Raw genomic sequence first — 72,089 nt, 5'->3', positions numbered from 1 at the left:
TGGAAGGCAAGCTTGGCGATACGGATGTTCAGATCTCCTACCGTTGTAACCGACTCTATGTAACCCTAACCCTCTCCGATGTCTATATAAACCGGAGGGTTTTAGTCCGTAGGACAATATAGACATCAACAATCATACCCTAGGCTAGCTTCTAGGGTTTAGCCTCTCTGATCTCGTGGTAGATCTACTCTTGTACTACCCATATCATCAATATTAATCAAGCAGAACGTAGGGTTTTACCTCAATCAAGAGGGCCCGAACCTGGGTAAAACTTCGTGTCCCTTGCCTCCTGTTACCATCGGGCCTAGACGCACAGTTCGGGACCCCCTACCCGAGATCCGCCGGTTTTGACACCGACAATGACCCTTGAGTCTACAGAACCGAAGGGAAAGGTATATGGTGGTAGGTAGGAAAATAGTAAAACCAAGGCTGGGCCTTGCTGGAGGAGTTTTATTCAAAGCAAACTGTCAAGGGTTCCCATAACACCCAACCGCGTAAGGAACGCAAAATCAAGGAACATAACACCGGTATGACGGAAACTAGGGCGGTAAGAGTGGAACAAAAGACCAGGCATAAGGCCGAGCCTTCCACCCTTTACCAAGTATATAGATGCATTAAAGTATATAAGAGATAATAATGATATCCCAACAATATCCATGTTCCAACATGGAACAAACTTCATCTTCACCTGCAACTAGCAACGCTATAAAAGGGGCTGAGCAAAGCGGTAACATAGCCAAACAACGGTTTGCTAGGAAAGATGGGTTAGAGGCTTGAAATGGAAATATGGGAAGCATGATATAGCAAGTGGTAGGTATCGCGGCATAGCAATTGAGCAAACAACTAGGAAGCAAAGATAGAAGTAATTACGAGGGTATGGTCATATTGCCTACAAAGTTCTCAGATTTAACGAAAGCTTGATCCTCGTTAGCGTACTCAACAGGTTCCTCGATCACGTACTCGTCTCATGGCTCTACCCAAAGAAAGAACATAAGCAAAGGACCAACAATCAATCCCGGTGCAATGCACAAGCAACATGATGCAAAACATGGCATGCCATGCGGGATGTGATATGCAATGCATATGCGTGCTTCAGAAGGAAAATATTGAACCAGGCATCAACTTGGAAAACCAAGTGTGCCGCTGGAAAGATGAGATGATTTCGGTCGAAAATGATTTAAAGATCACCGGAATCGGATGCACGGTTTGCAAATGACAAGCAAAACAAGAATGGCATAATTCTGCAATTAACAGCACGATGCCATGTAGAATGCAATAAGAAACTATACTACTGCACTCCAACATAGCAACAAAGCACATGGCAGTGATCTACTAAGGATGCTTCACAAAACATGAACACTGAGCTACGGCTAAATCACAAAAGAGTAGTTTCAAACAAGCATTGCAAAAGTGCAAAAGATATCAGCTTCACAGACTTGGTGAAAATACTAACATGCCAGGAATAACATCAGGAAGCAATGTTTAGAGCAAGCAAACAACATTCTACGGGAATATACCATAGAAAAACAAGGCATGGCATGAATCTACTAAATACATAGAACATGAGTGCCTTAGTGATCATATGACAAAAAGGCACAGAATATATGATGGCACCCATGTAAACATAGCAAGTTTTATTAAAAGATTCAGACTTAGCAGAAAACTAAGCATGACATAAACAGAATTATGAAGGCATCTTTGCGAGCTCGATTCACTCACCACAAGGCATTTCATGACATGATAAGCATAGCATCAGCAAGAAGACATGTTCATGGAGCTAACCATCGCAATAGCATGTTCATAGCATGCATGGATCAACTACAACAAACATGGCAAAATTGATTAACATGTAAACAATCTATCAGGAACATTTTATAGCAGAAGTAGAGCAAGATTAAGACATGCTAGGGCACTCCATAATTTCCAACAGGGGCGTGGATGGATAGAGCACAACCATATGTCCAAATCATCCTTACTGGAGAAACTCAAAACAAGCATGTATCTCACTGTAGCATCTAGTTTACATGGCATAAAAATAACTGCAGACCAAGGGCTTAGCAAAATCCCAAGTCCCTGAAATCAGCAATATCACGAAGTCTACTTTGCATACTTTTGCTAGTCACCACATTGATCACAAAAATACATGGCAACCACCCCTGTAAAATGGCATGGCATAGATCAAAACACATGTAGATATCATGCCCATATGAAGCACACAACAAATGTGACAAATATGACAAATCACCTTAAACTGATAAGTAACAGGAGCAAACATTTTATAGCACTTGCATCAATGATTTGGGCATCAAGATGGACTCAAACAAGCATGTCACAATGGAATGAAATGAATAGCATCTCCCAATGAACATTTTGATATATCATGCGCATAAAACGGATCTACGGTCATGGAGCTATGATGCGTTGAACAGGGGCATAAAAATAGCAGAAAAAGCACTTAGAAGAAAATTGGGTCAACCTCCTCAGATCCAGATCTGGCGCGGAGTTTGAGGATCGACAGAGATCACCGTCGTGGCAGGAGTTTCGCCGGAGAGGTGTGCCGGCGAGGTGGAGAGGCGGATCCAGGCGTGTGGTCGCTGGAGCCGGGGAAGAAGAGGGCGGAGGCGGCGCTGTGCTTCCGGGGTGGCGAAGCGGAGCGAGGCGGCGGGGTCGAGCGGCGCCGACGGAGCTGATCGGCGGCGAGCGAGGCGGCGGAGGCATCGAGCAGCGCCGGCGAGGACGGGCGGCGGCGGATCTCGCATGAGCCGGGGAGGCTCGGGCGGCGCAGACGGGCCCCACGGGCCCGATTCGGGTCCGGTGGGCCGTAGCGGCGGGGACGGCGCAGGGGACAGGTGGCGCCTTCTTGTTGGCCGCGGGCGGCGGCGGGTTTCATCTGGTGGCGGCGGGGGCCATTTGATCTAGGGTTTGGACCCGAATTTTGGACGGGGAGGACATATTTATACCTAGAAGAAGGTAGGAGTGTCCAAATGGGGTGTAGTTTTCGCCCACGTGATCGTGATCCGACGGCGGAGGACATGGAAGGGGTTTGGAAGGGTTATTGGGCCGTTTTGGAGGGGTGTTGGGCTGCAACACACAAGAGGCCTTTCCGGTTACCCGGTTAACCGTTGGAGTATCAAACGGACTGCAAATGACACGAATTTGGCAGGCGGTCTACCGATGGTGTACCAAGGCCACTTGGAAAATCTCGGTCCATTCCGAGAACGTTTAACACCCGCTCACGAAAAGAGACAAAAGGTGGCGCCGGTGCACGTAGGAGTGTCGGATTGCAAAATGGACAACGGGGAAAATGCTCGGATGCATGAGACGAACACGTATGCAAATGAGATGCACATGATGACATGATATGATGTGCATGACATGAAAAAAATGCAAAACAAAGACAAAACCCAACCACTAAGGGAAATCTCATAACTTAAAGCCGAAAAAGGCAAGAGTCGGAGTACAAATATGGCAAGTTACATCAGGGGTGTTACATCTAACTTGCATGATTTGAATGGAACTAACTCGGACTGACGCTGTTTTCAGCAGAATTGCCATGGTGTTATTTTTGTGCAGAAATAAAAGTTCTTGGAATGACCTGAAAATCAATGGAGAATTATTTTGGAATATATAAAAAATACTGGAACAAAGATCTGCGTTAGGGGGCCCACCACCTGTCCACGAGGTTGGGGGCGCGCCCCCTGCCTCGTGGCCCTCTGACGCTCCACCGACCTCAACCTTGACTCCATATATTCACTTTCGAGGAGAAAAAAATCAGAGAGAAGGATTCATCATGTTTTACAATACGGAGCCGCCGCCAAGCCCTAAACTCTCTCGGGAGGGCTAATATGCAGTCCGTTTGGGGCTCCAGAAAGGGGAATCTGTCGCCATTGTCATCATCCACCTTCCTCCATCACTAATTTCATGATGCTCACTGCCTTGCGTGAGTAATTCCATCGTAGACTTGCCGGACGGTGATGGGCTGGGTGAGATTTATCATGTAATTGAGTTAGTTTTGTTAGGGTTTGATCCCTAGTATCCACTATGTTCTGAGATTGATGTTGCTATGACTTTGCTATGCTTAATGCTTGTCACTAGGGCTCGAGTGCCATGATTTCAGATCTGAAACTATTATGTTTTCATCAATATATGAGAGTTCTTGATCCTATCTTGCAAGTCTATAGTCACCTATTAAGTGTTACGATCTGTTAACCCCTAAGTGACAATAATTGGGATACTTACCGGTGATGACCGTAGTTTGAGGAGTTCATGTATTAACTATGTGTTAATGCTTTGGTACGTTACTCTATTGAAAGGAGGCCTTAATATCCCTTAGTTTCCATTAGGACCCCGCTACCATGAGAGAGTAGGACAAAAGATGTCATGCAAGTTCTTTTCCATAAGCACGTATGACTATATGTGGAATACATGCCTACATTACATTGATGAACTGGAGCTAGTTCTGTGTCAACCTAGGTTATGACTGTTACATGATCGATCGCATCCGGCATAATTCTCCATCACTGATCCAATGCCTACGAGCTTTTCCTATATTGTTCTTCGCTTATTTACTTTTCTGTTGCTACTGTTACAATCACTTCAAAACCCAAAAATATTACTTTTTCTACCGTTACCTTTTGCCACCGTTACCACTATTATCATATTACTTTGCTACTAAAAACCCTTGATGCAGATATTAAGTTTCCAAATGTGGTTGAATTGACAACTCAGCTGCTAATACTTGAGAATATTCTTTGGCTCCCCTTGTGTCGAATCAATAAATTTTTGTTGAATACTCTACCCTCGAAAACTGTTGCGATCCCCTATACTTGTGGGTTATCAAGACTATTTTCTGGCACCGTTGCCGGGGAGCATGGCTCTATTCTTTGAGTCATTTGGGATTTATATCTGCTTATCATTATGAAGAACTTGAAAGATCAAAGAACCAAGATTTTTCCCTCAACTACGAGGGGAGGTAAGGAACTGCCATCTAGCTCTGCACTTGATTCACCTTCTGTTTTGAGTAAACTTGCGACACCTAAACCTGCTTCTGCTATTAATTCTGATATGTCGCATGTTATTGATGATGCCACTTCTGCTATGCATGATACTTATGTTGAAACTACTTCTATGCTTGATACTACTGTGCCACTTGGTGAATCTCTTGATGAACAACTTGCTAGGGCTAGAGAGAATGAAATTATTGAAACTGATAATATTGATGAAAGTGATGATGAAGATTCTCCCCCTAGATATGAATTGCCTATTGTTCTCGAGGGTTATGTTACAGATGAAGGCTAACCCAGAGAAAATTAAGGCAATTACATCTCTGGCTCAAGCGGCGTGCATCAATGACGTTCCGCGGTTGGCGGGTCGCGTCGCAGCCTTAAGCCGGTTCATAAGCCGGTTAGGGTAAAAGGCAATGCCTTTATATCAAATGATGAATAAGGTGGATAACTTTGTCTGGAGTGATGCTGCTAACTCTACTTTTAAGGATGTGAAGAAACAGCTCGCTGAGCCGCCGGTTCTGGCTGCTCTGGTGGAGAAAGAGCCGTTGTTGTTGTATGTAGCTACTAACTCACGTGTTGTCAGTGTGGCCATTGTTGTGGAGCGCAAGGAGGCTGGCAAGGAACATCCGGTCCAACTGTCGGTTTACTATGTCAGCGAGGTGCTCATTGAATCTAAACAAAGATATCCACATTGGCAGAAGCTCGTTTATGGGGTGTTCATGGCAAGCCGGAAGCTCAAACATTGCTTTCAGGGTCACCCAATCACTGTGGTTAGCTCTGCTCCTCTAGGAGACATCATTCAAAATAGAGAAGCCACAAGACGAGTCGCCAAGTGGGCTATTGAACTTGGGTCTCATAGTTTGAAGTATGTGCCACATACTGCGATCAAATCTCAAGCGCTGGCTGACTTCATTAATGACTGGACAGAGTTGCAGATGCCAGAGGAGAAACCAGACAACACATATTGGCCGATTCACTTTGATGGGTCCAAACAATTGGAAGGCTCATGGGCTGGAGTTGTTTTAACTTCTCCTCGAGGGGACAAGTTTTGTTATGTGTTGCGATTGATGTTTCCTTGTACTAACAACGCAGCAGAATATGAAGCCTTGCTCCATGGTCTTCGAATGGCTAAAGAGATGAGTCTGAGCCTGGTATGGTGCCTTGGCGATTCAGATTTGGTGGCTCAACAGGTGTCAGGCAAGTGGGATTCCAAGGATCCTCTCATGACGGCTTATCGCCGCGAGGTCGATGCTGTTGCGGGGCATTTTAAGGGTTATCAAGTGGAACACATTGACCGTAGAAAGAACGAAGCGGCTGACGCCTTAAGCCGGTTGGGATCTCAGCGTAAGCCGGTACCACCTAACACCTTTTTGTATGTTTTACATAACCTGTCGTGGAAACGTCATGGCAGATGTCCTAGTGTGAGGACTTAGTCGTGAGGCCAACGCATCTATGCGGTAGCTTGAAGGAGTTGATCGGAATCGAGAGACGCAATACGCAAGACGAAGATTTAGACAGCTTCGAGCCCCAGGAAACATCATCCGGTAATAACCCTACATGTTGTTTGTGGCTAGGTCTCATTATCATCATGAGGGAGTCGCCGTAACTCCGGCTCTCCTGGTTGTATCTAGACTTAATGACTATTCCACTGCTCCCTCTTGGGGTGCCCTGCCCCACCTTATATATGTTGAAGGGGCAGGTTACATGTAGAGTCCAACTCGGACTTAATACTTAACTATTCTGTTTTCTCTCCATGGGCTTCTCTCCATGGGCTTTCTTTAACGTTTTGGGCTTCTTAACTGTTAACCTACAATCTGGCTTACCATCTGGCTTAACTGTCTGGCTTAACTGTCTTGTTTAACTATCCGGCTTACCTGTCTGACTTGACTGTCTATTTAACCTTCTTGCTCATATGACTGTGTCTGCCGGGTTACATGACTATGTCTGCCGGGTTACATGACTGTGTCCGCCGGCTTACATGACTGTGTCCGCCGGCTTACATGACTGTCTCCGCTGGCTTACATGACTGTGTCTGCTTGCTTAACCTGCTTAACTGTTCCCGCTGGCTTAACCTCTGGTTTAAACAATCTGTCATCTTACCAATGAAATACCAAGTCCCAGCCGGGTCATATCTCCGGCCGGGTCATACCGCAGGGTATATCCCCGACATTAGCCCCTAGTTTAATTTGGATTCATCCAGGTTAAACTGATCCTGTAAACAAAACATAATAAAAATTTTAACAGGTTATGCTCCGGGTTAAATATTCTTTTAAGCCGTCACATGAACATCCTTAAGTCCTTGTCATTTCCTTCTTCCAGAGAATCTGGGTCAATAAGCCAACTTCATAATCAATTTGCTGACATTGCTTTCTCATAGAGAAAGACTGTGACAAATAATTCATTTGACTCAGCTCCCAATGCTTAAAAATATTGGTCTTTGAAATACTCATGTGACCTTCAACCGTCTTAAAGACGAATTTGTCGGGTTATAAATAGATAATGCCGAATTATAATTTTCGTAGATACCCGGTCAATCTGGTTTACTCAAAACTGGGAATTTGATGATTTTTTTCCTCACTTATATCCATATTACCTGTAGCCCCAAGTCTTGAGCAGAAACAAAGTGGTGACTTAAGACTTGCTTCAACATAAATATTGCCACTTTGAAAAAATCCATGTTGTTCATCTCATTCACTAGTAAAGACTGAATACTCCATATACGTAGCCCCCAAGTGCCGGGTTGTCATGCTTGCAACAACCTCGGACTTGTAATTGCCTTATACTCATACAAAACTTCAACGAGTGTAACCCCCAAGGGCTGGGTCATTATGCAATAATGAGCAGGGACTTTTATAAATATGATCATATAGACTTGAACAACAACGTGTAGCCCCCAAGGGCCGGCTCAGTAAGATAATATTGAGCTGGGACTTTATATATACTTCTTGTGAAAAGAACATCATATGATGTAACCCCCATCATGGAGCTTGAATCCACGTCCACAAGGTTAAGAGCTTTATGTTTTACCAATAAGAGCAGCGGACCCTTCAATATAATGGAATAAAACTTGTGTACCGTCAATATAATTTTTGACACGAGCAATTGGTAGCCCTCAAGGGCCGGCTCATTATGATGTGATGAGTCGAGTCTTCAGTAATAAGGCTAGTAAAAATGACTTTACATTAGCCCGCAATTTCCATGGTGCATGTTGGCAGTAACATGGGACTTGCATATTTGATGTAATCTCAATTTGAATAATGTAGCCCTCAAGTGTCGGGTCGTAAGCCTGCAGCGACTCGGGACTATTCCTTCCATTGTAGAATAAAATATATCCATTGATAATAACCATTGCGCTGAAGCGACTTTGAAAACCTCAATTGTAATATTGGTTATTGACAACCATAATAAAAATCCAGCCATGTTGGCTATTAAAAATTTGAATAATATAACCCAGTTTGAAAAATCGGTTCCTGTGATATTGAATCGTACTACCGGTTTAGGGTACCTGTGCAGTAAGGGTGATAACCCAATCTTTAAAAGCAAAAAACTTCCAAATGTTTATGATTGTCATATATGGCAACTTATTATCCAAAGTCAAGCCGGGTTTAATCGAAATCACATATATCCTTCAGATATGACTGAAAAGGTCTCAAATAAAAACCCAAAAAATTGTTTGCAAAAAAGACATAAAAATTTGAGGCTTCTGATTCGAATACGATCAGAAAAACCGTTCCAAAGGGGTTAACACTACTAGGAAAAGGGCTATAGATGATATGGCCACTAATGACGCACTAGACATGTGGTGCGCCATTAGTATATACTAATGGCGCACCATGTGTTGGTGCGCCATTAGTGTGCAAATACTAATGGTGCACCACATCCACGGTGCGCCATTAGTAAAAAAAATATTTTTTTCAAAACTACTAATGGAGCACCATGGGAGTGGTGCGCCATTACTAGTTGAACTAGTAATGGCGCACCATGCCACGGTGCGCCATTAGTAACTTGGCCACCACTTCCACCGAATGCACACCCACCCTGGACCGCCTTTTCAGTTTAAAAAAAAATTAAAAAAATGATGGAAATGTCAAAAAAATAAAAGAAAATAAGTTTCCCATGTGATATGTGGTCTAGTTGTTGTGAAAATTTACAAATATGAATTTCGACTTTATTTGCGAAATCTCTCGAGAATTTGTAAAATGGGCATAACTTTTGCGTACGAACTCAGATGAAAAAGTTTTTTATATGAAAAATCATCTACTCGAAAAGTTACATCCGAATTTAACTGGGGGAACCGCGTTAAACATTTTTAAAATCCTCAAAAACCTAACAGAAAAAAGATACGGGGCTTTTAAGATCTGGAGAGGCAAAAAAATCAAAAAAACAAACTTACTAATGGCGCACATGCCCATGGTGCGCCATTACTATCTTCGCGCCTTCAAAATTCAAAATAAGTCAAAAAAATAAATAAAAATGTTACTAATGGCGCACCTGCCCATGGTGCGCCATTAGTATCTTCCCGCCTTCAAAATTCAAAATAGCTCAAAAAAATAAAAATAAAAGTTACTAATAGCGCACCAGCCCATGGTGCGCCATTAGTATCTTCCTGCCTTCAAAATTAAAAATAGATAATAAATAAAAAAAAGGTTAGTAATGGCGCACCTACCCGCGGTGCGCCATTACTATGCCGTATCTATGGCTGGGCGTGGTCCTCTCCTCCTTACCTCTTCATTCTTCTCCTCCACTCCACCTCTCCTTCACTCCATCTCCTCCTCTCCTCCACTCCATCTGGTATACTAATGGCGCACCAGTGGCCTATACTAATGGCGCACCAGTGGCCTGTACTAATGGCGCACCGTGGCCTATACTAATGGCGCACCAGTGACGCGCCATTAGTAGGGAAAACTGGTGCGCCATTAGTAGCCCTTTTCCTAGTAGTGTAAGCTAAGATTCGAATATGATCATATAGCCCCCAGTGGCTTTGGCGTTGCCGATCAAGAAAGTACCGATAACTATGTTCTCTTTTGTTCGAATATGACCAATGTTTGAACAGGAAGCCCCCAAATGACCTTGAGAGTTGTTTAACGACGCTGATTCGAATACGATCGACGTTGGACCCAAAAGGGGTTAAGCTATGATTCGAATACGATCAAGAAGCCCCCTAGTGGGTTTGGCATTGTGCCGATCAAGAGGGTACCCACAGCTCTGTTCTCTTTGGTTCGAATACGACCTATGTTTGAACAGGAAGCCCCCAAATGACCTGTAAATGTGGCTATGAGCCGGATCAAAGGGTAATCATAGCTTAGCTCAATAAACCAGAAGCCCCCAAGTGATATATTTCTGAGCTGTGCTCGCCGGGTGTCTATATTTGAGTTGTGGTGTGCAAACAAACTCTCTTTGGTCCCTGTAATTTTTCCTTGAGCCGGATTTTAAAACTGGATATTAGGAGTTTCAACGCTTTATGGGAGACAGATTTCCCTTGAACCGGATTTTGACCAGGAATCCTTCTTTTAAGGCCAGAAATGTTCTTACGGCCTTTAAATATTCGCCAATAAGGCAGTAGCGTCCGGGGCCGGGTTATTTTTCCCTCCAATGATCCAGAGTTCTTGAATCTGCTTTAAATTGGCAATCATTTACTGAGTCATGTCATCGTAGCCCCCGAGTCTCAAGGCGACTCGAGGAGTTGTCTTGAGATTCTCTATATTTGACCGTGATATAAACCGGTATGAGTCAGTCAATAGCTCAGTGATATAACTTGTCCTACATTGGAGAACTTGCATGCCAAAGTAATTGCTCTTGTAAAGAAAAGCAATATATAATATAAAAATATACTGGATGGATTTCACCTGATATGTTAAACCAGAAATTATCCACTGGGGAGTTGATGATCACCATGGTGAAGCTGAAATCAATCACGGCCGAGCCGGCCGTGGGAGCAGACAGACGAGTCGGCCGAGTCGTTGTTAGCCGGCGCAGTCGGGCAAGTCAATCACAGGTGCAGTAAGCCACGTGGATGGGCAAGTGGTCCGTCACATTGTAAGCCAGCGTGGACGTGTGAACCGGCCGCGAGAGAGGACGGGCGAGTCGTCCATGGTGTTGTAAGCCGGCGTGGAACGTGTGAGCCAGCCGCGGAAGCGGATGGCTTGAACGCATCCATTGGACCATGCAGCATGGATGGACACTGGTGCATGATTTTATTGGCACAAGCTCCGTACTCCATATCATGACAATCGCCCTTGCAGTGAATATTTATCCTGCAAAAAATATCGCAAACGAGAGTAATTATTCTTAGATGAATATGTATTGAAAAATAGGTAGGGCTGATATCACCTGGTTATTTTTGTCGGATGAATACCGATGCTAGTACTGGATAACGTTTGGACATAGTCCAGCGCATATGTATGTTGTGATCTGATGTAGTACTGCTTCGTATAAGTCTCAGTATACAGACTGAAATGCACGGGTCCTGCCTTGCAAACTGACAACGTTTTGGGAGCTGAACCGATCTGACACCTGATTTAACCATCAAAGCACGTACTCCATGTTTAAACAGAAGAATCACTAGTAGAAACCTCCATGTATTTCACTTTTTTTAATCTTCAGCACCAGAGGCTAGACTTTTGTATTTGGTCTTAGAACACGTTGATGTAGCATTGGTAATTTCTGATGGAGCTCTTTCTTGTTGCTTTGTCCCTTATATGAATAATTTAGTCTTGGACCCTGATTTAGCTTTGGCACTTAAAATAGCACTCTGGCTGCAGGCATGCTGCATCGAAGGCTGTTTCATCTCCGGAGCTGCTGGATTTACTCTCTTCAAGCACCGCAGGAAAAACTGACGTACGCTAGCCATTTTATTGTTGTCCGCTATAATACCGAGACAAGCACAGGTAAACCTTATTTCCATTATGTTGCTCCAATTTGCAAAACTTCATCAGGCTTTATCTGTGACCCTTATTTCATGACAAACAGGAAACATACTCCAATCATCCCCCAGTTGATTCAACTGTGTTTTGGACCCTTTGTTAAACATCTTGTATATGACTTTTACTTCCTCCATGCTGCTTCAGCTAAATCCAGAAACAATGTTGTCTTCATAAGTAGCACTAGCTGGCAAACACAACTAGTACTGGCATCAGAGAAATTGAAAGTGCACGTGCTTCTCCCTCCACTCTGCTCCGTTTCAACATCGTTTGCAATTTTTCCACAGCCACGACGGGTCACGGCAGTAGCAGGTCGTCGAACCCCAGCAGCCCAGTGTTAACATCGTTTGCAATTTTTCCACGGCCACGGCGGGTCAAGGCAGTAGCAGGTCGTCGAACCCCAGCAGCCCGGTGTTCGGCAAAGGTGGACCGCAGCATAGACGGGAAGGCGAGGATCGGCGGCTTGGCAGCACCAGACCCCGACAAATACAGAGAGCAGCGGCGGCTCAGACGCACGGCTGCGGCCGTTGCCGCAACCACCGTGGCCGCAAACGGCAAGTCATTGAGGCGGCGGCGCGGTGGCTCCAACAAGGCGTGGGTGAAGGCTCACGAGGTCAGCTTAGAAGCGCAACGGCTCGCCACGTCCGGCGAGGCATGGGCAGCTCGACGCGAAGGCAAGGCCGGCTAAGACGGCAGCGACGGCCGAGGCACCTCGGCGGAGAGCGCAATTTTATGGAAATCAGGCCCAAAGCAACGGCGGGTCATTAACGTGGCAAAGGCGCGAGGTGAGGCCATGCCATGGCTGAGAAAGCGAGGCGGCTTAGTGCTGCAAAAGCACACGACGGGTGTGGAGGCGGCCACTTGGAACAGGTGGTTCATCGCAGCGGCGAGGCAGTGAAGATAAAAACCGGTGACCCATCGGACCGATTGCGGAGGTGGCGAAGCGGGCGGCCGACCCAGAGTGGAAGTGGCTTTAACAGGGACCACGGGCGTAGTGACCCCGAGGACCGTAGACCGGCAGGTCGGAGGTGCGGCTGGTCATCTCAATCATGATGAAAGTAGGTAGAAACAACAACAAGCCGGTGAACGGGCGGCGCGGAGAGGCCGTGAGCAGGTGGAGGCGGGTCTGCCGGCCATGATGGAGGAGTTCCGAGTCGTAGCCTCGAATCTGGGCGGTGTTTCTCAGTCGGCAGCTTAGCAGGAGCAACTCTCGGTAATATCGAGAGGAGAGGCCGGCTCGTTCAACGGTCGTCGCGGGATGACTTTAGGCAGGCGGCGGCTCGGCCCTGTCACGGCTGAGGGGAAGCCGCTCGCGGTGCAGTCTGAAGACTTTGGGGCTGGCAGAGTATAAGTAAACCGGAGAACATACCTCATATTTTAGCTGCAATTGTTTAACCATCTCGATTTCCAAGTCACGGCTGGAGTGCACATGACTGAGATAGCCGGACAACACATCATTGACATTGAGGTGAGTGTAATGGAAGATATCAAAATGCACTTTCTGTTTCTCCAAAGCTTCTTACTTAGCAGTATGCCGGGCCAATACAGTGGGGGTCCCCAGTTCAACAAACCGGCTACCAGTAATCAACACGTCAGTATCAGAAGTTGTTGGCGGGTTAGCTAAGCTAGATGGTTCAGTAATGGTCAGATTAAGGGTGGTCTCATCGGCTGACAACTCAGGAGGGTCCAATTGAGTATGAACAGCCGGGTCTTCAGGTGCTTCAGTTTGAGAGGGAGGAGTTGGCATGGCGGGCTCAGGTGCAGGAACCTTCGGGTCTTCTGATGGCTTAATCACTTTGGCTTTCTTGGATTTGGCTTGACCACCTAAGAATGATTTTTTGAGACAAGTAGTGCAAGGATGCAGTTTTAAAAGATACAGAGGAAAGATGATTTTTCCTTACCCAGGAGCAGTTTTGAAAACCGGAAATTGAGTCTGAGATGAGTCGCCAGAAGAGCGAGAAACCTCCTGCAAAAGATAAAACAAAGTCAGTGATGCAAGGGAATGGATCCATTAATGAAAGAAAAAGACAAAAATGAAAGAAACCTCATTTTGGCTTTTTCGAGGAGTTTGTTGTAAATCAGAAGGCGGTTCATCATCATCATTAGTCCAGGCCTGACGGCGGCTCTCATGTTGCTGCTTTTTCACAAGAAAATGAGGGTCCAGATAAGCAAAAGGGTGCGAAAACCTTACTTTCCGGGTTGCTAGTCGAAGTTTCTATCTTGGTAAAGGGGCTGAGTTGGAGGAAATAGTTACCTCTTCTTCCATGGCCTGGCTGGCCCCCGTGTCGTCCTGGCAATAGTCAGTGTCAATAAGATAGTTAAAAAACTGGCCAAGTGAGTCAAGGGCTACCTCCGACTCAGAAGCGTCATCCAGGTGGAATAAGTCAGAAGCAATCTTCTTATTCTTGGGCTTCCGGGTCGTTCGCCTGGCGGCTATGGCAGCGACTCTAGCCTTCTTGGCAGCTTCATGATCGTACTTGACGTTCCCGAAGTCAGATTTGGCCTGTAAAGAAATAAACAGGTTGAAAGGTCATGCAAATATTTAAACCACTGAGGAAAACACAAAAAGAGAGAGGTCAGGGGTTTTCACCTCTAGGGCCGGGTTGAGTTTGCAGAAGGGGTTTAACCCAACCTTATTGCAGCCCTCGTATTTGCCGTTCACGAGGATGGTTGACATTGCAACAATGTCTTCTTCAGTCAATTGAACAGAGCTATAACGCATAGAGTCATTTGGGCCTCTACCATACTCATACATTAACTTGCATCCGCGGCTTAGAGGGATGACCCGCCATGCGACCCAGCAACGAGTCAGGTCAACTCCGGTTAAGCCGTTCCCCAATAAATCTTGAATGCTCTTAATAGATGGAATAAGCTTCTGGTGTTCAGCAGTGGTAAGCTTGTCATGGAGCACAAACTTGGAATCCACACGCTCTACGCGATAAGCCGATGGTGGTTTTTCATTGGATGGTGATGTGTCTTGGCAGTAGAACCAGGTCTGATTCCAATCTTTGGGATGGCTCGGTAAGAATATTAAGAGAAAGATAGCGCCCCCCTGTCAGCGCTGAATTGAGATTCCACCAAGCTCCAAACTAAGGCCGTTGGTGCATTCATTCTAGCAGTTCAAGTAAAAGTATTCTCTGAAGAGTTCCATAGTCGGTTCTTCTTGAAGATATACCTCACAAAGAACTTGAAAAGTACAGATATTTGAGATAGAGTTGGGTCTGATGTCTTGTGGGAGAAGCTTGAAAAATGTAGAACGTCTCGGAAGAACTTTGAGCCGGGTGGAGAAAAGCCCCGGTTCATGTGATCAGTGAAAATAATAACTTCTCCGTCTTTGGGTTGAGGCCGTTCTTCATGTGGGTCAGGTGCACAATAAGACATAACATTTTTCCCTGGGAAAAATCCTATGGTGACGAATTCCTTCAAGGTATCTTCAGTCACTGTGGAAGGGACCTAGTTGCAGACAGTCGGTGCTTTTGACGGCATGATGATCAAAGGACAAACTGAAAAGAAAGTAATGTGCCGGTTCAATTCAATGGTGAAATTAAAAGTTAAATGATGATGGTGCAAATGAGTAATGGCAGCTTAAGTAAGGGCTAATGACATATAAGGGAAAAGTGAGACGGCATGATAAGCCACCATGGCTAAAGACATTTGAAGGAAACCAGAAATAGAATTGGCTAAGTGTTGAGACAAACAGATTTCCCAAAGCTATCGCTAGTATTCTGGATCAAAATGGGTCGGAAAAGAAAAATAAATTTAGACCTAAAGAATGAGCGTGGAAGAGTTCATCAGCTCTAAGAAGGTATCTGTGCAAAGGAAAAGGATCTACTAGCATCCAAAATTGGCGTAAAACCACTACCGCATAAGTTCTACTTTTCTTCTGGATCAAAAGAGGGTATGGAGAAGAAACTACAAGGAGGTCTATGATGAACGGCGAAGAACGCCGATGAACTCGTAACCCTAAACAGATCTAAGGGCGTGGAAAGGTAGGGACTTACGAATGCAGAGCTTCTGCGAAGGGTCATCGCAGTTCTTGGGACGAGTTCAGGGTGATGCGGCGGCCGGCGTTGAGAGGCGACGACAGGCGCTATGGCGATGACGAAGCTCGAGAGGCAGAGAGGTGGTGAGAAGATGGAAGGAAGAAGAAGAAAGGGGAAAGACCGGATAAGCCTATTTATAAGGGGATAAGTGAACAGGCAGGTGTGAAAATTCAGGAAGACCAAAATAAAGATTATCCAGCTAAACGGACGCCTCGATTCTCGGAAGATATTAAAAGAGAAAGATTCGTTGAAGATGACGTCATGGCAGGCTTTCATGTTTTCGGAAGATGAAGTCATGGTGGGTTACAGATTTTTTACAAAGAGAGGAAAATGGATTTCATCAAAGTGTTGAAGATTGACAAAGAACAAAGTTCAAGTCAACCTGGGGCCTAATGTTGGGGATATAACTACCAGGTATGACCCGCCCAGGAGGGGCCGGGTCAAACCCAATGGCGGATTATGAAAAGAAGCCCAGTAATATACAAGGTGATAGTTTATTGAGACTTATAGAAGGCCTAAGCACATAGGAGGCTTAAGGCCACTTATTGTGAACCGCCATATGTAGAGAAAGACTTGTAAAGAAAGGCATATAAAAGAAGTCACCGAGTCGGACACGTTTTATGAGCTGGCCGGGACTCTGTAGGCCGCCAGGCGTCAACCCATGTATATTAGGGGACGACCCAGCGGCGGCTTAGGACAAGAATCACCAGATTGAAAGCCAAGCAAGCAGATTCGCTCCTTGGTCATCGAAACCTAGCAATACAATATCAACTGGACTAGGCCTTACCTTCACTGTAAGGGGCCGAACCAGTATAAACCTCTCATGTCCTTTCTCCCGATTAACCCCTTTAAGCTTCCTAGTTGCGATGGCCCTACGACTAAGTCCTTTCGCTAGGACATCCGCCGTGACAATTCCACGACAAAACTGCTAGAGACTTTCGTGCTTGCAATAACAGAAGTGATCTTAAGAAGCTATTAGCTAAGCTGAAAGAAAAAACTCTGAACTAGAATGAAATATGATCCTGCTTATGCTACTTCACCTATCTTTGTTACTGATAAGGATTATGATTTCTCAGTTGATCTTGAGTTAATTACTTTGGTTGAATCCGATCCTTTCTATGGCTATGAATCTGAAACTGTTGTGGCGCATCTTACTAAATTAAATGATATAGCTACCCTGTTCATTAATGATGAGAAAACTCGCTACTATTATATCCTTAAATTATTTCCGTTCTCATTAAAGTGCGATGCTAAGATATGGTTTAATTCTCTTGATCCTACTTTCTTTGACTTTCAGGCAAAGGGGAGATATGTTATAACTAGGGTGGAGGCGACCGAGTATGAGAGGAGGGCGGAGACAGCTCGCCTCCAAGCTGCATCTCAGTACGACCCCAGCTACAACTTTGGATATCCGCCAGGCCAGCCGTGGCCATAGACCAACTTGGGCCAAAATCCTAAGCTTGGGGGATTACGTATCTCTCACCGACATTACATTCCTGTTCACACACTCATGCTAGTTGTCGGTGCTCATACTTTTTCATTATATTATCCATGTTAGTTTATTTCCCTTTTTATGCTTTCTTCTTCTGTGTTTAATTAACCTTAGAAAAACCAAAAGATTTCTTCTTGTGTGTTTCATGCTTTAGTAGTAGTAATTAAAAGAAAACCCCAAAATATTTCTCGTTCTTCTTTTGCTTGTTGGGAGCTTTCCCGTGTAAATAGTTTTATTTCTTTTCTTGTTCTTTGGGGGTCGAGAGGAGTAGACCATAGTGAAAATGTTGAGTGGCTCTCATATGCATTATTGTTGATCTAACAAAGAGCTCATATTACCTTGTCTTCTCTCTTGAATTGAATGCTTGCAGATTCCAGCTTAGTCCAATGGACGTGCACTATTATTATTTTCCACACTATTCGGTCGTGCAAGTGAAAGGCAATAATGATGATTATAGGATGAACTTATTGAGATGAGAAAAGCTGGTATGAACTCGACCTCTCTTGTTTTTGTAAATATGATTAGTTCATCGTTCCTGATTCAGCCTATTATGAATAAACATGTTTGCAATGACAATTAGAGATTATAGTTGCTTATGCCATGTTTAATTAGCTAGGAGTTTATAATTGTTTACATTGCGTGCCAACATGCTATTAAAATGGTTGTGATGTGGTATGATAGGGTGGTATCCTCTTTTGAACAATTCGAGTGTCTTGACTTGGCACATGTTCACGCATGTAGTTGAAACAAAATCAACATAGCCTCTATGATATTTATGTTCATGGTGCATTATATCTTACTCATGCTTGCATTCGGTGTTGATTAATTTTAATGCATGTTCATGACTGTTGTCGCTCTCTAGCTGGTCGCTTCCCAGTCTTTTTCTAGACTTCACTTGTACTAAGCGGGAATACTGCTTGTGCATCCAATTCCATAAACCCCAATATTGTTCCATATGAGTCCACCATACCTACCTACATACGGTATCTACCTGCCGTTCCAAGTAAATTTGTATGTGCCAAACACTAAACCTTCTAATAAACCTTATGTTTTATATGGTCGAATTGCTCATGTATCAACTAGGGTTGTCTGTATTTTCCATGCTAGGCGGGTTTTTCTCAAGAGGAGTGGACTCCGCTCCTCACTCACGAGAAAATGCCTGGTCACCGGGATGCCCAATCCCATGCTTTATGCAAATCAAATCAAAATAACTGCAAACAAAACTCCCACGGGACTCTTGTTAGTTGGAGGCACTTGTTGTTTCGTGCAAGCCATGGATTGATGCTTGTTGGTGGAGGGGGAGTATAAACTTTACTATTCTGTTTGGGAACCGCCTATAATGTGTGTAGCATGGAAGATATCGAGATCTCTCGGTTGTTATGTTGACAATGAAAGTATACCGCTCAAAATATTATTCATATCTATTTCAAAACCGAGCTCTGGCACCTCTACAAATCCCTTCTTCCCTCTGCGAAGGGTCTATCTATTTACTTTTATGTTGAGTCATCATCCTCTTATTAAAAAGGACCAGTTGGAGAGCACCGCTATCATTTGCATCCATTACTGTTAGTTTACATTGAGTATGACTTGACTGGATCTCTTTTACCATGAATTACAATGTCTAGTCAGTCCTTGATCTTTAAAGGTACTCTACATTTATGTTTTGCGGTCTCAGAAAGGGCTAGCGAGATACCATCTTATCATATCATATCATGATTATTTTGAGAAAGTGTTGTCATTCAAGATTTATTATTATTGCTCGCTAGCTGATTATGCCATTGATATGAGTAAACATGAGACCTAAATGTTATTGTGAATATGGTTAGTTCATAATCTTTGCTGAAAACCTGAATGTTGGCTTTACATATTTACAACAACAAGAGCAAACAGAGTTTGTAATTTTTTTTTTCTTTATCACTTTCAGTTTATCAACTGAATTGCTTGAGGACAAACAAAGGTTTAAGCTTGGGGGAGTTGATACATCTCCGTCGTATCTACTTTTCCAAACACTTTTGCCCTTGTTTTGGAATCTAACTTGCATGATTTGAATGGAACTAACCCAGACTAACGTTGTTTTCAGCAGAATTGTCATGGTGTTACTTTTGTGCAGAAATAAAAGTTCTCGGAATGACCTGAAAATCAACGGAGAATTATTTTGGAATATATAAAAAATACTGGAAGAAAGATCCACGTCAGGGGGCCCACGACCTGTCCACGAGGGTGGGGGCGCACCCTACCCCCCTGGGCGTGCCCCCTTCCTCGTGGGCCCCCTGACGCTCCACCGACCTCAACCTTGACACCATATATTCACTTTCGGGGAGAAAAAAAATCAGAGAGAAGGATTCGTCGCGTTTTACAATACAGAGCCACCGCCAAGCCCTAAACTCTCTCGGGAGGGCTGTTCTGGAGTCCGTTCAGGGCTCCGGAGAGGGGAATCCATCGCCATCGTCATCATCAACCTTCCTCCATCACCAATTTCATCATGCTCACCGCCGTGCGTGAGAAATTCAATCGTAGGCTTGTTGGACGGTGATGGGTTCGATGAGATTAATCATGTAATCGAGTTAGTTTTGTTAGTGTTTGATCCCTAGTATCCACTATGTTCTGAGATTGATGTTGCTATGACTTTGCTATGCTTAATGATTGTCACTAGGGCCCGGGTGCCATGATTTCAGATCTGATCCTACTATGTTTTCATCAATATATTAGAGTTCTTGATCCTATCTTGCAAGTATATAGTCACCTATTATGTGTTATGATCCGTTAACCCCGAAGTGACAATAATCGGGATACTTACCGATGATGACCATAGTTTGAGGAGTTCATGTATTCACTATGTGGTAATGCTTTGGCCCGGTACTCTATTAAAAGGAGGCCTTAATATCCCTTAGTTTCCATTAGGACCCCGCTGCCACGGGAGGGTAGGACAAAATATGTCATGCAAGTTCTTTTCCATAAGCATGTGTGACTATATTCGGAATACATGCCTACATTAAATTGATGAACTGGAGCTAGTTCTGTGTCACCCTACGTTATGACTGTTACATGATCGATCGCATCCGGCATAATTCTCCATCACCGATCCAATGCCTACGAGCTTTTCCTATATTGTTCTTCGCTTATTTAATTTTTCATTGCTACCGTTACAATTACTTCAAAACCCAAAATATTACTTTTGCTACCGTTACCTTTTGCCACCGTTACCACTATTATCATATTACTCTACTACTAAATTCCTTGCTGCAGATATTAAGTTTCCAGGTGTGGTTGAATTGACAACTCAGCTGCTCATACTTGAGAATATTCTTTGGCTCCCTTGTGTCGAATCAATAAATTTGGGTTGAATACTCTACCCTCGAAAACTTTTGTGATCCCTATACTTGTGGGTTATCAAGACTATTTTCTGGCGTCGTTGCCGGGGAGCATAGATCTATTCATTGAGTCACTTGGGATTTATATCTGCTTATCATTATGAAGAACTTGAAAGATCAAAGAACCAAGATTTTTCCCTCAACTACGAGGGGAGGTAAGGAACTGCCATCTAGCTCTGCACTTGATTCACCTTCTGTTTTGAGTAAACTTGCGACACCTAAACCTGCTTCTGCTATTAATTCTGGTATGTCACACGTTATTGATGATGCCACTTCTGCTATGCATGATACTTATGATGAAACTACTTCTATGCTTGATACTACTATGCCACTTGGTGAATTTCTTGATGAACAACTTGCTAGGGCTAGAGAGAATGAAATTATTGAAACTGATAATATTGATGAAAGTGATGATGAAGATTCTCCCCTAGATATGAATTGCCTATTGTTCCTGAGGGTTATGTTATGGATGAAGAAACTGCTTGTGACTTTCTTGCCAGCAATGATAGAAGTCATCTTAAGAAGCTATTAACTAAGCTAAAAGAAAAAACTTTGAATTCTAGAATGAAATATGATCCTGCTTATGCTAGTTCCCCTATCTTTGTTACTGATAAGGATTCTGATTTCTCAGTTGATCCTGAGTTAATTACTTTGGTCGAATCTGATCCTTTCTATGGCTATGAATCTCAAACTGTTGTGGAACATATTACTAAATTAAATGATATAGCTACCCTATTCACTAATGATGAGAAAACTCGCTACTATTATATCCTTAAATTATTTCCATTCTCATTAAAGGGTGATGCTAAGATATGGTTTAATTCTCTTGATCCTGGTTGTGTGCGTAGTCCCAGGATATGATTTACTACTTCTCTGCTAAATATTTCTCCGCTCATAAGAAACAAGCCGCTTTAAGGGAAATATATAATTTTGTGCAAATTGAAGAAGAGAGTCTCCCACAAGCTTGGGGGAGGCTTCTCCTATTACTTAATGCTTTGCTTGATCATCCTCTCAAGAAAAATGAAATACTTGATATCTTTTATAATGGACTAACCGATGCATCCAGAGATTTCCTGGATAGTTGTGTTGGTTGTGTTTTTAGGGAAAGAACAGTTGATCAAGCTGAAATTCTATTGAATAATATGTTGACCAATGAAAATAATTGGACACTTCCTGAACCAACTCCTAAGCCAACTCCAAAGAAAAGGGTATTCTATTTCTCAGTCCTGAAGATATGCAAGAGGCAAAGAAATCTATTAAAGAAAAAGGTATTAAAGCTAAAGATGTTAAGAATTTACCACCTATTGAATAAATACATGGTCTTAATTTGCCGCCTGTTGAAGAAATACATGGTCTTGATAACCCGACACAGGTAGTAAAGGTAAATTCTCTCTATAGATATGATAAAGTTGAAATCCCTCCTACTAAGTTTGCTAGCCAATGCTTAGATGAGTTTGATAATTTTAGGGTTAAACAAGAAGAGTTCAATGCTTACGTTGGTATACAATTGAAACATAATGCTTATATGATTGAACACTTGAGTGATTATATGGCTAGTGTTAAATGTGAACTTAAACTTATTAGTAAACATGCTTCTATGGTTACCACTCAAGTAGAACAAGTACTTAAAGCTCAGAATGATTTGCTCAATGAATTGAATAGTAAAAATAATGACTTTGTTGTTAGAGTTATGACTAGAGGTGGTAAAATGACACAGGAACCTCTGTATCCAGAGGGCCACCCTAACACTACTAGGGAAAACCTTATATACAGAATCTTAGCAGCAGCGCGGTCTAAAAACAGGCGCTACTGCTAATTAGCAGTAGTGAGCTTTAGTAAAGAGCGCTACTAATGACTAAGTAGCAGTAGCGCACTAGGTGAAAAGAGCGCTACTACTATAATTGCCACGATGTTGCCCCCAGGCCAGATATAGTAGTAGTGCCCTTCCCGTGGACGCGCTACTGCTAAAGAACTTAGTAGCAGCGATTTTCTTCAAAACTCGCTGCTGCTAAGTATCACCGCAACTAATTAAGTTTAGTCCCATACTGCTAAGCGAACAAGGTGTTTACCACCTTAAATATGTTACTTCTCAACCTATCTCGAGCACTTGGTCTTCATTGAACTATATGTGTATGATTTGTGGTTGCAATATGAATCCTCGGCTGTACCTATACAGGTACAGTGAGGATTCATGTTGACTATTTAGATTATACACAAAAAGATCAATGATGACCAATGTATATTTTTGATGTTTTTACATTGCTTAGACTTATAGCGTTTTTTCAGGACAAAGCGTTACTGATATTGGGATAAACAAAAGAAATAACTGCTTCCATTAGCAGTAGCGGTTTTCTCTAAAACGTGCTATAGATAAGTTAGCTATAGCGTGTTTTCCATATGAGCGCTACTGCTAGTTCGAGTTAACCACCCCCCGAATCAAAATTTCGCTAAGTCCTCCTTCCCCCCCCCCACCTCGGCCGGTTCCCCTACTTCTGTCGCCGCAGCCCGAGCCCGAGCACGCTTGCCCTCACCGCCACCGCCGCCGCCCGCCCCCAACCTCACCGCCGCCGCTCTCGACCACACTGTCGCCGCTCTCGACCTCACCGCCGCCGCCCTGGACCGAGCCCGCCGCCCAAGACCGCCGCCTCCCGATCCCGAGCCCGCCCTCGCCGCCCCTCCGTCGCCGAGCACCTCCCCGCCAATGTCTCTCCCTCTGTAAGCCCCCCACCCCTCCCCCACCCCCTCTCTCTTTTCTTAGTTAGTAGATGATTTTAGTAGTAGTAGATGTTAATTTAGGGTTCATAGATTATGATTTTTAGAAGTAGTGATGGTAAACTAGTTGTATAATTAGAAGTAGTAGATGTTAATTAGTAGTAGATGTAGTAGTTAGATGTTAATTGGTAGTAGATGTAGTAGTTAGATGTTAATTAGTAGTAGTAGATGTGCTAGTTTCTTTCTATTTATAGTAAGTTTATATTTAGTAAGAACGAGTTGAATTAATAGAACTAGTTAGTAAGAACTTGTTGCTATTTTTTACTTAAAGCAAATTTTCTCGTCGTCGAGTCGGCGGAGGACGACACCTGCTTGACCAGATGGGCCATGTCCGGGACTGGGCTCCGCCGGGGTGGTACCAGGAGGCGCTACCTACCGGGGGGCGCAGGTTGGTGAGGAGCCAGCCTGTCGTTGACCTGAACCTTCTTTGGTGGCGGTCGCATGGGACAGTGACGGTCCACAGGCTCGAGGACTCCGCGGAGGTGGTGTGTCACCGTGTCAGTGAGGAGGACGCGCATGTCCGTCGCTACTTGTTTGCGTTGGAGCAAAGGTTCTTCAATACCTGGTAGGTTCTCCAGGGATCTCACTGGAGCTATGATCCCGTGATGGTTCCTTCTCTGTGGGTGTCCACCGCCCGCGACGATACCCATCGTGTGCTAGGGTTTTAGTTGTACTAGTGATGTTATATGTATGACACTATTCGGGATGTATTAGTGATAATATTCGACGATGTACGGACGCATGATATGATTTACTTTTGCTTATTGAGTGCATGCTAATTTGAGTCCTATAAGATATTTTGAATGTATATCTTGTGTTGCTAAATATCCAAGTGGCCGGTCATGTTTGCAGGTTACACCTCCGAGTGGCCTATGTTTTGCCGGATTGTTGATTCATTTCCGTTCCGGCAAATTTCAGGCGCTCGATATGTCCTATTTTAGCAAAGGTCATGCCGAATTTTTTCGTGAATTTTGGCATGACTTTTGCCAGAATATGTAGGAAATATCGAGTGCCCCGGATTTGTGTGTTGAGTATCCTGGTAGTTGTCTTCTATCGATTTTCAATTAATGTTTTAACTATGAACATAGGAAATGTCTGACGACAAAGAGGATTTCGGTATTTGCAAATACTGCGAAGACGAGCGCGGCCTGTGCGACGGAATCTTCCTAGATGATGATAGTCGCTTCAGCATCAAGCTGGACGAGAACTTCGAAGTGGATACAGTAAGTCACAACGACAAGTCTTTTTTTGTAATTAAGCATGACATCTGCTTCATTTGCTTCAACTTATTTTTTAGTATTCTACTAGCGTATCCCCTGCCATGCAAGAGTTTTTGTATTGGATAAGATAGGTTTCAGTCATACTATGGAGGTAAAGAAAGTTTACTTGAAGACCGAGCATGGTTATATTTTCCACGCAAAATTATACAATTCAGATGACTACACCTATTTTGGATGCAAAACATGGCGAGCACTATGCAAGACTTATGCATTTGAGCCTGATATGGTTATCACCTTTGATATTCGTCCGGAAGATGACATTGAAGGTAATACCGACATCTGGGTCGATGTGCAGACGCCTCCAGTTACACCATTATGTAAGTTTCTCAACCATATTTATGTCTTTGATATTGTTTATTCAAAAATAGTTGAAAACTAATTTGTATTGTCAGCTTATTTCGGTGCAAGCAAACATGTCCAGCGCTTGGTAGACAGGACCTACTACTGTCCCGGGGCTGAACTAAACTGCGAGGAGCTAAGTCATTATGTTTCATGGATTGAGGATCTTGATACTATCAAGACAAATTTTCTTCCTGGACTTAGAAATGTTAGTACTGAAAACGTGTGACCAATAGTGTTCGTAATGAACTACGGTCACATCTATTTAGGAAGGATGGTAAGATTTTTACTATTTGTCCTCAGTGCATCTTTTCCATACATTATTTGTGAAGCTAAACTTCATTGCTAAGTATGTTACCATACGATGTTTTTTGAATAGGGACTCCCGATGAATGTTGTGCCTTATGGGATCGAGACTAAAGGTACCATGAGTATTATTAGCTTACAACCAAGATATCCTACATGTTACTTTAGTGCATTCGAGATCAGCGATGAATGCTTAATAGTACAAGACTGGACCAGATATGTGATGGGGGAGCGCAGAGAAGTACTAGGGGGCGGCAAACAGATGTGCTACCCAAAATTAGGAGACAGGTTCATCTGCATGCTCCAACTTGATCAAGGAGGAGAGCTACACATGTTTTATGTTATTTTACCTAAGAGAGAGCAGCAGGAGTGGTTAGCTAGCTAGAAATGAGTTTGAGGATGATGATGTGCTACACTATTACTATGATGATAAAATAGCTAGTGTTGGTGGTAATGACTATGATGATTATTCTTAGCTAGTGTTGGTGGTGATTAGCTAGCTAGAATGAGAGTTTGAAGATGATGATGTGTGCTACACTATGACTATGATAATTAAATAGCTAATGTTGGTGGTAATGACTATGATGACGATTAAATAGCTTGTGTTGGCGGATTAGATTCAAGTGGAGGCAACATGTGGTGCACATCGAAAGTACTACTAGTCCAGACTAGATCAAGTTTGGATTTGTAGTATACTTTTGACATGCACCACATATTGCCTCCACTTGAAACTAATCCACCTTCATTTGACACACTGTTATGGACATAATGATGTAAACCTCATAACTGTTATTGTACCAATATTTGTACGATAAATACACTAAAAATAAAAAAAAATAAAAAAAAGGAATACTAGTAGCGATGGACGGAAAACGCGCTGCCAGTAGTTACATTAGCAGTAGCGCGGGATTGAACAAACGCTGCAGCTACTTGTCCTAGGAGTAGCATGTGTAACACGCGCTACTGCTAAGGAATAGCTATAGCGCCTTATCAGTAGCGCATATCCCCGCGCTACTGATAGGCCTAAAACCCGCGCTGCTGCTAGCCTTTTCCCTAGTAGTGTAAGAGAATTGAGCAAGATTCTCAGAGAACTACTATAGATGCACCTAGTCCTTCTAAAAGGAAGAGAAAGAAAAATGATAGGACTCTGCATGCTTCTAGTGAACCTGTTGTTGACACACCGGAGAATCCCAATGATATTTCTATTTCTGATGCTAAAACACAATCTGGTAATGAACATGAACCTAGTGATAATGTTAATGATGATGTTCATGTTGATGCTCAACCTCGCAATAACAATGATGTAGAGATTGAACCTGTTGTTGATCTTGATAACCCACAATCAAAGAATCAACGTTATGATAAGAGAGACTTTGTTGCTAGGAAGCATGGTAAAGAAAGAGAACCATGGGTTCAGAAACCCATGCCTTTTCCTCCTAAACCTTCCAAGAAAAAGGATGATGACGATTTTGAGCGCTTTGCTGAAATGATTAGACCTATCTTTTTGCGTATGCGTTTGACTGATATGCTTAAAATGAATCCTTATGCTAAAGTGCTTCATGATCCACGCCAAGAGATGCTCAAGTGCGGCCTTATGAATGGCCGTTAGAGGACTTCATGATCCAAGCAGGAATTAAAGAAGAATTTGATGCATATGTGCGTAATGTTGATCTGGAGAGCTTCGAGGCAGATAAGTGCCGTCAATACCTCTATTTAACTAATTCATTTGTGAGAAGGTTTAAATTTTCATCATCACGCAATTCTGAAACTGTCCTGTTTGATCTTTATGATAAATCTAATACCATGGACTTAGAAGATTTTAACATTGCTTGTAAACTCCCACAGTGGGGTGATGTTAGTGAACCTCACAAATCTGAATTTAGAGATTTTCTTGCTAGTATTACAGTGGGGGAATCTAGAGATGTAACACAAGCCACCATAGGGAGCATTCATTTTCCTGCTATACATTATTTTGCTCTCTTCATAGGTAGATGCATAAATGGTAAAGATGAAGCATGTCTCTATAGGTAGATGCATAAATGGTAAAGGTGAAGCATGTCTTCATAGGTAGATCCACTGACCTCAACCTTGACTCCATATATTCACTTTCGGGGAGAAAAAAATCAGAGAGAAGGATTCATCGCGTTTTATGAAACGGAGCTGCCGCCAAGCCTAAACTCTCTCGGGAGGGCTGATCTAGAGTCCGTTCGAGGCTCCGGAGAGGGGAATCCATCGCCATCGTCATCATCAACCTTCCTCCATCACCAATTTCATGATGCTCACCGCCGTGTGTGAGAAATTCCATCATAGGCTTGCTGGACGGTGATGGGTTGGATGAGATTTATCATGTAATCGAGATAGTTTTGTTAGGGTCTAATCCCTAGTATCCACTATGGTCTGAGATTGATGTTGCTATGACTTTGCTATGCTTAATGCTTGTCACTAGGGCCCGAGTGCCATGATTTCAGATCTGAACCTATTATGTTTTCATCAATATATGAGAGTTCTTGATCCTATCTTGAAAGTCTATAGTCACCTATTATATCTTATGATTCCTTAACCCCGAAGTGACAATAATCGGGATACTTACTGGTGATTATCGTTGTTTGAGTAGTTCATGTATTCACTATGTGTTAATGCTTTGGTCCGGTACTCTATTAAAAGGAGGCCTTAATATCCCTTAGTTTCCATTAGGACCCCACTGCCATGGGAGGGTAGGACAAAAGATGTCATGCAAGTTCTTTTCCATAAGCACGTATGACTATATTCGGAATACATGAATACATTACATTGATGAACTGGAGCTAGTTCTGTGTCACCCTAGGTTATGACTGTTAGATGATCGATCGCATCCGGCATAATTCTCCATCACCGATCCAATGCCTACGAGCTTTTCCTATATTGTTCTTCGCTTATTTACTTTTCCGTTGCTACTATTACAATCACTTCAAAATCCAAAAATATTACTTCTGCTACCGTTACCTTTTGCCACCATTACCACTATTATCATATTACTTTGCTACTAAATACCTTGCTGCAGATATTAAGTTTCCAGGTGTGGTTGAATTGACAACTCAGCTGCTAATACTTGAGAATATTCTTTTGCTCCCCTTGTGTCGAATCAATAAATTTGGGTTGAATACTCTACCCTCGAAAACTGTTGCGCTCCCCTATACTTGTGAGTTATCAACACCCTATTATCAAAGTTATTCCTCGCACTTGACTTCATATGTAGTTCACGGACCACGTGCCTAGTGATCTATTATGGTATCAGATGCAATACTTGTTCTTGTTGCTCTGAACCCTTTCACCTTCTGATTAGGCCATCGAAAGATTGCTTGCCCATTGGACACTTCTCATGGTACCTTCTTATTTTACCGTCGATATTTTCTTAAGTATCTATTCGAGAGTTACTTTCTACCACATTCCTTGAGTTATCTGCGAGATAGTCAGCCGTGTAAGGTCCGTTCTTCCGAAGTTACCCCTTGTCCTTTCGTAAGTACGATGAAATTTCCGAAGAAGGGATGATGACTTCATCACGATAACCTGAAGCTATGGAATGAAGACATCAATGTAATGGATCGATCTCTTCGAGAAGAGCAACCAAGACCAAAAAGAATCGTTGGAATTTCATAACCTAATCTTCCCCCATACTCCCCTCTTAAATCATGGGACGAGATTTCTTGTAGTAGAGGAGAATTGTGACGCTCGGATAATTATGCTACAGTAAACCTATGCTAATGATGCCACGTCATCTCTGTTACTGTTGCTAACCTCGCGTTAGATCAAAATGTTTCAAAGTCAAATTTGAATTTTAGGCAAACATTAAAAGTGTTCGAACATAAAAACTAAAATGTTCTAGAGGTGACAAATATTGCATAGTTAATTATGGTGGAGAATCCACATATTTATAAAATATTTAATTGCACTAAATTGATTTAACCAGTAGTGAAAACAATTAAATAAATGTCTATTGAATGTTATAAAACATTAAAACTATTTTGTTATGGGTAAGAATTAATCTGACAGTAGTTTATTTATAAATACAAATTTAGATACTACTGGCATTTTCTATAAAACTAAAAATAAAAGAAACTAGAAATAAAATAGAAAAGAAAAATAAGAAAAGAACCGACAAAACAAATAAATACAAAAGAAAGAGAAACCCCCTCCCTCCCTGGGCCTCGGCCCAGCTAGCCATCGGGCCAACCAGGCCGGCCCACCTTGTATAACCCCCCGGTCCACCACCGAACAATAGTGGTCGCTCATCCCCCCCGCTGGATCTGGATCGGCCCCATGCCGATCCCCGACGCCCGACCATGACGCCTTGCTGCCTGACACCGCCCGTTGCCGCCTCGACGCCGTCGCCCCATCGCCCGACCCCAACTCCTCCCCGAGCCCGCCTCGCTCAACTACAAGGCTCTCTGAGCCTCCTCCCCTTCTCCTCTCTGCCTCCCTCGCCCGCTCGCTACTCCGCCGTGGTCACGCCGTGCTCGTGGACACTGTCGCCCCGCTCGTGCCCCGCCACGCCCGTCGCCGTCCAAGTGCGTGCTAAGACCTGCCCGGCTCGCCGCCTTCCGCCCATGCTTCTAGCTGCGCTCGTAGCCCCCTCTCTTCCCCACGCCGTCCTCACTTCAGCCAGCCACCGCGGCCTCGCCCGTGGTCATCGCGCTTGCCCCGGCCCTGTCCCGGCGTACCCGCACTCGCTCCCCCGTGCGCTACATGCGAGCCTGCATGCCCCGCATCGCAGCCTCACACCACGCACGCCTCACTGCTGGCTTTGCTCGTGCTGCCGCTACTGCCGTCGCCGCTCCCGAGCCATGCCTCGCTGGTAGCCGCCGCGCTTCGCCCGCTCCTCCCGTCGCCCGTCTGCCTCGGGCCACCGCCGCGCGCTCGCTGCCTAGCACCGTAGCCACCCACGCCCTCGTCCCCCCCGCTCACGAAACGCGCCGCCCTTCCGGCACCACCCGTAGGCGCCCTCGCGCACCCCTGGCCTGCACGCCTGCAGAGCCGCTGGTACCATTGCCAGCGCTCGCGGCCGCTCCGGCTCATCCAGCCCCGCCCCTGCGGCATGCGCCGGCCCGAGCCATGCCTGCTATCACCGCCGACCACCGCGCCCGCGCGGCCCAGCTCCGCCCACCACTGCGCTGCTCGTCGTAAGCCCCCGCACGCATCGCAGCCTCTGACCGGGCCTCTGGCTCCCCACGCACATGCTACTGCGCCCCCCTCCGCTCCGGCCGGCCTCGCCACGCCTCCCCGCACCGGCCACAGTCGCGAGCGCTGGGCCACGCGTCGTCCCCTTTCCCCTGGCCGCGCGCTACGGCCCCTGGCGACCGCACCTGCACCACCGGGGCAAAGCCCCGGTTATCCCCTCGCCCACGCCCGCTAAGGAGCGCCCATTAGGCCCCTCTGTGCCTATGACAGTGGGCCCCACCCTAGAACGATTTATGAAAAAATAAATAAATAAGATAAAAAATAAATATTAATTAATTATGTTTAATTAACCTAATTAACTAGTGTTAATTAATTAAATAGTAATTATATTAGTTAAACCCTAATTAGATTAAACAGTCAATGACATGCGGGACCCACACGTCAGCTTGACCAGTCAACACCTCAGTTGACTGATGACATCATGCTGATGTCATGCTGATGCAATAATACAATTTTCAAAATTAATTAATAATTAATAAATTAGAAAAATAATCCGTAATTCGGATGAAAATACTTTGTACATAAAGTTGCTCAGAATTTCGAGATGAATCCGGTTAAGCAGTTCGTTCGCCCGCCACACATCCCTTGCATAGCGAACACGCAACATACCGCCTCCGGTTCATCTGTCCGAAAACGCGAAACATTGGGAATACTTTTCGGATGTTTCCCCCCTTTTCCAGTATTGCCTATCCCTATGTTAGGTCACCTCTAGCGCAACGTATTGTCGCGTCTTGCTTTGTGTTACATTTGATTGATGTGACGCCCCGAGACCGACGTGCCAGGTGTCTTCCAGTTATTCGCCGTCGTTGTCATGTCATCTGCTTGCGTGTTTCATCTTATCATGTCATCATCCGCTTTGCATCATCATGTTTTCAAAACTTGCATCCGTCCCGGTCTCCTCGTCCTCTTCTGTTGTTCGTTCTGAGCCCAGCCACACTTGCACGCGCCCGCGGCATGTCCGGTTTATTATTTTATAAGTGGCCAGAAAATGTTCTCGGAATGGGATGAGAGTTGACGTGTGGTCTTATTATAGTGTAGATAGACCGCCTGTCAAGTTTCATCGCATTCGTAGTTCGTTTGATAGCCCAACCGTTTAACTATAGCGACATTATAGTCGGTCTAACGTCGGACGTTTTCGGTCTCCGAAAACGGTTGCCGGGCCTCTCTCTCCTCTCTTCTCAGCCCATCTCTATCTAGCACAGCCCACTAGCCCACCTATCTAACCCCCCTCCGCTCCGGGTCGTCTGATCGAGATCGAACGGCTCCAAAACGGCCTCAAACCCCCTAACCCTAGCCCCCTTGTCTTATATAGACCCCCTCCATGCCATTTTTGGCATCCCTAGCCCTCCACCTACCTCTAGCCCCCCTCCCCTCAATTTCAGCGCCGAACCCCTCCCTGGCCTCCACTTGTCGCCGCCGCCCTTGGTCTCTTCCCGCATCGCCACCTCACCAGCGCCACATGGCGCGCTCGTAGTGACGATGCCACATCAACGGGACGATGCCAACGTCGCCCCTGGCCTCCTCCCACCTCCCGTGGCCCTGCCAGGCCCTAGAGGGGCCCGCCGAGCCCATCTATCGCCGCCGTCGCAGCCCACGCACGCCCGCGCGAGCCCAACCTCCCGCTTCCTCCTCGATCCCGACCTGGATCGAGGGACTCTACCCCGCTGCGCCATCTCCTCGCCGCCGACAAGCTCGCCGGAGCCTGCTCGCGTCGGTCACCTCGGCAGCAGGCCAGTGCCGCCCTCGCCTCCCTCTCATTCCCTTCCCGTTCTCCTTCCTCCCCTCACCGGATCTCTCTCTTCCTCGCAGCAAGCCTCCACCGCCAGGGACGCCGGCCTCGAGCTCGCCTTCGCCGCCGAAGATGGAGAAGGGGCCACCAGATCGTTCATCCCCGTGCTAGATCCGGCGCCCCGAGGTTCCCTCGCTAGGATCTGCTCGTTCCCGACCTCGCCAACCGCGCCCGTCGTCGTTTCCCCACGCGCCGTGCTCGCCGGAGTTCGGCCGCCGCCGCCGTGGTTCTTCGCTGACCGCGCCTGCGTCGACCGCACGCACCTGGGCTGCCTCCCCTTCAACCGTTGACCGCGGCCCAACCCACACCTTCCCACCACCCTGGCCAGGCCCAGCTAGGTGAGCGCCAGCCCCTCCTCTCTGCTCGGCCGCCAACCAGATCCGGCCCGTATCCTATTTTTTTTCATAGAACGTTTTTTTCTATTTTCCAGAGTCAGCAGTTTTTACAGAAAAACCCTCCTGTTTCATGCATATAATATCTCATCATCTATGCACCGGATTAAAATGATTTATATATGAAAGTTGCTTAGAATTTTGTGTAGTTTCATAATATGTCATTTCCATCCATGTTTAAAATGCTTAAAATGATGTTTGCTTTAATTTGCTCCTATGCCATGCTAAAATGCTTTAATTCATAACTAAATAACCGCAACTCGGAATTTAATAATCTTTATATGTAAATGGGGTGGAAAAATGCCTAGTTTAACATGGTGGTTTTATTTTGCATGTTTAATAACTCTAAAATTGTGTTTAGGGCAGAACAGTACCAAATCTAATTTATGCACATGAGGAGTTTCCGGATTTGTTGTTCGTTGCTTCCTGCCTCATTTAACCTTGACTAGATAGGTAGTTTTACTTTGCTTCACCCTCTTGCCATGTTTAACAACATTTAATATTGTTGGGAACATAAACGAGATCGAACTAAATAACTTGTCGTGGTGTTTCGCCAATATGCAACTCGTTGCATATTGAGCTCCACTTAATTTGTAGGATTGTTTGTGCACTTTGCCATGCCATCCCTCTTTAAACCGGACATGCATCATTCTTGTTTGCGCGTAATGCCATGTCTATGTGGTGGTTGTTTACTAGGTTGTTTGATCTTTTCCGGTGTTGCTTCTTCGGGTTGGTTCCGATAACGCCGCGTTTGTGAGGAACCGTTCGACTACGTCTGTTTGTCTTCTTCATGGACTCGTTCTTCTTCGTTGCGGGATCTCAGGCAAGATGACCATACCCTTGAAATCACTTCTATCTTTGCTTGCTAGTTGCTCGCTCTTTGCTATGCCTATGCTACGATACCTACCACTTTCTTATCATGCCACCCATGTCGTTGAACCAAGCCTCTAACGCACCTTGTCCTAGCAAACCGTTGTTTGGCTATGTTACCGCTTTGCTCAGCCCCTCTTATAGCGTTGTTAGTTGCAGGTGAAGATTGAAGTTTGTTCCTTGTTGGAACATGGAGATGTTGTTCCTTGTTGGAACATGTTTACTTGTTGGGATATCACAATATCTCTTATTTAATTAATGCATCTATATACTTGGTAAAGGGTGGAAGGCTTGGCCTTTTGCCTAGTGTTTTGTTCCACTCTTGCCGCCCTAGTTTCCATCATATCGGTGTTATGTTCCCGGATTTTGCGTTCCTTACGCGGTTGGGTAATAATGGGAACCCCTTGACATTTCGCCTTGAATAAAACTCTTCCAACAATGCCCAACTTTGGTTTTACCTTTCGCCACCTAGCCTCTTTTTCCTGTGGGTTCCCTCCTGGGCCAGTGCTCCTCTGAGTGTTGGTCCAAACTAGATCCCCTTGCAGCGCCACCTTGGGGAAACTCGAGGTTTGGTTTTAGTTGTACGGATTGCTCATCTGAGTGTGCCCTGAGAACGAGATATGTGCAGCTCCTATCGGGATTTGTTGGCACATATGGGCGGTCTTGCTGGATTTGTTTTAACTTGTCGAAGTTGTCTTGTAGAACCGGGATACCAAGTCTCATCGGAATGTCTCGGGAGAAGGTATATCCTTCGTTGACCATGAGAGCTTGTCATGGGCTAAGTTGAGACTCCCCTCCATGGGATTGAACTTTCGAAAGCCGTGCCCGCGGTTATGGGCAGATGGGAATTTGTTAACGTCCGGTTGTAGAAAACCTGAAGTTGACCTTAATTAAAATGCATCAACCGCGTGTGTAACCGTGATGGTCTCTTTCCGGCGGAGTCCGGGAAGTGAACACGGTGTTGGAGTTATGCTTGACGTAGGTTGTTCTAGGATCACTTCTTGATCATAGTTTCTCGATCGTGCTTTGCCTTCTCTTTTCGCTCTCATTTGCGTATATTAGCCACCATATATGCTAGTCGCGTGGTGCAGCTCCACCTCATACCTTTACCTTACCCATAAGCTTAAATAGTCTTGATCGCAAGGGTGCGAGATTGCTGAGTCCCCGTGACTCACAGACACTTCCAAAAACCAGCTTGCAGGTGCAGATGAGTCCGTGCAGATGACTCAACCAAGCTCAAGGAGGATCTCATTGAAGATCTTGTCCTTTGTGTTGTTTCGTTCTAGTTGATGAGTAGTGGAGCCCAGTTGGGGTCGATCGGGGACCTTCTCGCTTTTGGGCTTCTTCTTTATTTTGGTTCTGTAGTCAGACCTTGATTGTATTTGGATGTTGTAATGCTTTATTCATGTAATTGTGTGAAGTGGCGATTGTAAGCCAACTATGTATCTCTTTCCCTTATGTATTACATGGGTTGTGTGAAGATTGCCTCACTTGCGACATTGCTTTCAATGCGGTTATGCCTCTAAGTCGTGCTTCGACACGTGGGAGATATAGCCGCATCGAGGGGGTTAGGACATATCAGTAGTGCCTCGACTGTCATGCTTCGCAAGGTGCAGGCGAGGGGGTCACTCCGTCTGCACCCCCTCCTCACATCGATGGGCACAGCCGCAGCAATGGCACTCGGTCCGAGGTAAGCCATCGCCCTCTTGCTGCCCCCACCACGGGAGCGACCGCGGCGCATGCGGCTCCTCCCGAACGGGCCAACCAGACCGTTTCCCTCGACGAAGCTGCTGACCCTCGAGCACCACTGTGGCGCAACCCCGCTGCCTAGGTGGTCGTCAGACAATAGCACGGGCACGGCACCGCTGCCATCGGCGCTTGCATCGTCAGGAGCCAGGCGACGGTGCGGTCGACTTTATCAGCATCTATGCCAAGCACAGCCATGGAGGCTATGGCGCGAGCCCAGCTGCTACTGAGGTTTCCGCTAGTAGGCGAGCCGATGGATGAATGGCGTGCCACCATCCAAAGCCTGCTCGGTTCACCGAAGCTGGGGGCTCACGATGAGCTGGCTCATCGCAACCTCCCCCAAGCAACAACAACCGCCCGTACTGCTGGCCGTACAGAGAGGGCCATCCCCACGGTGCAGTCCCCACCACGGCAGCCGGCGCGGGTGCAGCAGAATCAAGATTCTGACGACATCTCGATGGCCTCTTATGACCCTCGAGGACGTCCAGGCCAACGTCGAGCCCCGGAGGATAGGCGACAGACATGCACTTCGTCATAGATTGGCGCCACGATGACCTCCGCCCGACCGACGGGTGCGACGACCTCAACGTCGATGAGCCCGCGCTGAGTGTTGGCAGGTGGCTTCCTTTCGAGGTCGCATGCCCTGCCTTTACACGAGAACTACGGCAAGTCTGTTGGCCGTCCGTTCGTATGTTCAAGCCGGAGATACCTTAGAAGTATGGCGGGAGGCTGAACCTAGCAGATTTCCTGAGCATCTACACCATCGCTGTTCAGGCTGCCGGGGGAAAAGTTGAGAAGGTGTTCGCCAACTACTTCCATTTGGCCACCTGTAACGCCCCGAGACCGACGTGCCTGGTGTCTTCGAGTTATTCGCTGTTGTTGCCTTGTCATTTCTTGCGTCTCATGCATCCCATATCATGTCATCATGTGCATTGCATTTGCATACATGTTCACCTCATGCATCTGAGCATTTTCCCCGTTGTCCGTTTTGCAATCCGACGCTCCTATGTCACCCGGTGAAACCTTTTACCTCTTTTCATGTGCGGGTGTTAAACTTTCTCGGATTGGACCGAGACTTGCCATGCGGCCTTGGTTTACTACCGGTAGACCGCCTATCCAGTTTCGTGCCATTTGGACTTCGTTTGAGAATCCAACAGTTAACCGAGGGACCGAAAAGGCCTCGTGTGTGTTGCAGCCCAACACCCTTCCAAAGTGGCCAAAACCCACCTAAACCTCCTCCATGACCTCGGTCGTCCGATCACGATCGCGTGGCCGAAAACCGCACCTCATTTGTAGCTTCCTAGCTCCCTCTACATCTATAAATAGATCCCTCCATTTCATTTTCGAGTCCTTTTCCCCGAAACCCTAGATCTCTCTTCTCCGCGCCACCAGACGAAAATCGGCTGGCCTGACACGTCCGCCCCGCTCCCCCCAGCCAACCATCGCCCGCCACATGTCACGCCGCCGTTCCTCCGCCGCCGCGGCCCGCGAGGCCAATGGCCAGCCCATCCGCGCACGCGCCTGGCCCGAGCCGCGGCCCGCGTGCCGTCCGACCCCGCCGCCACAGCGCGCTTCACCGCCGCCGCCTTCACCGACCTCCCGCCGGCGACGAGCTCCTCCGGAGCCGCTCCCGCCGTTTCGCCGGAGCACCACGGCCATGCCCTCGCCGTACCGCTGCCTGTGCCATCCGGAGCCGCCCTGCCTTGCCTCCATCCGGTCTGGGCCACCGCCTTCACCGACCTCCCGCCGGCGATGAGCTCCGCCGGAGCCGCTCCCACCGTTTCGCCGGAGCACCGCGGCCATGCCCTCGCCGTGCCGCCGCCTGTGCCATCCGGAGCCGCCCTGCCTCGCCTCCGTCCGGTCTGGGCCAGCGCCGCCCAGATCAGGTGACCTCGACGCCGGATCCGGCGAGCTCCTCCTCTGCCGGAGCTCCCACCGCCGCCCCTGCCTTCTCCGGCGAGGATCTGGCGAGATCCGCCGCCGCCTCGGTTCATGCGCTGCCCAAACCCTACATCCGGAGGTGGTATTTTTCGTCTAAGTCCCCAGTTTGCAATAATTTTGGGCATTTTCTTCATGTCATAACTCATCACCCGTTGCTCCGATTCGTGCGTGTAGCATATCAAATTGTTTGCCTCAACGAGTACATCATTTCATCTCATTGAATCATTTTCATTTGAGCTCATCTTGATGCCGGAAGTGCTGTTGGAAGAGGGCTATGTGATGTAATTGTCAGATCTGTTTCAGCAAATAGATATTTGTCATTTTTGCCATGATTAATGTGTGCATGATATGCTCTTGAGCTCTACATCAGTTTTGTTATATGCCATGCCATCTTTACAAAGGTGCTTACCATGTATTTTTGTGATATGTGTGGTGACTAGTACAAGCCTGCAAAGTAGTGTAATCGGTAATGCTGATTTTAGGAACTTAGAATTTCACTAAGTCCTTGTCCTGATTTTGTCGTTATGCCATATGTTCATGTTGTTTCCTAGTGATCCGTGCCTCTTTTGAGGATGATCAGTCAGGATTATTTGTTAACATTGTGGTGCTCTATCCATCCATGTCTTTGTTTGCATTTATGGAGCAGCCTAGCTTGAGTCAATCGAGCTCTACTTTTGCTATATCGTGAATCCTGGCAGATTGTTGACTTGTTAGCGATTTTGCCGAGGATGTTGCTATTGATCCGTGCGTTCTATGTTGTTGTTCTTGCCATGTATAGCTTCTATGCCATGTATTCTTGATGGGTGTATGCTTAGTTTTTCAAGCCATGCTCTGTAGTGGGTGCATCAAGCTCGTAAACATGCCTACTCATTAACTGATTTGCATGCTCCAGTTTTTCACAGTCTGAATCTGTTTATGTTTTTCCCATGTTCACATGCTTTCAATTGTATTTTTTGGTCCCTTTTGGCGCAAGGTCACTAAGGGACTTTTGTTAAGTGCTTTGAGTAGCTTCATGCCATGCCTTGCTTTGCCATGATATGTTCCTGTAGCATGTAGTTTTCATGCTCTAAAGTGTGCTTCCTGATGATAAATTCTAGACTTGTGTTAATTTCACTAAGTCTGAAACCTGTTATCATTTGCACTTTTGCCATGCTTGTTTGAACCTCTTAATGGATGAAAAGCTCAGTGTTCATCTTTTGTCAAGCATCTTGAGTGGATCCCTGCCATGTATTTTGTTTCCATGTTTGAGTGTTGTAGCATATTTAACTTGTTGCATTTAGATGGCTACTTGCTGATTATCGCAGACCGGTGCCATATTTGTTTTGCTTGCCATTTCCAAACCGTGCATCCGATTCTGGTGATCTTTATATCGGTTTCAACCGAAATCACCTCACCTTTCCAGTGGCACTCTTGGATTTCCAAGTTGAGGCCAGGTTCAATCATTCCTTTCCAAATCATACATATGCATCACATACTGCATCCCGCATATCATACCATGTTCGTGTGTTGGTTGTTTACTATGTTGTGTGCTTCTTTCAGGTGTTGCTTCTTCGGGTTGGTTCCGACAACGTCTCGCTTGTGAGGAACCGTTCGTCTACGTCCGTGTGTCTTCTTCATGGACTCGTTCTTCTTCCTTGTGGGATTTAAGGCAAGATGACCATAACCTTGAAATCACTTCTATCTTTGCTTGCTAGTTGCTTGCTCTTTTGCTATGCCTATGCCGCGATACCTACCACTTGCTTATCATGCCTCGCATATTGTTAAACCAAGCCTCTAACCCACCTTTCCTAGCAAACTATTGTTTGGCTATGTTACCGGTTTGCTCAGCCCCTCTTATAGCGTTGCTAGTTGCAGGTGAAGATGAAGTTTGTTCCATGTTGGAACATGGATATTGTTGGGATATCATTATTATCTCTTATTTACTTTAATGCATCTATATACTTGGTAAAGGGTGGAAGGCTCGGCCTTATGCCTGGTGTTTTGTTCCACTCTTGCCGCCCTAGTTTCCGTCATATCGGGGTTATGTTCCCGGATTTTGCGTTCCTTACGCGGTTGGGTTATAATGGGAACCCCTTGACAGTTCGCCTGGAATAAAACTCCTCCAGCAATGCCCAACATTGGTTTTACCATTCGGCACCTAGCCTCTTTTTCCTTTGGGTTCCGCGGACTCAAGGGTCATCTTTGTTTAAACCCCCTGGGCCAGTGCTCCTCTGAGGGTTGGTCCGACTGAGTAGACTGCGGGGCCACCTTGGGGCAACTTGAGGGTTGGTTTTACTCGTAGGATGTCTCATCTGAGTGTGCCCTAAGAACGGGATGTGCGCAACTCCTATTGTGATTTGTCAGCACATTCGGGCGGTGTTGTTGGACTTGTTTTACCATTGTCGAGGATGTCTTGTAACCTGGATGCCGAGTCTGATCGGAATGTCTTGGGAGAAGGAATATACTTCATTGACCGTGAGAGATTGTGATGGGCTAAGTTGGGACACCCCTGCAGGGATTTGAACTTTCGGAAGCCGTGCCCGCGGTTATGGTCAGATGGGAATTTGTTAATGTCCAGTTGTAGAAAACCAGAAGTTGACCTTAATTTAAAATACATCAACTGTGTGTGTAACCGTGATGGTCTCTTTCCGGCGGAGTCCGGGAAGTGAACACGCTGTTGGAGTTATGTTTGACGTAGGTTGTTCTAGGATCACTTCTTGATCATAGTTGTTCGGCCATGCTTTTGCCTTCTCTTCTCGCTCTCATTTGCGTATGTTTAGCCACCATATATGCTAGTCGCTTGCTGCAGCTCCACCTCATACCTTTTACCCTTCCTATAAGTTTAAATAGTCTTGATCGCGAGGGTGTGAGATTGCTGAGTCCCCATGACTCACAGATACTTCCAAAACCAGCTTGCAGGTGCCGTTGAACCGTGCAGATGACGCAACCAAGCTCAAGCAGGAGTTCGATGAAGATCTTGTCCATTGTGTTGTTTCGTTTTCAGTTGATCAGTAGTGGAGCCCAGTCGGGACGATCGGGGATCTGTGTAGCTTTTGGGGTAGTCTTATTTTATTTTTGGTTCCGTAGTCGGACCTTGATTGTATCTGGATGATGTAATGATGTATTCATGTAATTGTGTGAAGTGGCGATTGTAAGCCATCTATGTATCTTTCCGCCTTATGTATTACATGGGTTGTGTGAAGATTACCTCACTTGCGACATTGCTTTCAATGCGGTTATGCCTCTAAGTCGTGCTTCAACACGTGGGAGATATAGCCGCATCGAGGGCGTTACATGTTCGCCAACTACTTCCATTTGGCCCTCAAGTCCAAGGTGAGGTCTTGGCTGATGCACCTGCCGGATAACTCCATTTCATCATGGGCAGACCTGTGCCACGAGTTCATCGGTGCGCAGTGACCTGCAACTTCTCCAGTAAAAGGAAGGAGAAACTCTCCGTAAGTATTTGTAGAGATTAAGTAAAGTTAATATAAATATTCCAAATATCCATCCGACAGCCATTATAGCAGCTTTCCAGTCCAATGTGCGCAACCGTCACATTCATTCCAAGATGACCGTGTGGTTGCCCAAGACTATGAAGGAGCTATACACACTAGTGTATAAGTGTGCTCGGATGGTGGAAGGAAGTGGCCCAGAGAGGAAGATTACACCAATGTTGATTCAGAGGATGAGGATGAATCAACCAGTCAGAGAAAGGGCAAGAAGCGCAGTAAGAAGCCAAGAGATAAGGCAATGATGACTATGGAAGGTTCGGGCACACCTAGTATCGGCAAGCAGGCCAAGGATGAGGGCCCCGGCAAGGAAGCTACCGCTTGCGCTGCCTGTCGGGAAGCCGCTGCCGTCGAGAAAGCTGGGAAGGGCGATGGGCCGTACTGCAAGATCCATCGGACCAAACGCCATGACCTTCAGAGAGTTACCAGGTTAAGAAGCTTGTCAAGAGAGAGTGGGTAGAATATGATAAGCGTGACAAGGAAAAGGGTCAGAATTCCGCTGGCGGTAAGGGTCGAGGTGGTGAAGCAAATCGCCCTCGCAAACCCTTACGAAACCAAGGAAGGCACGCCAATGGTCAAGAGAAGGAATCTGTGATGATGTGAGTGATGGAGGGGATTAAGAGAAAACAAGTGAGCAGGAGTTTCAGAAGGCCACTGATGCCCTATGCAATGATGAGGGTGCATCCTTGCATGCCTCTCACCGCCAGCTCAAGCAATGGACACGAGAGATCAATGTCGTGGAGCCAGCGCCAGAGGCCCGGAAGCCGCTCAAATGGTCTCGCATGGCCATCATCTTTGATGAAGAGGATCACCCTGGCCGCACCACTGTGGTCGGATGTTTTCCATTGTTGGTCTCCCCAACAATTCACAACCTCAAGGTCACAAAGATGCTAGTGGATGGCGGGGCCGGGTTGAATCTAATTTCCCCGGCAGTCATCGGCATGCTTCAGATAGGAGAAGAAGAGCTAGAGGTTACCGACACATTTCAAGGAGTTAATCTCGGCAGGAGCCATCCTAAAGGGAAGATTACGTGGCCGCTGATGTTTGGGGGAGAACTGAACTATCAGACTGAGAAGATTGTGTTTGATGTGGTTGATCTCCTTGTGCCGTACAATTTGATTCTTGGACGATAGGCCTTGGCCAAGTTCATGGCAGCATCTTACTATGCTTACAACACCTTGAAGATGTTTGGGCCACTGGGAGTCATCACTATCCCATCGGATGACCAGGATGTAATTATTTGTGTGGACAAGATGTATCGGGATGCAGTCACGGCAGAGGCAACGACAGCGGCAACACCCGCCAAGGAAAGCAAAGGAAAGAAGAGGGCTCGTAGGACGTCCGATAAGGAGTCCGGGAAGCGTCCCCCTCCGAGTGCACGACACCCGTTGAGGACGTGTCGGAGTGTTCCAACAGCAAGCGATCCAAGGCTGCTACACCCCAAGTGAAGAAGGTCCCGATAGGGCTGGCTGGCGTTCATAGTACTTTCACTATTAGCGCCGCCCTCGATGACAAATAGGAAAGCGCGCTCGTTGCCTTCCTGCGGGAGAATAACGATGTGTTTACCTGGAAACCATGTGATATCCCCGGTGTTCCCAGGGAGGTAATCAAGCACCACCTTGTTGTATTCCCACATGCCCTGTCAGGACCCCGATTCTAAGTCACACCGATCTAGCATGTAACACATCATATCACTTTGTGGCCTCACGCACGATATTCCCATGGGTGCCACCTTACCTGGCCGGGGACCGTTTGCGCCTTTTGGATCACGTATATGATAGTGTCGCCAGTATCCATATGACAGAGAACCCGGGCAGACATGACTTGTCGTGAACCCAGAGTGGCTCTAACTTACGGGGACAGGCATACATGACCCAGTCTCGAACGTGTCGGTCATCAACGTGTGAATCCGGGCTGTAGCAACTTGGCTAACAGGACTCTGGGAACCTGGGCTGTAGCAGGCTAGCAGGACTCCGGAAATCACCGCGTGACATTTCCCCGAAGGGACAGACATGGGAACGAAGTAGATCACATGCCGGCCAGTCTAAGTGTTCTGGAGCAGTAGTAACTGGGCTAGCAGGACTCCGGCAAACCAGGCTATAGCAGACTAACATGGCTCAATGGAAGCACTAGACTACATTTCCCCATAAGAGAGGCTACCAAGGATAAATAACTAGGTTGTCGGATCCCACACATACCAAGCATTTCAATCATACACACGATATGCCCGATATGTGTAAATACAACATGGCATCACAAAAAAAACACTACAACTCAAAGTATTTATTCATAAGGCTCCGAAGAGCCAAGTATTACAAACATGGGTCTCATGACCCAACATACAAAGCATACAAGCATCAAGCGTAAGCATGAACATGTCTGAGTACAGACAACTACAAATGAAAAGGGCTGAGAAGCCTGACTATCCACAAGACCCTCCCAAGGGTAAAAGATCGTAGCTGAGGTAAGAAGCTAAACGTCGAAGTCCACGCGGAACTACTAGCGAGACTGAAGTCTCTCTGCAAAAACATAAATTAAGCAAAGGTGAGTACAAATGTACCCAGCAAGACTTACATCAGAACTAGCTACATATGCATCAGTATCAACAAAGGGGTGGTGGAGTTTGACTGCAGCAAGCCAGCTTTGACCCGGTGGCTATCATGTAATACGAATGCAAGTAACTCTTTTGAGGTGGCACACGAGTCCACATATTCACCAAATCAATACACCACTATGGATCTGCTCCCGTCTCCCTACGAGAACGCCATCCATAGCACTCACGCTTATCTTGCGCATTTTAGAGTATCCACTTTCACCCGTCTATGAACTGTACAGGCAACCTAGAAGTCCTTTACCGCGGACACGGCTATTCGAATAGATGATGTTAACCCTACAGGGGTGTACTTTTTCACACACGCTCTCGCCACTTACCACCATGTACACGTCGTGTATCTCTGCAACCTTCAAGTGGATGCCTGGCGAGGGAGTCGGCCACGACCTGACTAACCACACAAGTCTCTCATCCAGGTTTATCGCCTATTTGGGTTCCATCCGCAAGGAGATCCGGCCGGGGTGTCGCTCACGACCCCAAAGGATGTGTACAGGGTTCCATGCCAACCAAACGGGCGGCACTTGGCATACCCAGCCACGGTGCCTAGTCTATCCCAAGCCCACCTATACCGGGTGCCACTTGGCAGACTACTAACACTACCTACAAACACCAGAAACTAGTTGCAACTCCTAGACAGAGATCATGTTGATGAATAAGTCAAGAGGGTCGAGTTACCGGAACCCAATGTGTGGTTGTAATTGTTCATGGATCACAAACACAGAACTCAGTTCCTGAGAACGGCTTCAATGAGACAACCCACCATGTACTCCTACATGGCCTCTCACCAATACCTTTACCAAATCGTGTTCACACACTTAGCTCACAACAGTAGGACATGTTCACACACCTCTAATTCATCCCCGATGAATCAGACCAAACTCAACTCTAGGCTGTAGCAGGCATGACAAACAAGCATGAATGAGTAGGCACATCAGGGCTCAAATAAATCCTACTCATGCTAGTGGGTTTCATCTATTTACTGTGGCAATGACAGGTCATGCAGAGGAAAGGGGTTCCGCTACCACAACATGTAACAGTTGAAACGGTGTTGTCCTAGTGCATTAAAAGAGAGCAGAAGCGACAGAGTGGGATTGTATCAGAATGAACAAGGGGTTTTTTCTTGCTTAGCACTTCTAAAGATAGTATAGCTCTTCATCGGTGTCATCGATCACGTCGTCGGAAACATCGTCTACTAAGAGGAAACAACCACCGGCAAACACAAAAGGAACCACAATCAATGCAATGCACATTCATATGAACGATATGTCATATTAAAGTACTGAATTGACCTAGTGCAACAGTTAGTCATACTCATTGAAGTGGAAATCAAACCTATAGCAAATTCCAACTCCAAAATTAATTACCATTTATTCCACAATCATGAATTGTCCTATTCAGTGAGGTTAACTTGTTCAAACATGCATGAAAATGCCAAGTTCAGATTCTTTGGATTTTTCTGATCATTTTACATATATAAATCTTTTGAATCTGAGTTACTGATTATTTATTATGAATTTTAGAAGTTTAGGGTAATTTCTGAAAATTCCTGGTTATTTTGAATTAGAAGAAATCCAGAAAAGGATTTACTGCGTCAGCCTGGCGTCAGTGTCACGTCAGTGGTCAACTGACGCGGTCCAGGTCAAACCTGACTAGTGGGTCTCGCATGTCAGTGTCTAACAAAACTAACCAAGCTTAGTTAATACTAATCTAACTTAGTTAGACGGGCGGGGCCCACTGTCAGTGACCGGTGGGGTTGTTAGTGCCTAAACTAATTAGGCCACGTCAGCCGGTCGGATATTAGCCGGCGACGACCACAACCGACGGTCGGGGTTCACCGGATGTCGAAGTAAGTGACCACGGGTAGCCTAGCCGGCTCCCCCTGGCCTTTTTGAAAAAATTACGAGCGGATCTGGCTCTCAAGAATCCAAGACATGGGGCCGCCTTCCCCTGGCCGGCTGTCTCCCAGGCCGGCTATTGGAAGGCGGCCCGACTTTAGCCCTCATGAAGAAAGCCGCGGGAGGGCCGGCTCCGAGGAGCCGGCTGCGAGAAGGCCGACTCCAAGGAGCCGGCTCCCATAAAGCGGTCAAGACCGTACCCTCGAAGTCTGCATCCACATAACGGCGATGTGACGGGGCGTGGCTACAGTGAAGCCTGCCACCCCCGAATCCCGGAGCGCGCCTGGCACAGTGCGCTCTACGGGTGGCCATGACCCGTCCGGCGCCGCACTGTTGCCACGTTGACCCTGATGTCATCCACGACGGGCTACTAGTACGGCCGACGGGCGGTGGGCCCCTTCGGGCAGAGAGACACCCGAAGGCGGCCTAGCCTCCCCCAGTCGGCCCAAGACGGAGCCGGCTCTCTCCAGCCGGCTTGCCACCCCCTCAAAGGAGACGCCCCATTAAGGAGACAAGACGCGGTGAGGCTACAGTGGTCACCCGCCGGACGGCAGCACTGTAGCCACACTTACCTCGACGAAGCCCTCGTCACCAAGATTGAGCAACAGTAACCAGCCACCGACAAGGCCCTGGATAGTGGGGCCTGCCTGTCGACCAAGGAGCCGGTAGCCGGTGGGACCCACCAGCCGGCGGGCCCCAGCAGCCGGGGCAGAAGCCGGAGAGCGAAGACACAGACGGCTGGGCCCCACGCCCAGCCGGATTACCATTGTACCCCCGGGGGGTAGGCCTATATAAACCCCCCGGGACACCCATGCATAGGATGGATCCCTGCTAGTTTTAGACACCACGTAGGGAGGAGAAGAGAGCAAGCATAGCCCTTCTTCCTCCTCTCGCCAAACAGGTCAAGGAGCATCGTGTAGCTACTTGTTCATCTAGTGATCATGCGGAGACCCCGCAGAGCAGCAGTAGGGGTGTTATCTCCACGGAGAGCTCTGAAGCTGGGTAAGATTCGCCGGCGTGCATGTCTTCGCCTCATCCCGTTTCCAGGCACCGGCGATGTTTTACTGGCTCCCACAATGATAAGCCACCCGTTGGCATATGTCGCACCTACCACCCGACATTTGGCGCCCACCGTGGGGCCAGGTGCACCGTCGTCCGGAGACCTGTTCTGGAAAGGAACCCTCTTCCTGCCCCGCGAGCGTAGCCAGCCCGGCACGCCCGATGGCACTTGCCAGGACGCGCTACAAGGCGTCACCAACGCCTGCGCGGCGAGCAGCCTCGCTGATCTCCTCGACAAGACCCTCATCTCCGACGAGCTCGCCTCCGACGCGGGCACCGACCACCTTGTCAACCTCCTTGGCCGGCTCCATGTCTCCGGCGAGCCTGTTGTGGACCTGGAGTCGGTTGGCTCCACCGATCCGATGTCTGTCGACTCCGACACGGCCTCATTCGACACCTTCCCCACCAACGTCACGATCTACAACGACCCACTTCCCCGAGCCGATGGCTGCGACGCTGTCACCACTGAGGTTATGGTCATCGGCCACGACGGCGCTGCTGACGAGAGCGCCCACGACGCCCCGCACGCGGCGGTCCATGACTTGTCCATCCCCCTCCCGGCCGACGCCGACGCTGAAGCACTGGAGGCTCGCCGCCTCACCCTCCTTGCGGAGGGCCGGAAGTTGGTTTCCATGAGACGCCTCGCTGAGGCCCACCGACGTGAGACCGACCACGCCGCCTTTGGCACGCCGCCCCCAGGCGGGCCCAGCCGGGTCAGCGTTGTCAGACAGCGCGGCGCTGTCGTTGCCGACACATTAGGAGTCGACCGCCCAGTCTACGCCACTCCACTCGAGAACCTGCGCGCCGCCCAGGCGGCCGTAGACGAGCTAGACAGACTGGGGGCCGAAGACCTCCCCCAAGCAGCCGATCGATGCAGCCGCGCAGCGGCACGAAGCCGACGCCCGCGTGGAAAGCCCTCCCCCGCGCCGATATCACGGCGCGACGTCCCGGACGCCGACTACGGGTAGAGACCGCGCGCGGCGCGAGAAAGAGCCGACTGCCAGCCGAAGCCAAACCCGGATCTCCATCGAGCAAGACGCAGAAGGCCACCCTCGGGCCGTGGAGTCGCGGGGCAACCCGCCTCCGCCTCGGCCCCGTGGAGAGAGATATCCCAACCCTCCGCCTGTGGCGCATCCGACTCTCAGCGGCCGAGTAGGTCGCCGCGAAGGAGTCGGCGAAAACGACGCCCGCCATCGGATCGACCGCCTGGCGCGATCCCTGGCGCTGGAAGAAGAAGACGATGTCGGTCCGCCTTGCTTCGGCCCCCGCATCCGCGACGAGCCCTTCCCCAAAGGGTTGTCGCTCCCAAGAGACACGCCCAAGTACAACGGCTCCGTGAAGCCAGAAGATTGGTTGATCGACTACTCCACGGCGGTTAGCATAGCCAACGGCAACCGGCGCGTTGCCGTGAAGTACGTGCCCCTCATGCTGCAAGGCACGGCGCGGACCTGGCTCAACAGCCTCAAACCACACAGCATCAACAGCTGGCTAGATTTCACAGAAGCTTTTGTCCGCAACTTCACCAGCACCTACAAGCGGGCTCCCAAGCCCAGACAGCTCTCCTTGTGCGTACAAGGCCCCGCCGAGTCAACTCGCGACTACCTCACGCGTTGGGCCGAGCTCCGCAACTCTTGCGAAGGGGTGCACGAGGTGCAAGCCATAGAATACTTCACAGCCGGGTGCCGAGAAGGCACCCTCCTCAAGCACAAGCTTCTCTGCGACAAGCCGACTACCCTCGACGAGCTTCTGGACATAGCGGACAAGTATGCCACCGCCGACTCCTCAATGAAGACCGAGCTCCGGGTAGACGCGTCCGGAAAAGTACTCAACCCGGCGCCCAAGACACCAGCTGGGGATTCCGGCCGACGCCCACACTCGAACGACCACAAGCGCAAGGGCCCCGCGCCGCCTCCCGCCAGTCGGCAGGTGGCCATAGTCGAAGACGTGCCTCCCGAAGGGTGGCCCGCGCCCAAGAAACCCAAGGGCGGCAGGCCGGCTTGGCAGCCGACCAGGAGAAGCATCAACATCTTGTACCGCGACACCCTGGAGAAGCTGAATGTCAAGACAAAGCAACTCATGCCTACTCGGACAGTGTTCCATGGCATCGTACCCGGCCTGTCCTGCGCCCCCATTGGCAAGATCGAGATTGATGTACTTTTTGGGGACAAGGAGCATTTCCGCCGGGAAGCGATCTGGTTTGAAGTGGTTGACCTGGAGAGACCTTACCATGCATTGCTTGGCCGACCTGCCTTGGCCAAATTCATGGCAGTTCCCCACTATGCATACCTCAAGATGAAGATACCAAGCACCTAAGGCGTCATCACCGTAGCCGGCAATTACAAGAAGTCCTTTGAGTGCGCAGCAGCCAGCAGCCGGCTGGCCGAGTCCCTTGTGATTGCCGAAGAAAAGAAGATGTTGGACCGAGTCGTGGCCGTAGCCGGCAAGCAGTCGGCCTTGTCCCCCGATCCCAAGGAGCATGATGCTCAAGGATCTTTCCAGCCGGCCAAGGAGACGAAGAAGATACCTCTTGACCCCGAGCACCCAGAGAGGTTTGCCATCATCGGGGCAAACCTAAACAGCAAATAGGAAGGCGAGCTCGCCGATTTCCTCCGTGAGAATCGGGACATCTTTACATGGTCCCCCAAGGACATGCCGGGCGTTCCGAAGGAATTCGCCGAGCACAAACTACACGTCCGAGAAGATGCAAAGCCAGTCAAACAACCCCTCCGCCGACTGTCGGAGGAGAAACGCAGGATTGTGGGAGAGGAGATAGCCCGGCTTCTGGTAGCCGGCCTCATTATGGAAGTTTTCTTTCCAGAGTGGCTCGCCAACCCGGTCCTCGTGCTAAAGAAGAACAACAAGTGGCGCATGTGTATAGACTACACGAGCCTGAACAAGGCCTGCCCCAAAGATCCCTTTGCCCTGCCAAGGATTGACCAAGTGATAGACTCCACGGCCGGATGCGAGCTGTTGAGTTTCTTGGATGCTTACTCAGGGTATCACCAGATAAAGTTAGATCCGGCAGACCGCCTGAAGACCGCCTTCATCACGCCATTCGGAGCCTTCTGCTACCTGACTATGACATTCGGCTTGAGAAATGCCGGTGCCACTTTTCAGCGTTGCATGCAGAAGTGCCTTCTCAAGCAACTCGGCAGAAATGCCCACGTCTACGTAGACAACATTGTGGTGAAGACGGAGAAGCACGGCACCTTGCTGGAAGACCTCAAGGAAACATTTGAGAACCTACGCCGGTTCCAAATCAAGCTTAACCCTGAGAAATGCGTGTTCGGAGTACCAGCCGGCCAACTCCTAGGCTTCCTGGTCTCCGAACGCGGCATCGAATGCAACCCAGTAAAGATCAAGGCCATTGATAAAATGGCGATTCCCACCAAGCTTCGAGACATCCAGAAGTTCACCGGGTGCTTGGCCTCCCTAAACCTCTTCATCAGCCGGCTCGGAGAGAAAGCTCTCCCCCTCTACCGCCTCATGAAGAAGACCACTCACTTCGAGTGGAATGACCAAGCTGACCAAGCTTTCCACGAGCTGAAGAAGATGCTGGCCACACCGCCAGTCCTGGCGGCGCCGACTGAGAAAGAGCCCATGCTCCTCTACATTGCCGGAACCAGCCGGGTGGTCAGCACCGTCATCGTAGTCCAACGCCCAAAAAAAGGCCGAGCCCAGCCGGTCTAGAGGCCGGTGTACTATTTGAGCGAGGTGCTGTCTACCTCGAAGCAGAACTACCCGCACTACCAGAATATGTGCTACGGTGTGTACTTCACCGCCAAGAAGCTGAAGCCCTACTTCCAAAAGCATCCCATCACGGTTGTATGCACCGCCCCGCTGGCCGAGATCATAGGCAGCTGGGATGCGTCCGGCCGGGTGGCGAAATGGGCCATCGAGCTGGCCCCTTACGCAATCTTCTACCAGCCTCGCACCGCCATCAAATCCCAAGCATTGGCCGACTTCCTCGTCGACTGGGCCGAGACCCAGTAGCTACCGCCGGCTCCCGACTCCACTCATTGGCGCATGCACTTCGATGGGTCCAAGATGCGCACCGGCTTGGGATCCGGCATCGTCCTCACCTCTCCCAAAGGCGACAAGCTTAGATACACGCTGCAAATCCACTTTGCCGCCTCCAACAATGTAGCCGAGTACGAGGCGCTCATACACGGGCTCCGGCTTGCCAAAGAGCTCGGCATTCGCCGGATCCTATGCTATGGCGACTCAGACTTGGTGGTCCAGCAATCATCGGGCGACTGGGACGCCAAGGGCGCAAATATGGCAAGCTACCGCTTCCTCGTTCAGCAGATCAGTGGGTATTTTGAAGGATGCGAGTTCCTCCACGTACCGCGAGCCGACAACGAGCCAGCTGATGCTCTGGCTCGAATAGGCTCCACCCGGCAAGCAATACCAACCGGCGTCTCTCTACAACGCCTCCTCAAGCCGTCTGTCAAGCTGTCTCCAGAGTCTGATTCCATCTTCGTGCCGCCTGACCCCGATGCGGCCAGGTCCGGCTCGAAGAACCAAGCAGGTGGCCCGGGGACTTCGATAGTCGGCCAGGGGGTATAAGCAGGCGGCTCAGGGACTTCCGTAGTTACGCCCGACCTAGGGACTGCCTCACCCGGCTCGGGGACTGCGGTAGTTAGCCCGGAGACTACACCAACACAACAGGCGGCGACCGACTCCAGCATTTCACCGCCCAGCCCGCCCGCCCTGGTCGCAGTAGCCGTTTTGGCAATAGAAGAAGTCGCAGCTCCGTCATGGGCTCAATCCATCCTCAACTTCCTAATAAACCAAGATCTGCCGGCTGACGAAGTAGAGGCAAGACAAGTCCAACGCCGAGCCGGAGCATACACAATCGTCAACAGAGAGCTCGTCAAGCGTAGTGTCACTGGAGTCCTCCAGCGATGCGTCGAGCAAGAGAAGGGCATTGCAATCCTCAGAGACATCCACCAAGGAGAATGCGGCCACCATGCGGCCTCAAGATCACTCGTCGCCAAAGCCTTCCGCCATGGTTTCTTTTGGCCGACTGCTTTGAATGACGCCAAGGAGTTAGTTAAACATTGCAAAGGGTGCCAACTCTTCAGCTCCAAGCAACACATGCCGGCTTCAGCACTCAAGACCATTCCCCTCACTTGGCCCTTCGCCGTTTGGGGACTGGACATGGTGGGACCATTTAGGACGGCGCGCGGCGGCATGACACATCTGCTTGTCGCGGTGGACAAATTCACCAAATGGATTGAAGCAAAGCCGATCAAGAAGCTGAATGGGCTGACTGCCGTCACATTTATCGCAGATATAACAACTTGGTACGGTGTGCCACATAGCATCATCACCGACAATGGCACAAATTTCGCCAAGGGAGCCTTGGCACGTTTCTGCACGATGCAAGGCATCTGGTTGGATCTAGCATCCGTCGCCCACCCGCAGTCAAACGGCCAGGTTGTGCGAGCCAACGACCTCATCCTTTCTGGCATGAAGCCCCGACTGATCGTACCACTGGAGCGTTCAGCCGGCTGTTGGCTCGATGAGCTGCCGGCTGTCCTCTGGAGTCTGCGCACTACACCAAACAAGTCAACCGGCTTCACCCCTTTCTTCCTCGTGTATGGTGCCGAGGCGGTCATCCCAACTGACATCGAGTTCGACTCGCCTCGAGTAACCATGTACACGGAAGCGGAGGCCAAGGAAGCACGAGAAGACGGCGTCGACCTGCTGGAAGAAAGCCGGTTGTTAGCCCTCAGCCGGGCCGCCATCTATCAGCAGGGCCTGCGCCGCTACCACAGCCGGAAGGTCAAGCCAAGATCCTTCCAAGAGGGCGATCTTGTGCTCCGGCTGATCCAGCAAACAGCCTGCCAGCACAAGCTCTCGGCCCCTTGGGAGGGCCCCTTCGTCATCAGTAGAGCCTTAGGCAACGACTCCTACTACCTGATCGACGCGCAGAAGCCGAAGGCACGAAAGAGAGATGACTCCGGCAAGGAGTCGGAACGACCGTGGAACGCCAACCTCCTCCGAAGGTTTTACAGCTGAAATGCAGTATGTATCACGCTAACTTTTGTACTAAGTACGAGACAATAGGGCCCCCGAGGAGAGCTCAGGGACTGCCATCTTTTGTCTATAAATGAAAAGTATCATGCTTATGGCCTTGTCATTGAATTCACTTTTTTCCGTCCGGCACCGGGTTCGACTAGTCGGCCCGGGGACTGGCCGCCTGGAGTTATATTAGAAGTCCTACCCGCAGTCACACAAGTAGTGTGTCGGCTCCCAAGCCTTCTCTTGCCAAAAGTCGCAGTTCGAAGAACCGGCTGTCCGGCTGGCAAGAGTTAAGGGCAGGAACGGGTGCCCACACGAAAAACGGCTAGGGACTAATGGACTAATATAACAAAAGCCGGTTTTTCTCCCACCGCCGACCGGCTACCAGAGTAGCCGGCCGGCCGGCTTCCATTCACCTCGCTCCAATCTAAGAAAGCTCGAGTACTTGCCTTCCTAGAAGGGGAAGGCGGCAAAGGAAACAGCCTAAGGATAAAAAGCATACGTGAATGGAAACCAAACATGCACACGATAATATTTACATAAAAGACCTTCAAAAGGCCAGCATTCAACATAGTTTGGATACACCCCCAGTGGGTGGAATTGCGGAAGCTTAATAAAATTGTTCAGAAGGCAACAAGTAGGAAAAAACAAGGACGGCAGATTAAGCCGGCGGAGCGACTGACGAGCCGGGCAGGTCGGTGGAGACGGCAGTGCCGGCTGGAGGAGTGGCTGGCTGGCGAAACTGGGCATGATCACCGCCTCCCGCAGAAGGCACGCTTGCGCGCTCCTCGTTGCTGGAGGCACGGTCAGGCTGAGGCTGGCTGGCTGTTCCACCGGCCGGCTCGACGTCTTCGCTTTCCTCTCCTTCGTCGTCTTCGCCTTCATCGCTGGAGGCGATCTCTTCTACCGAGTCTTCACCCGCCGCCGGGTCCAGCCCGAACCACTCCTCCGGCTGGGTAACGCCGTCATCATTAATCTCGGGAGCGAAGACGCTGATGTCAGTACACTCGGCGATTGTCGATGCGTGCTGAGCGATAGCCAGCCGTACCTCCGCTAGATCTTCGTCGGCCTCCAGCCGCTAGGTGCGCAGCTGGTCCAGGTTCAGCCCCGGATACCAAGCTCGGACGAACTCCAGCGCCCGCCCAGCTCCAAGCCGGGCCACCGACGCCTTCCAGGCCTCGAAGCGGCCAACCGCAACCTCCAGCCAGTCGGCAGTCCGACTCGGGGTGCGGGGAATCGTCTCGCTTGGCCAGAGGGCGGCCAACACCTGCGTTCTGGTGCGCTGGAGGCGGCGGAGCATACGATGAGCCGGCTGCAGCCGTGCTTGGACCGCCAAGAGTTACTCTTCGAGCGACCGACTCGCGTCCGGCGCGACTTCAGCCCCTGCCTGCCGGCGCGCTTCGTGATGGGCCTCGATGGTTTGGGCGGCGAAGACGGAGTAGCCAGGAAAGTAGTCTGCATAGAGAATAAAAAGCAGCTCAAGTCAGAACACAAGTCAGGCGGCAAGGGGCAGGCAAGGAGCGAGGAAGGCGGCTTACCGTCGATCAAATCCTCAATACGGCCGAAGCCTTCATTCAGCGCTTGCCTGGTCTCAGCCTAGCCCGCCGCTTCAGTCTCGAACTCGGCCCTCAGGGCGGCTTCGTTATCCTGCGCCTTCTTCAGAGCCGCCTTGTGGCTCTCCTCCTGGTCAACCAGCTTCTTGGCCAGGCGGTCACGCTCCAGGACCAAGGCGTCATACTCGGTTTCCTTGGCACGAAGGGCGGCCTGCGCCTCGCTGAGCTACCCCCTTAAGTCGGCATTGGCTTCTACAAGCACGAAAGACAAAAGAAAAACCAGTAAGGTGAAGTCGTCAGGAAAGATCCGACCCGACTGCTAAGCAGTTGGCTCGAATCTCGGGGACTACACCCAGTGGGTGTGCTGACGCGCCCCCACAGGAGATGAACGAAACCAAGTACGTACTCCGGCTGCTCATCAGGTCTTCGGTTCTCTGACCCAGCTCCTGAGCCTGGGAGTTGAAGGCGGCAGCGCGGCGGTTATGATACTCCTGGAAGATTAGATAGGAGGCGAGAATAAGGTAGTCGTCAAGGAAGATCCGACCCGACTGGTCAGCAGTCGGCCCGAATCTCGGGGACTACACCCAGTGGGTGCACTGACGCGCCCCCACGGAAGAAATCAAGAGAACAAAGCAACCAAAGATAGAAGAATCACCCGGATGACGGCCCGCGTTGCAAGGAACTCCTGGGTGTATTGCTGCAGCGAGGCGGCTTGGGCCTGAAGCCGGTTCCGGACCTCTTGGGCCGCCACATTCAGCTCGCCCGTCCCGCCGCTGGGAGTCCACTCGGACATGCCGGTGCTGGCCGCCTCCAAGGCCTCCGCCGTCTGGCTGGCACCCGTAGCTCGGTGCGGCTCCGGCGCAGCGGTGCCTCCCCCTGCGCGTTGGCGCATTGCCGGCTGCACCTCAAGGGCAGTTCCTGCTTCCTGCTCACCCCCAGCCGGCTGCTCTGGCGCCGCAGCCGACTGGCCGCCTTGGCCCGCTCCAGTTGGTGCTGCCGGCGGCGCCCTCCACGAAGATCACGGAGTCCTCCCTCCGCTCCATCACCGGCGGTTCTTGGTCGACCCCCTCTAGCGGAGGCACAGGAATGTTGGGGGCCACGGCGTGGAGGGGAATGGCGAGCAGCGGAGGCTGGTTGTGCGAAGCCTCCGCCTCCGTCTCCGCAGCTGCCGCCTCCGCCCGGGCCTTGGCTGCTGCATCGGCCTGCTCCTTCGTCGCCTGGGCGGCCCTTCGCTCCACCGCCTCCCGCTCCTCCCGCGCCTCTCGTGCGTTCCACTCCGTGGCCTCCCTGAGGTCGGCGCGGGGATCCACACGGCGGGAGCCTGAAGATCCTCCAGTCAGCCCGACTACGGAGCCGCCCGGACCCCGCTCAAGGGAAAGCGGCGCCCTGTCCGGCGAGCAAAGCAATGTTTAGAAGAGTTTTCAATCGAAAAGAAGAACAACAAAAAATATGTATCCAAGCATTCGACGACTTACGCTGAGATCGCCTGCGGCTGCTTCACCGCCTTGCGGAAGCGGGCCGCCTTCGCGGCCGCCTCATCTCGCCTGGTCGCCGCTGTGGAAGCCTTGGACTTCTTCGGCCGGCTGCCGAAGAGGATCAACACGGCCCGGCGCTTCTGGGCGCCACCGCCAGCAGCCGGCGCGGCGGACGAGCTCGCGCCTTGATGATCAGGCGCCGGCTGGCGGCGCGGGGCAACTTCGACCTCGGCATCATCCGGCCAGTCCTCGAAGCCGGCCGTGAGCCCCACGCCTCCGACCTCGTCGCTTTCCCACACGATGGCATCTTCCATGGCAGCCGCTCCCATGTCCGGGTCGTCCGCGTCATCCACCGCGCGGTCAGCGACGAGGTGGCGCTCTACCCCTGCGGCCACGGTCGTCGGCGGAAGGAGAGGGTTCTGCTAGGGGCAAACCGACTGATCAGAGGCCGGCTATCATGAGGCCGGCTACCAAAAAAAACTTACGACGGGTGGAGGGTTGGCGCGAGAGTACGGCCCCTTGTCGTACTGCCAATCCTCGGTGAGCTTGCAGTTGGAGATATAGTTCACCATGTAGGAGACCTCGGCATGAGGCATCTCCCTGTTGCTCAGCCGGCTTGGGTCGAAGCGGCCGCTCATCTGACAAACCATGTGAGGCCGACTTTGGAGGGGAAGAACCCGCTGCTCCACGAAGGCGGCCACCAAGTCGGCTCCAGTCAGGCCCTCCGACTGGATCATCACCCGAAGCCGGGAGACGACTGCGTTCTCGGCCTGAGACGACGACCTGGCCCAGTTGCTCCACGAAGGTCGCCTCCCAGCCGGCGGGCCGGCTTCATAAGCCGGCAGGTTGACGTAGTCGCCTTGCTGCGCGACATTCTTCACGTAAAAGTATGACTTCTGCCAGAGCTTCACCGACTGGATCAGCGGGATGGGCGGCAACGGGTTGTTCTCGCCCGACCGCCTCATGGCAATATAGGCTCCACAGGGGGCAGGCACGCCCGCGACGACGGTGCCGAGTTTGCTCTGGAAGAATTCCGCCCAGAGCTCGAGCGTGGGGAGGACCCCAAGGAAGCCTTCGCACAGCGTGACGAAGGCCGACAACAGCATCACCGCGTTGGGCGTGAGGTGATGCGGCTGGAGGTTGTAGAATTCGAGGAAGGCTCGGAGGAATCCGCTCGTCGGAAGGCCGAAGCCGCGCAGGCAGTGCGAGCGGAAGATCACCCGCTCGCCCTCCTCCGGTGCCGGTGAAATCTCCTTCTCCGGTGCTAGACGAACCCGAACGAAGTTCTCGCCGGGCAGGCGTCGCATCTGGTGGAGGAACTCGACGTGGTCCTCATGGACGTTGGAGCCATCCCACGAGCTTGACAGCGCCATGGGGCAACACGGCGAGAAGCAAGACGATGCGGCGGCGGAACGAAGCGACGGTGGAACGACGCGGCAAAGAGCTGCTGCGGGGAAGAGAAGAAGAAGGAGGGCGAGAAGGGGCAGAGTGAGGGAGAGCGCGCGAGCCTCTGCCGCTCCCCTCCTCCTCCTACTTATAGACCGCGCGGCGGAGCCGAGGAGGCGCGGCGTGGGGGAACATGGGGATCAACTGCGCCCACTCCCCCACGTCCCGCGATTATTGTGCCTTGATGGCAGAATAAAACCACCGCGGGAAAGTGAGCGGTCCATGTGGGCCGCGGAAGATCCGTGCTCGGACCGAGGCCTACGAGTGGCGGGCCCGGGCCTGCGGCGGCGTCCCGTCATGCGCGTGCATTGGCAGGATTTCCTCGCCACGTGGCCGTTCCCACCTACGAGAAACGGAGCTTTTCCAAAGACGGCGCGCATAAGCAAAGCCGGCCCCTCAGGATAGGAAGCTGACCAAGCTTCTCGTCCTTTTATCAGCCTCGAAGCTCGCTCAGCTTCGGGGACTACTGTCGGAGTATGTGACCACGGGTAGCCTTGCCGGCTCCCCCTGGCCTTTCTGGAAAATTACGAGCCGATCCGGCTCTCAAGAATCCAAGACATGGGGCCGCCTTCCCCTGGCCGGTTGTCTCCTAGGCCGGCTATTGAAAGGTGGCCCGACTTCAGCCCTCATGAAGAAAGCCCTGGGAGGGCCGGCTCCGAGGAGCCAGCTGCGAGAAGGCCGACTCCAAGGAGCCGGTTCCCATAAAGCGGTCAAGACCGTACCCTCGAAGTCTGCATCCACATAACGGCGATGTGAAGGGGCGTGGCTACAGTGAAGCCTGCCAACCCCGAATCCCGGAGCGCGCCTGGCATAGTGCGCCGTACGGGTGGCCATGACCCATCCGGCGCAGCACTGTTGCCATGTTGACCCTGATGTCATCCACGACGGGCTACCAGTACGGCCCACGGGCAGTGGGCCCCTTCGGGCAGAGAGACACCCGAAGGCGGCCTGGCCTCCCCCAGTTGGCCCAAGACGGAGCCGGCTCTCTCCAGCCGGCTTGCCACCCCCTCGAAGGAGACGCCCCATTAAGGAGACAAGACGCGGTGAGGCTACAGTGGTCACCCACCGGACGGCAGCATTGTAGCCACGGTTACCTCGGCGAAGCCCTCGTCACCAAGATTGAGCAACAGTAACCAGCCACCGACAAGGCCCTGGATAGTGGGGCCTGCCTGTCGACCAAGGAGCTGGTAGCCGGCGGGACCTACTAGCCGGCGGGTCCCAGCAGCCGGCGCAGAAGCTGGAGAGCGAAGACACAGATGGCTGGGCCCCACGCCCAGCCGGATTACCATTGTACCCCCGGGGGGTAGGCCTATATAAACCCCCCGGGACACCCATGCAAAGGATGGATCCCTGCTAGTTTTAGACACCACGTAGGGAGGAGAAGAGAGCAAGCAGAGCCCTTCTTCCTCCTCTCGCCAAATAGCTCAAGGAGCATCGTGTAGCTACTTGTTCATCTAGTGATCATGCGGAGACCCCGCAGAGCAGCAGTAGGGGTGTTATCTCCACGGAGAGCCCCGAAGCTGGGTAAGATTCGCCGGCACGCATGTCTTCGCCTCATCCCGTTTCCAGGCACCGGCGATGTTTTACTGGCTCCCACAATGATAAGCCACCCGTTGGCATATGTCACACCTACCACCCGACACCGGAGTTGCGCCAGAGGCGACGGATCTATGCGCCAAGGGAACCAGAAGGTAGTACGTGCCCGCGCGTAGCCAGAGAAAGCAACGGGAGGGCGTGGGGTGGCCGTAGTTCACCGGAAGCGAGCTCGTGGCCGCGGCCGGAGTGCGGGCAGGGTCAGGTTTGGTGCTACGGTGCACGGGAGTAGAATCTTGGGGTGCAACGTGCTCCTGGTGGTGCACTGAGCATGTTTACGGGCTCAGACGTGGGTGGCGATAGCTGTGGCCGTGGCGGCACCATGGACGGCGGGCGGAAGCTCACGACTCCGGCGAATTTGATGGCTACATGATGCAAACGAGGCAGGGGAGAGAGGGTTTCAACGTAGGAGCTCAAAGCGAGGTCGTCGGTGATCTCAGCGCACTCGGGGACGGCTTCGAGATGACGGAACGTGAGTGGCGATCTCTGGCGGCACAGGAGGAAGATGACGAGGTAGCCAGCGATGCAGGGAGCCTGGCGTCGCATGGCTCTTCGTAGATGATGAAGACGACGCTGTGGTTCTGCTGGGCGGGTCGGCAAGGCGAGGGAGGGCCGGTGGCCGCGGTGGCGGTGGACAGCAGCGACCAGCTCCGCTCGATGGCTGCATGCGAGAAACAGAGGGGGGAGAGAGGACGAGAGTAAGCAGGTTGTGTTCGGGGACGGGCGTGGCGACCTCCTAGCGGGTCGAGGCACAGGCAGGCATGGTGGAGGTTGCCGGGCGCATGCCCACGCGCGGTGGCCACATGCCTCACGTCTTTCTGGTGCGAGGTGGGAGACGGTGGCGGCTCTGATGGGCTAGGCCAGGTAAGTGGGCCGCTAGGTAGATTTTCCCTCTCTTCTATTTATTTTTGGTTTCTATTTTCTGAAGTTTGGTTTGATTTGATTTAAAATATAAAATCATTTTAGTAGCTTCTGAAAAGATTTATGTGGCTTGATACTAAATATTCAAAGCCACTCATAGGTTCTCAGGGTTAACGGATTTATATTGTATACATAGTAAATATAAATACAGTTCAAATAATTATTGATTTAATTCAAAGTCCCAAAATAATCATTTCTGAGATTCCGAAAATATTGGTTTGTGTTTTTAGCTCTTGCCAATATTTTCATAGATTAGTAGGAACATTTTCTTAGGCTCATTTAAAAATATATTAATGTTGATCATTTTTAAAGGTTTCTGAGGCTTTGAAAATTCCCTCAATTCAACTTCCTTGAAGTTAAAATGATGCATGGATGCTTGATGCAACTAATACACTCAGGTATTCTAGGGCTGTGACAACTCACCCCCACTAAACAAGAATCTCATGCCGAGATTCAAGATGTGAGGTAAGAAGACAGAGGGGACACAAAGCTAGCACAAACTCCACAACCCAACTTCCCTTCATAGGAACGTTGATTCCTTGCTTCATGTTGATCTTGATATCCTTGCTTTCGAGATCTTCACTCAAATCCATTACGATGAAAGGATATTCCACAGGAAATGATCTCCTCGAAGATCGAGCGATTCACGATGATCGTTTGAAGGGGTTCAGGGAAATGACATACTCAATTCGGAAAGGAAACAATGGTTATAGAACAACTCAACAAATGGGAGGCACATTCCACTTGTTATCGAGGATATAACTTAGCGACTGAGTGTGCTCTCAAGAACTTGAGGATGTCCATAGTCATCAAGGTCTTACCAACATCCGTGCCGAGGATCCTGGCAACACATCTTTCTACCATGATGAATGGTGATGGACAATGCAGGTGCAAGGAAAGACAACACTTTCTCAGATTTCACCTTAGCGAGGCCAAGTGAACGAAATCTGGATGATTGATCGAGAGACATTTAGCACTCCGCTTCTAATGTTCACCTTGATGTGCTAGCGTCACCCATTTATAGATATGGTTTGGTATCTAGAACATCAAGTAAAAGATCGGATTTCGGAAGCACAAAATCCATAATAGACAACTTCTAGAATAAGTCATGCGAAATCCTCACGGGAGGGGACCAAAAGGCTTAATCAATATACTACAACAATAGTACTTCCAGCTAGGTGCGTCCACTTCACTGGAACCTATATCATAGTTCTTGTAAGAAGTTCCAACCATCATATCTGCCTGAAATTTAGATCTAGTTGATAACAGGATAATTCAGACTCAACATGTCTAAGAAGAAGAATTGCAACACAAATCGACAAGATAATGTTGCGAGATTCCAGGGAAATGAGCTACGATAGCAAGCTCCAAAGCATGATCTGGTTCTGTGACATACATGTGAACACGCTGTCCAAGACAAGCATGACCACGTAGAAGTCTTACAACAAACACTACTGAGGGAGTCCTGGATTAGGGGGTCTCTAGACAGCCGGACTATATCCTTTGGCCGGACTATTGGACTATGAAGGTACAAGATTGAAGACTTCGTCCTGTGTCCGGATGGGACTCTACTTGGCGTGGAAGGCAAGCTAGGCAATACGTATATGTATATCTCCACCTTTGTAACCGACCTTGTGTAACCCTAGCCCCCTCCGGTGTTTATATAAACCGGAGGGTTTTAGTCCGTAGGACAACATACAATCATACCATAGGCTAGGTTCTAGGGTTTAGCCTCTTCGATCTCGTGGTAGATCAACTCTTGTAATACTCATATCATCAAGAACAATCAAGCAGGACGTAGGGTATTACCTCCATCAAGAGGGCCCGAACCTGGGTAAACATCATGTCCCTTGCCTCCTGTTACCATCCTCCTTAGACACACAGTTCGGGACCCCCTACCCGAGATCCGCCGGTTTTGACACCGACATTGGTGCTTTCATTGAGAGTTCCACTATGTTGTCACCGCAAGGCTTGATGGCTCCTTCGATCATCGCTAGCGATGCGGTCCAGTGTGAGGCTTTCCTCCCCGGACAGATCTTCGTATTCGGTGGCTTCACTCTGCGGGCCAATTCGCTTGGCCATCTGGAGCAGATCGAAAGCTATGCCCCTGGCCATCAGGTCAGATTTGGAAACTTGAACTACACGGCCAACATCCGCGGAGACATGATCTTCGACGGATTTGAGCCCATGTCAGACGCGCCGCACAGTCGCGACGAGCATGGCGTAACTCTCCCGTCGAACGATGTCTGGGAGATCGCATCCGCAACCACTCCGGCCTTCAATCCGGAGCATGTCGCGCCATCCGAGAGCGGAGGGATGGACCCTGCCATGGAGGCCGCACTCTCAGTGGTGATAGAGCCGGATACTGACTTCACGCCTTACGAGAGACGTGTCGCCGAACCACTGGATTCATCTCTGGCCACGGACTCCGAGCCGCTCACATCCGTTCCCATCGAGTCTGACTGGGCACCGATCAGGGAGTTCACCTCCGTGGATGTCTTTCAGCACTAACCTTCGGAGATGTGCTAAATTCATTAAGGTCTCTCTCCATGTCAGGAGAACCTTGGACGAACTATGTCCGGCTAGAATGGGATGCAGATGACGAAGAAATTCGCTGCCCACCCACCACCCACTTAGTAGCCACTGTCGACGACTTAACCGACATGCTCGACTTCGACTCCGAAGACTTCGACGGTATGGACGATGAAGCCGGAGACGAACAGGAACCGCCGCCCTCAGGGCGCTGGACCGCCACCTCATCATATGATATATACATGGTGGACACCCCCAAAGAAGGCAATGGCGACGAGACAGGGGAGGATGACCCCGCCAAGAAGCAACCCAAGCGCCAACGACAGCGGCACTGCTCTAAGTCCCGCCATAGCAAGAGTAGTGATACCGGCATAGGAGATAATAACACTCCGGATAGCGCCGAAGACAACAACAATCCCCTCCAGCACGGTGTAGAGCTAGAGGACGAACAAGCTAGCCCTCCAGAGCAGACAGCAGATGAAGAACCAGAGGAGGACAATTACAGGCCTCCCTCCGAAGACGAGGTGAGCCTCGGCGATGACGAGTTTATCATGCCTAAGGACCCGTCGAGCAAGAGCACTTCAAGCGCCGGCTTATGGCCACGGCAAATAGGCTTAAGAAAAAACAGCGACAACTTCAAACTGATCTAGACCTGCTAGCAGATAGGTGGACCGAAGTCCTTGCGGTCGAGGAGCATGAACACGAGCGCCCGTCCAAGAGTTACCCAAAACACAGGTCGCTACCTCACCTCGAGGAGGAAGCATTGAAACCTCATTCACCAGTGTACGATGCGGCTGACCGGCCACTACGAGGCCGAGCCAGAGAGGCGTTTCAGCCTAAAGTTCATCCCGCACCCCGTCGCTACTCACTCAAAAATACTAAGGCCCGGGGCAACACAGAGGACCTGCGAGACATATTGGACAGCAAGACAAAAATCGCAAGGTCAATATATGGGACACGAGCACGTGCGCCCACACGGGACGATGATCGTCGCACCGGATACACCAAGAGTAAATCCGGCAGGGTCAAATACAGCAGACAAGACTCATACAAACTACGTCGGGATATAGCCCGACACAGAGGCGCCGCACACCCCCTATGCTTCACTGATGAAGTTATGAATCATGAATTCACGGAGGGTTTCAAACCCGTAAATATCAAATCATATGATGGCACAATAGATCCCGCTGTATGGATTGAGGATTTCCTCCTTCACATCCACATGGCTCGTGCTGATGATCTACATGCCATCAAGTACCTCCCACTAAAACTCAAAGGACCAGCTCGGCATTGGCTGAATAGCTTGCCAGCAGATTCCGTCGGCAGTTGGGAGGATCTGGAAGACGCATTTCTTGACAACTTCTAGGGCACTTATGTGCGGCCACCAGATGCGGATGACTTGAGCCACATAACCCAGCAGCCAGGGGAATCGACTAGACAATTCTGGACACGGTTCCTTACTAAGAAAAATCAAATTGTAGACTGTCTGAATGCAGAGGCCCTAGCGGCATTCAAGCATAACATCCGTGACGAATGGCTCACCCGCCAACTCAGCCAGGAGAAGCCGAAATATATGGCAGCCCTCACAACACTCATGACCCGCTTTTGCGCGGGCGAGGACAGTTGGCTGGCTCGCAGCAACAACACATCAAAGAATTCGGATACCTCGAATACCAAAGATGTTAACGGTAGGTACCGTCGTAATATAATAAAGCGCCGCAATAACGGTGATAACAATGAAGATACGGCAGTCAATGCCGGATTCCGAGGCTCTAGATCCGGTCAGCGGAAAAAGCCATTCAAAAGAAGTACTCTGGCTCCGTCTAGTCTGGATCGCATACTGGATCGCTCGTGTCAAATCCACGGCACCCCCGACAAGCCAGCCAACCACACCAACAAATAATGATGGGTGTTCAAGCAGGCCGGCAAGTTAAATGCCGAAAACAAGGACAAGGGGTTGCATAGCGATGACGAGGAGGAGCCCCGGCCGCCGAGCACAGGAGGACAGAAGGGGTTTCCCCCACAAGTGAAGACGGTGAACATGATATACGTAACCCACATCCCCAAGAGGGAGCGGAAGCATGCACTAAGGGACGTCTATGCAATGGAACCCGTCGACCCAAAGTTCAACCCATGGTCTGCTTGCTGGATCACCTTCTATCGCAGGGATCACCCCACTAGCATCCGTCATGGCGGATCCGCCGCACTGGTCCTAGACCTCATCATTGACAGATTTCACCTCACTCGAGTCCTTATGGACGGCGGCAGCAGCCTGAACCTGCTTTATCAGGATACAGTGCAAAAAATGGGCATCGATCCCTCAGGGATTAAACCCAGCAAAACCACCTTCAAAGGCATCATCCCAGGTGTAGAGGCACATTGCATAGGCTCAATCACACTAGAAGTGGTCTTCAGATCACCGGATAACTTCCGAAGTGAAGAGTTAATCTTCGACATCGTCCCTTTTCATAGTGGATATCATGCACTACTCGGACGGACAACATTTGAAAAATTCAATGCAGTGCCGCATTACGCATACCTCAAGCTCAAGATGCCAGGACCTCGCGGGGTCATAAAAGTAAATGGAAACACAGAAAGCTCGCTCCATACGGAAGAGCACACTACGGCCCTTGCAGCAGAGGCACAAAGCAGCATGTTCAGGCAGACCACTCATTCGGCGTCACGGCCCCCAGACACGTTCAAGCGAGTCTGGAACAAGCTGCAACAGGATCGCCTGTCCCAATCAGAGCTCGCCTAGCAATCCGGCCCCCGTCCCAGTCCTAGTGAAGAGACGAAATTTGTGTCGCACGTACATAGGCGGGGGGGGGGGGGGGGGCACGATCAGGACACTCCCCGCATTGTGGCTTATCCACACTAGGGGTTGTATACCTTCGACATTCCTTTTCTCTTTCAGAGCCTAGCTCTTTCGAAGCCTTTCTCGGCAGTACGATTGTCGGACACATTCTGGAAGCAACAACCAAGGTGGCAAGAAGAAAAGATGAACACGGGAACCGCCAGGTGGTCTCTAGTAATACTTGATATACCCGCTTTTCACTATTTATGCGTAGCTTGCCCTGGGAGAGGACATTTCGAATTGTCCTACATTATGCTTATTGCACTACTTGTACCAGTACGCTTCGACGTATTATTAAAATAACAATGCATATCATTAATCTTTCATTGCATTATTTAAGTCTTTCTCTTTCTCTTATATGTCCATTTACAACAATCCGCACCCGCACGTGCGGGTATGGTCAGTTCGCGAGGGGTCCTCATTTACCCCATAATGCAGCGCAAGAACTCCGAACACTTTCGATAGTGCGGCACCCCGAACTTATAGCATTATATGCATCAGCTCCGAATCATGTCTTTGGTCAAATGTTGGGTTGCCCGGCTCCCACGCTTTGGTACCTTACGTTCCGCTATATCGGCTAAGGTAGCGGTGGGAGAACTACTGCGATTGTGTCCCGGTTCTTCCGGACGAACACCTCGGTAGGGAAAGCCAAAAACTGACTGTCATGATAAGGCACGAGACTGGTCGCTGTTCGAGAGGTCTCAAGTCCTTAAAGACTGTTTCCACTTCGGGCGAGGAGTCGGCCTTGTCCGGCTTAGGCGTGTATAGCGCCCCAAATTCGGCCCTCCGAATACCAGGGGCTTCGCCAAAAATTTAAAATCATAGACTTCTATGGCTAAGTGAGAGTGATAAAGTATCATAGTCCAATTGCCTGGTTCGTTGCGCTGAACACCTCCCTTGAAGGACCCAAAATTGGAGTAAAGAGTGTTCAGATTTATCCGGAACACCCCAGTACTAGTTACATGGGGGTGGAAGCCGACGACTGGCCAACTCTCAGGTTTTATAAATGGCCACACAAAAGGTATATTTTAAATTAAGAAAGCGTCGCATGGCGCAAAATAACTCGTTTAAAATTACAGGATCACATGGGCATGTTCATTCAAAAATTACATCCTTGGCACACTCATCTGCCACTAAGCGGGTACCCTTCAGGACACTTTCATAATAATTCTCGGGGCAGCAATGCTCCTTGCCCTACGGCGGCCCCTCCTTCACCAGCTTCACGGCGTCCAGCTTCACCCAGTGCACCTTCACCCGGGCAAAAGCCCTGCGTGCACCCTCAATGCAGACGGACCGCTTGATGATTTCAAGCGGTGGGCAGGCTTCCACAAGCCGCCTCACCAGACCGAAGTAGTTGCCAGACAGGGGCTCGCCAGGCCACATCCGGACTATAAGGCCCCTCATGGCCTGTTCGGCCGCCTTGTGAAGCTCAACCAACTGCTTCAGTTGGTCGATCAAGGGCACGGGGTGTTCAGTCCCAGTATATTGAGACCAGAACAACTTATCCGTTGAGCTTCCCTCCTCAGCCCGGTAAAACTCTGCGGCATCCAACACACTGCGGGGAAGATCTGCAAACGCTCCTGGAGAGCTCCGAACTCGGGTAAGAAAAAGGAAAGTCTCCTTCACATGCTTGCATTGCATATTGAATGCCTTACCCGCTGTTATCTTCTTCGCCACATCAATATCCTGGAGGGCCTTGTGGGCTTCGGCCTTGGCACTCCGGACGCTTTCAAGCGCCTGCGCGAGCTCGGACTCTTTCGTCTTAGAGTCATGCTCCAAGGACTCGTGCTTTTTGGAAAGAGCCTCGAGCTCTTGCTGCACCTCGCCCACTTGGGCCTCTTGTTTCTCCCATTCAATGCGTTCTTTGGCCGCTTTGTCTTTGGCCTCGGACAATGCCTTCCACAGGGTCTCCACCTCGGTCGTGACCCCTGACAAATTCATGATGATCCTATTACTTTACACCCGAACTACTTTTTAACTATATAGACAGGGGTATATCTTACCTTTGCTCTCTTCGAGCTGCCTCTTGGTAAGGCCGAGCTCGTCCTCGGACCGCTTCAGGGCCTGCTTCAGCATAGAGACCTCCGCAGTACGTGCGGCAGCGGCTAGCAGTGAAGCCTGCACATACACATAGACATACTCTAATTAGACTCCTTAGTTATCATTTGATCCTCTATTCGGCTTTTCTTCGCGAATGCCGAACAGAGCATCAGGGGCTATTATCTATGCAAGTAATGTTTTCTTATATTTGGATTGCTTACCTGAAAGCCTGTTAGGATGCTGGCGCAAGCTTCGGTCAGTCCGTTTTTGGCGGACTGAACTTTCTCGACCACTGCACTCATAATAGTGTGGTGCTCTTCATTGATGGAAGTGCTAGGAAGCGCTTCAAGCATGTTGTCCGGTTCCTCTAGTTGGACAGAGGACACCGGCATGGATGGTTGGCCCCCCTTAATGGGGGACAGCCTGCCGGAGTCCGGAACCATCGAAGGTTCTGGTGCAGTGTCCGGCTGGGGCCAGAACTCGAAGCCCGTAGGAGCCTCGCTCCCTTGGTACCCAGGTTCTGGGTGGTCGCCGTGAGGCGCCCCCAGGATCACCTCCCCTTGGCTCGGTGCCTTTTGAGACAACACCTCGGCGTTGTCCGCAGGGCGAGGGGTGGAAGCGGTCGGAGGAGAACCGCTGTTCATATATGATGAGCACAAAGAGCCGCTCGACGAAGGTACGTCGAGATGAGCTCGGGCCGGACTGTATAATCATGTTTGGCATGAGGGCAGGCGGTACAATAAAACATACCATGAAGTACTACGGTGTCCGGAGACTTACAATTTCGCCAGGGGCTTGACCCTGGGTAGCCACTCGTCGCCGCAGTCGGCAGCCGTCGTGGTGCAGTCCAGAGGGAGGGCCCTTCCCTTCTTGGACCCTTCGGCCTCCGCGGATGGGTCGGCCTTCCTTTTATTGTCTCCCCCGGCTAGGGAGGAAAACTTTTCTCCTCCTCCTCGTTTCCATGGGAGGAGTGCGCGTCGGAGTCATCTTCCGATGACTCTGATACAACCTTGCGCCAGAGACCCTTTCTGGTCCCCGCGGTCTTCTTCTCGGTCTTCTTTTCCGGCACCTCATAGGGTGCCGGAGTCAGCATCTTCGTTAGAAGAGCGTCTGTAGGATCTTCGGGCAGTGGGGCTGGGCTATCAAGCTGCTCCGCTGTCTCTATCCAGTCCTGTTAATGACATGGAAGTTCAGATCCTGCACACCACTAAACTGGGGCAAATAAATACCCTGGGAGATATAAAAACCTACCGGATTGGCGCGGCGCTTTGTGCTGAGTCCGCGGTCCTCGGTGAGGGAGGGAGGCATCTCGGCGCGCTTGAACAACACCCTCCAAACGTCCTCGTGCGTTGTGTCATGGAGCTCTCGCAGCGTCTGGTGCTTGGCCGTGTGGAACTCGCACAAATTGAATGCCCGTCTTTGGCATGGAAGGATCCGGCGGAAGAGCATAACCTGGACCACATTGACAAGCTTGATTTTTCTGCTCGTCATGTTCTGGATGCAGGTCTGGAGTCCGGTCAGCTCTACCGAGGAATCCCAGGACATGCCCTTCTTTTTTCCAGGAGGTGAGCCGCGTGGGGATTCTGGATCGAAATTTGGGGGCCGCCACACAGTTGGAGTCGTGCGGCTCGGTGATGTAGAACCACCCCGATTGCCAACCCTTTATGGTATTCACATAGGTGCCCTCGAGCCAGGTGACATTAGGCATCTTGCCCACCATGGTGCCTCCACACTCTGATTGCTGGCCTCCCACCACTTTCGGTTTGACATTGAAGGTTTTTAGCCACAGGTCCTAGTGGGGCCTGATGCCGAAGAAGGCCTCGCACATGACGATAAACACTGAGATGTTGAGGATGAAATTGCGGGCCAGATCATGAAAATCCAGCCCATGGTAGAACATGAGCCCGCGGACAAACAGGTGGAGAGGGAATCGCAGTCCACGGACGAAATGGGTAAGGAAAACTACCCTCTCGTGGGGTTCGGGCGTTGGGATGATCTGCCCTGCATTCGGTAGCCGGTGCGCGATATCCGCAGCCAGGTATCCGGCTTCCCGTAACCCTTTGATGTTCTCCTCCGTGACGGAGGAGACCATCCACTTGCCTCCTGCTCCAGACATGCTTGGAGTGGTTCGAGAAGAAGAACACGAGCTTGGGCGCTAGAGCTCGAGTGTGCGGGAATGGGTAAGCGGGGAGGAAGAAGGCATGGGTGAAAAAAGTAAATCTTTGTCCCTTTTATAAGGGCGAAAGAGGTGATGTGCCTCCCCACTTGCCTACTGAAACCGCTTATTCCCCAGGCGCCGTAATTGATGGCGTGGTTGGGTTACCCACATCCGTATTGATGACAATCCCGTGATAAGGGGAACACGATCTCTGCTTTGACAAGACGTGTCAAGAAAACCGCCTCACGATATGTGCATAGCTGGTTAAGAAAAGCGGTTCGAATAAAAACCGGGCCATGGCATGATTTCATGCTGTCAAAACATGTCAACAGATTAGATTCGTGGAAATATTATTCTCTCTACGATGGTATGTGGAACTTATTTTGCAGGGTCGGACACTATCCTTGTATTCAAAATTGTATTCGGAGGAGGAACTAGCCTTGCAATGCCGAAGACAACACTGCGCGTCGGACTCATCGTCATTGAAGCTTGGTTCAGGTGCTACTGAGGGAGTCCTGGATTAGGGGGTCTCCGGACAGCCGGACTATATCCTTTGGCTGGACTATTGGACTATCAAGGTACAATATTGAAGACTTCGCCCCGTGTCCCGATGGGACTCTACTTGGCGTGGAAGGCAAGCTAGGAAATACGGATATGTATATCTCCACCTTTGTAACCGACCTTGTGTAACCCTAGCCCCCTCCGGTGTCTATATAAACTGGAGGGTTTTAGTCCGTAGGACAACATAGAATCGTACAATAGGCTAGCTTCTAGGGTTTAGCCTCTTCGATCTCGTGGTAGATCAACTCTTGTAATACTCATATCATCGAGAACAATCAAGTAGGACGTAGGCTATTACCTCCATCAAGAGGGCCCGAACCTGCGTAGACATCATGTCCCCTGCCTCCTGTTACCATCCGCCTTAGACGCATAGTTCGGGACCCCCTACCCGAGATCCGCCGGTTTTGACACCGACAACTACCGAGTTCTGGTTGGGAACCATCATCGAAGATATCGCAGTCTTGTGCATGATCTAGAATTAACACAACAAACTCCTTTTCCTTGAGCAAATCAATCAGTGGCTTGGCATGCTAGGAAACACATATGGAGTGGAGGCGGCCAACGTATCAAACCATAGAGTACTTCGCACATATGCATGACTAACTTGGGATGATTCCATAGGAAGCAAAATCAAACTTTCTCAAATTCATGGCGACAACTTGCATCGATTGCACGTGAACTTAGAGGAAGTCACTACTTTCATCCAAACATACACTTCATGAACGGAACATGAAGATAATACCTATAAAAGTTTCCAACACTAGCTTAGATGTTCAACATGAATCATGGACAAGATGAAATTGTTGTCAATGGGCTCAACAACAATCCATCCAGGCTTCCATCTAGGTGGAATTCCACAATTATGGGAACACGGTGATAGTATTGGTCAGACCCAAAATATATAATGATGTATGCTCGAGGAAACAACCACGAGTAAGACAACATTACGAACGTCACTGGTTCTGATTTGATTTGATGATAGCCCACACTCAAATCAAAGGATTGATAAGACAATAGGTCCAACAATTCATCACAGGGACCAATCGATGAAGATATCATATTTCTTCAACGCACACTACACAAGAATATCCCTTTGGAACAAACTAAGATAGGCAGGATTTTATCTTCCAACTCTCCAAGATGTTGTTCAGCTTAAACAACTAGCTCAAGGGTATCCAACACGGATTCTTGGAGAAGGGGTGGTTACAAGAGAACCAACTTGATCACGAGCTCAACATAACGGTCAGGGGAACCTGGTGATAGTTCCGTGAAGATATCCGGAAAATCATGAACCACCGATATGTCTCTAAGCTCAAGAACAATCTTGCTTTTCAAGGCAAGACGATGTGTTCAAGAGAGTGATGGATTGACACAATCCTATCTTATTGATCGAGGAGTGCACCAGGGAAAATGGACTAGGTCACACGATAAATCTTAGGATGATGATTCAATAACCAACACACTAAGAATAAGAGTATTGTCCATTAACTACCAAGCAACATAGTTGCTAGGAGTATTGATTTCACACATCACGGTCCATTTGTCGGCATTCCGGCTGCGACAACACGGAACCGAGGAATGAATAATGATGGTGAGAAGTATCACTGCGTCAAGAATTCATAAGAGGTGGTGCAATTCTCATGATTATCCCAACGTAAAGAGGGTAACACTCCAAGGTGCAACAGAACAAAAGCTGGATTAGCATTTGATCTGCGGAGTATGACTGCTTTGACCCAAACCTAGATAAGGATAAGGTACTGGAGTTTGTTTTCCTAGTCATTTTGGAATAAAATGGCTTGACGGACCACAGAAATAATAGGCATCGATATCACGAATGCACAACTACTCATGTCTATCAATTGATAGACGAGGGCCAGAGAACAACTAAAGAGGGACAACCCAAAGAACATATGATTTTCTGAGTTGTGGATGCATAGATTAATATGTCGAACCAAGTTCAACAGGTTTCTTCCGGATAACCCATGTAGAAAGGTAGAACTAGCAGAGTCACAACATAGAATCGAGAACTCATCAAGAGCACTCCGGTTGTGATCTTTTGCTTTAGTGAGGAACTTCTACCATAAGCAGTTCATGGTATTTGGAACAAGGATATACCACGAACCTCGAGGACTAATACAAAGGTTGCTAATATCCTAAAGGAACTAGCAAACACTGTCAACATGAGGTAGGGTGAATCTTGGGCTCAGAAACCTAGGAGTAGAATACTTACTACTAAGTGGCATCACGGGATGCTCTCGAGAATGGTGGCTAGAATCATCACACCGGGAATATAAAGAATGGCTAGATTATGGGTGGTTATCTAAGATGCCTAGGGTCATAATAATGGCTCCAACATATATGTCGAGGCAATAAAGTACCTGAACTCACCGAT

The sequence above is a fragment of the Triticum urartu genome, chromosome 2A, assembly GCF_056163025.1.
Source record: "Triticum urartu cultivar PI428250 chromosome 2A, HENAU_Tu73, whole genome shotgun sequence".
Lineage (NCBI taxonomy): Eukaryota > Viridiplantae > Streptophyta > Magnoliopsida > Poales > Poaceae > Triticum > Triticum urartu.
The sequence above is the reverse complement of the archived record's forward strand: the minus strand, read 5'-3'. Positions refer to the sequence as shown.